The sequence below is a fragment of the Manis pentadactyla genome, chromosome 4, assembly GCF_030020395.1.
Source record: "Manis pentadactyla isolate mManPen7 chromosome 4, mManPen7.hap1, whole genome shotgun sequence".
Taxonomy (NCBI): Eukaryota; Metazoa; Chordata; class Mammalia; order Pholidota; family Manidae; genus Manis; species Manis pentadactyla.
Genome location: NC_080022.1, coordinates 47,877,847 through 47,949,935, shown reverse-complemented (window position 1 = coordinate 47,949,935; position 72,089 = coordinate 47,877,847). Strand labels below are relative to the sequence as shown.

The 72,089-nt window shown below is 36.6% G+C and overlaps 1 protein-coding gene across 3 annotated transcripts; it reads left to right on the top strand.

Moving 5' to 3' along the window:
* The first annotated feature begins 29,937 nt into the window (after nt 1-29,937).
* Nucleotides 29,938-71,028, top strand: MYSM1 (Myb like, SWIRM and MPN domains 1). 3 transcript variants are annotated; one of them, XM_036911234.2, is made up of 20 exons: nt 29,938-30,061; nt 33,224-33,299; nt 34,818-34,888; nt 36,769-36,846; nt 36,938-36,961; nt 38,051-38,129; nt 40,883-40,981; nt 43,282-44,051; nt 47,853-47,983; nt 49,249-49,352; nt 50,557-50,634; nt 55,850-55,938; nt 58,175-58,229; nt 58,570-58,620; nt 59,330-59,404; nt 60,020-60,208; nt 60,924-61,056; nt 63,803-63,908; nt 64,090-64,144; nt 65,153-71,028. In XM_036911234.2, exons 1-20 carry the CDS (start codon nt 29,979-29,981, stop codon nt 65,318-65,320), a joined length of 2,514 nt encoding a protein of 837 aa, XP_036767129.2. In that variant the 5' UTR covers nt 29,938-29,978; the 3' UTR covers nt 65,321-71,028. The 3 variants fall into 3 exon arrangements, with proteins under 3 accessions (XP_036767129.2, XP_036767128.2, XP_036767130.2); XM_036911233.2 differs by having other exon boundaries at nt 64,087-64,144; XM_036911235.2 differs by having other exon boundaries at nt 64,087-64,144; nt 65,134-71,028.
* The last annotated feature ends 1,061 nt before the right edge of the window (nt 71,029-72,089 follow it).

Here is a 72,089-nt window from a genome sequence, read left to right as displayed (position 1 = left end):
AATTTACTGAACTCCAGCTAATTGTCACCATGGAGGCATGTGTGCTCAACACGGTGAATTCTTTTCATTTGTTTTTAAAGAAATGCAAAGAAATCTATGTGCAATCTCCTGCTTAATCTAATAGTAATCAAATAATAATAAAAACAATTGTGCAAGGATAACAAAACATGAAAAACATGAATGTGAACTGGATCTGGCCCACAGTCTGCTTCTTTGAAACCTGTGAGCTAAATGGTCTATAAGCCTCTGTCACTTTCTGTGATTCCTAAATAAGGGGACCTGACCCAATATGGTGGAACACAAAAATTGCCATGTCTGCCCTAAATGAAAATTCTCTTTGAGGAGTAATCCAAACTGCATCTTCCCCATCATTTATTCCAAGTACTTAGGTATGCATTTATCTCTAGGGTCTCTGGAAAATTGTACCCTCTCCAAAATCTGATGATCCTATCTGAGGGAAGGACCATCTGCTTTATAGAGAAACAGTGCCCTCTGCTGGAAAAGTAACACAGCAAGACGCCTTGCGCTGTGAGATTATTTAATCCTTGTTTGTTTTCACTTGAAATAGATTTAATGAAGAATAATAAATAAAATCTAAATGCACATTTATGGATGATTTGATGTATGTTAGGCATATAAATTGGGCTTTCATGTATCCATTTGGGAGTAATTACTCTTAATTTATATATTTAAAAAAAAGTCCAGGATTAAAGAAAGGAAGAAAACATTTGTTACATCAACTGACAGCAATCTGGAATGCACAGACAAGGAGAGGAAATTGTAGTCTTAGTTTCCAGACTGTTCTGGAAAATCAGAGCTCTTATATTAATGTATTGAAATTTTATTGGTTTTAATAGTTACTTTTGCTGCATTAAAAAAAATAAATCCTCCCAATAACTCTCTAAGGCAGATATTATTACCTCCATTTAACAGATAAGGAAAATGAAGCACAGAGAATCTGAGTGACCAGCTCAATACTTCTTGGCAAGTAAATGATAGAGACAATCTGAAGCAAGCTGCTTAGCCTCTCCAAGCCTCAATTTCCCTATTTGTAAAACATGAATAAAAAGAGTATCTGTGTTTGCCACAAGGACTGAATGCAAATACACTGCAATGATCAGAGCATAGGTTTTCAAACCCCTAGTCTCAGCTGGGATTTACACCAGTGGCCCTAAACCCTAAAAGCATAGCTCAGATTTTTTAAATGTAAGTGGCTCTGTCAATACCTATTAAGATCTTGAGTTGCATCATAAAGATAGATTATTCTAAATGAGGCAAGTTATGGTTCTTGTGAATTGTGCACCACTCACACCATCCTAAGACTATTGTGCAGACTCTTGAGCTCTACATTTGAGTAGGAACATTGCCATTCTGGGTGATATCCAAAAAAAATGTGGTGAGATATCCAGGAACCACATCGGAGACTTGCTGAAGGAACAAGGGATATTTAGCCTGGAGAAAATAAGACTCAAGAGCACATTCATTCATTCGCTCATTCACTTGTTCATTCAACCTACAACATTTACTGAGTGCTTGCTCTGCATCGTGTGCTAAGGATGCAAGCAGGAGCAAAACACAAAACCTCTGGTCTCATGAAATCACATCTAGAAAGGATTCATATGGCCAAAGAGTAGTGGAGGGTATCATGTGAAGAATTAGCCTTGCTCTGGGTGAACCCATACAGCAGGACCAGATCTAGCAGAGGAATAGATTTGGGCAGAACACTTCAACTGCCATAGGGAGGGGGTTGCTGGCTCAAATGTATGAACTTCTCATTGCTAGGTATATCCAAGAAGAGTCTAGAAGGCTCCTGGGAGGTTTTTAGGGGGAGGACCAAGATGGGGTTGGGTTGGGGCAGAGTTTGGCCACCATAAGTTCCCTTTGAGTCTAAGCACCCTGAGTGTATTGACATTGCTCACTCTGCTCTGGAAAGATCCCCAAGAGCTGACACTTATCCTGTCCTCTGAATGGGGGAAAAAAAACAAAGACCTTAAAGCCCCTTGGTCTTTGGCTTTCTTTCCTGATCTCCCACCCTCTTGATGTTTCAGTGATTCTGTGGTCCTTTCTCTCCCAGTCGCAGAGAATTCTTCCAAACACTGTCCCTCAGCAGAACAAAGGGGACTGGCAGTAGAGGTCTTTAATACATAACACAGATATTTTCAAAAGCCTATTATGAAAGAAACTCATTTTTACTGTAGCTAATTCTTAAGTAAAATGTAAGCAATAAGAGTGAGGAAAAAAAATAATCACCCAAAGATAATCACAGTGAAGCATACTTCCTTTCATTGTTTTCCTTCTGTTCAGGATTTTATTTTATTTTTTCAAGTACATATAATTACAGCAAATTCTGCTGTTTCACTTAGAAGTATTGAAAAGAATTCTTTCTTTAAAATGATTGTAAGCCTTTCATTACAGTTATATATTGAATTGTATAATTATAATAGTATTACATATTTTTTTAAATATTATGCTGAGTAAATACACTGTAGTTTACTCTTTCATTCTCCTGTCATTGGTTATTTCCAATTTTGGATCCTATCTTGGTACCACAGTGGAAGCCCATGTGGGATATGGGTTTGGGGGAGGGGATAGTGGAGGAACTGTGTGCTCTGTGGAAAGGAAGGAGGTTGGCACTGCATGGGGAGTGGGAGGGCTGATAAAAAAGGAACAGAGGAAGTGACAAGATTTAAAGATCAGCAGATAGCCTGTGGGTAGACCAGTAAGGAAAGCGCATGTGTAACCAGGCGGTTCAGTGACAGGTCCTCCTCAGAGGCCAGTCCCAGGTTCCCACCGCTGGGGACCAGCTGGGTGACTTTAGGAAAGGAGCTTCTCTGAGCCTCATTTCCCTGCTTGTATCACAGTACAGCTGTGAGAACTACATTAAATTGGTATATATGAGGATTAAATTAAATGAAAGAGCATGTGCAAAGTGCTCAGTGCCATGCCAGTCCTCAGCATGCGGCCAATGGAGGCCAAGACTGTCTTTTGGCCACTCAGTGCCATTTTTGCCCTTCTGAGATCCCCCCTCATAGCATGGGGATTGGAAGCCTAGCAACGATGTCTCATAAAATCCCTATTCCCACAGTGTGTTAGTCTGCTAGGGCTGATATAACAAAGTACCCCAGACTGGGTGACTTAGACAGCATCAGTTTATTTTCTCACAGTCCTGAAGGCTGAAAGGAAAAGATCGAGGTATCAGCAGAGCTGATTTCTTTTGGGGACTCTCTCCTTCTCTTGTGGGCGTCCACCTTCTCCCTGTATCCTCTCCTGGTCTCTCTGTGTGTACCTGTGTCCTCTTCACGTCATGTAAAAGGACAACACTCATATTGGATTGAGCCCCAGCCAGTTGATCATATTTTGCCTTAATTACCTCTTTAAAGGCTCTATCTCCACATACAATCATATTCTGAGGTAATGGATGCTAGTGCTTCAACTCATGGATTTGGGGTGGGGGGTGATCACAGTTCAGGCCATAACACAGTTTGTGTTAGAGGCATACACATAATATTTGAAAGGCAGAAGAGAAATGAAAGTTGTTGTCTTGGTCTTTGACAGGTGGTAGGGGTAAGGTTTTCCAGTGCCTACAGCTTCCAGGCACCCTCTTGAAAGTCACCTATTTTGCAGCTGCAGATAGCCTAGCTCATTAGCAGTAGTTTCCTGCAGTTCTTGTATTTCCTGCTTCCCTGAACACTGGCTGTGCTTTCCCTAACCTTGGCTCTGTCAGATCTAACAGCTTTGTATCTAATTTCCTGTATAAAATTCATTCCTGTTGGAGATACCTACAGTAGTTTTGGATTTTGATGAATCCTGAAAGCTACAGTACCTATTATTCTAAATGCTGTGGGATGGTTGGTGAGTAGAATTTCAAGGGAACCATTAAAGGGAAGAGGGTGACAAGATCCTGGAGAACTGATGATAGGATAGTTAGAATTTATCTTATGGTCTAGGACATGATAGACTTTTCCCACTGAAACAACCCTAGTGGCAAGAAGAAATAAACTTGTATTCCCACAGCTTCTGACAGCAACTTCTACAAACAAGCAAGAAAGTTCTTTGAACTCTTTTAAAATGTACCCCCAAATGTTTCATCTTGACCTATAATATATCCATTTGTTTTTATGTAAAGTAACATCTTTAATTACCAACCATTAGGTAAGATGAACATTCTAGAGTTAGGCTATGTTTATCCTACAGTTCTGAGTAGTGTCTAGACCTGGTCACAAATCCCAGTTTGAGAAGCACAGCCCAAATCATTAGGGAACACTGTATGGTTTTGAGGAACAAAGAATAGTAAGGCAATTGCTTCCCTGCATGTTCTCTGTGCTGCTGTGTGGAGAGTGGAAGGACACAAGCATGGAGGTGGGGAGATCTGTTAGATGGCTATTGTAATAATCCTGGTGGGAAATGATGAGACAGTATGTAAGATGCTGGCAGTGAGTGTGTAAAGAAAGGAGCCAACACAGATCACTAAGAGCGCTTGAGTGTCACTTTCACCTCCAGGCTTCAGAATAAACAGGTTGAGCCACATGACAGCCAAGATCCTGCCCAGCTCAAAGGTATTAGGATTTCTCTCTGCTTATTGTTACTTTAACTTGTGTTTGCCTCTTTATCTATTATCAATAGTCATACTTTATTTCACTCAGTGGCTAACTTCATTCAAAGGGGACTTTTGCTGCTAGTTAGCCAATGAGACAAAATTTTGCAGACTTTTTGTTTTAAAGGAGAAGAAGAAGTTCTAGTTATAAAGAGCAGTGATATTTTGGCAAAGGTTTCTAGTAACTTCCCATTCTAATTTGACACCACGTTACCTGGCATGCTCAATAAACATCTGTTGAATTACCAAATGGATGAGTAAATGTCAAGTCACACATTTCAATGCGTTCAAACACTTTGCACAGCAAGTCCTCCCTTACTCTATCCATCTGAACATACATTATCTTGGCACTTCAGCCCATAATTCAGGGCCTTGTTCATATATGGGCTATTCCTTCTGCTTCCAATGCCCTATGCATCTTAATCCATCTGGAAAATGTCTACTGACTTGTCATAGCTCAGCTTAAATACCACATTGTTGAAGAGCATAGCTGTGAAAGACAGACAGTCATTTCGAGTTATATTGGCCTGAGTTCAAATCCAAACTCTGATATATATACAGTGGGAGGGAATCCCAAGAGTCTATTATTATAAACTTTTTGGTTTATTGGATGATAAGTAAAACAAAAAAGAAAAATTAGTTCACCAAATCCAGCCACTGTTTTCCAAGGTTGTTTCCTGCAGGCAGTCCAGCCTAGTAATAGCTCTAAGCCTCACATCTGGTTCTGCTGAATGTCTCAAACTGCTGCCTACATGGAAACTTGGCCATAGGTTGGATAGCAAACATATCTGATGGCCTGAAATCTCAGCTCGAGATTGGATGCACGAATACTTCAACCCCATCAATTTCTCCATCTTGTTTGGGTCCAACATGTTCACTAAGTTTGTGCATCTCTGTAGTAGAAGAGTCCATACTTTGGATTGATCAAAGCTGGGGAGTAAGACTCAGAAAACTTGAAAACTCTTATTAATCACACTCTGTTATTCAGAGACCAGTGAGGAATACATGGTAAGACTGTTGGGAACCAAATGAAAAGGTAGAACCCCTCAACCTTCTACTAAACCTATAACTTTACCTTGTGCCTGAGTCAACCTGGTCAATTCACCATATGTGGCTCATGGTGCATTTCACTCATTGTCAATCCCTTGGCCTTTGAATTCACAGATGTGTTCAGTTGCCACCTTTACTCTCAAGCCTAGTTTCCAGAAGAAATCCAGAAATATTTGAATTATACCTTTGTCATTACACACCTGGAGGCCTAAACAAAATAAAACATGCTTGAAGGGCAGAAAATTATGGGCATCTTGAAACAAACTTCAAGATGATACCAAACATGTTTATATTTTCCATTGCAAATGCAAATCAATAAGAGTATCCTTTACTACATTGTAAATTTTGAGACACATTAGATATCAGTCCTTCAGCAAGTTTTCTCAACTCTCTTAGTTTCAGTTTCCTCATTGTAAATTGTAAATAATAATTACCATTGTGAGGCCTCAACAGAACACACTCACACACTGGGCACACAGTAGATGTTCAGTAAACAGTATCTATAGTTATGTCTCCCAAAACTCTGCCTTTCATAGTGTGTGTTTTGTTCCTCAGTACAATGCATACAGAAGTCCTCTCCTATTAAGTGGGCAGAATAATACCAAATTCATAGGATCATTAGGGGTAAATTATATGAGACACATAAAATTTACAATCTTGTCACAATTCTCATTCTCATTATCCTAAAATCTAATGTGCTCCCATTAGAGTTCTAACCACTCTTCATTATTTGCCTTCATTGTGTTCGTTATGTGTCTTTCTGGTTTCACTCAACTATACATTCTTTGAGTTTTTCATGGGTGCCTTGGGGGAGGATGGGTGAATAACATATGTTGGGTTATCTACTGTGGGCCGGGCCTCTAAGAAGGGCTTTTGAAACATTTTCTCCTTGGATCTTTCCCCAGACTCTGTAAGGAGACAACTGATCCCCAAGACAAGATGAAGGCCTTGGACCTTAGACCAGGTGTGACACCATGCTCTTTGTATCATTCTGTAGCATATCTAGTGTTCTGTAGCTGAGAGCAAGTGTTCCATAAATGTCGAATAATACCCACATGGTTGACGAAGCCCCTTTTCCCAATGCCAAATGTTCACTAAGGCTCTGAGCTTGAGAGGAGACACTCTGTAGCCAAATGGCCTCAGTTCTTCCACTTTCCAGCTCTCTGACTTTTGACAAGTTCTTAATCAGTCTGCCTCTTTTTAAATCACCTGTAAAATGAAAATCATAATAGCATGTACCTTCTATTATTGTTACTTGTTTTGAGAATAAAATGAAATAGTATATGAAGATTATTTTGTATAGTGCCAGGCATGTCGTAAGTGTTCAAGAACTGTCTCTCCTCACTAATTTTGGGTCTCAGAGCCCCTGAATAGCACTGCTGGAAAGACTCAGAAAGCTGTCCATTGAGAAGTGGTAAGTCTGGGCCTCAGGAGCTGGCAGAAACGTGGTGCTGTTGCTAGTGGGAAACAAGGCCCATTTCCAGCTGTAACAGCCTCACAGTTGACAAAGGGATGGTGTTCATTTCCTTCAAAAGTTATTTTGCTCTTTTCCAAGGCTTCAGGGCAACTGCTGTTTCAATAGGAATCTCTCTGGAGCTGTGAGTCAACAGTCACTCATCCTACGAGGTGATTCACACCCCAGAGTGTGTGGTCCACAAATGGTGTGGGGGTGGTACCTCTTGGGAAGAGATTGACTTGCCCCTAAATGAGTTGTTTGTGATCACAGGCTGCTCACGATTAGACATGAGAACAGATGCACAAATTAATTTCTCGTCATGTCCCCTCCACACTCTTTCAGGAGGGGCACAAATGTTAATGTTACTCAAAAAGATGTTGAACTTGAAAATGCCAAGTGTCATTTCTCCCATCCCCCAGGCCTTTTCAAAATGAGTGCTGGTTAAGAGTCAGAATGAGGAACTGGAGATTTGGATGGCTCCAAGATTTGTGCTATTCATACTGAGGTAAAACAAAAGAATTTTTGAAAAGTTAACTGGGGAGGGATTTTTAGAGCCTATGGTGATTTCAATGGGGTGATAGTCTTGCCCCCAAATTTTTACTTAATGATGAACAATGTGTTAAGATAAAAAGTAATTAACCTATTATTTATCTGTTTCTTCCAAGAGACTGTGCATGCCCCAGGCATACTAAATCTTATTCTGTGTTGGTAAAAGCCAGGAGTAATGCACTGGCAATATGCCAAAATGCTAGGGTCTGAATCTGAGCTCTGGGCAAGTTGCTTAACCTCTCACTGCCTCAGTTTCCTGAGGGGGGACCCAGAATCATACCTACCTGATAGGGTTGTTTTGAACATTAGTTGATCTAATACAATGTTAATGTTGCTCAAAGTGGGATTCATGTACCAGAGCATCTACACTGGTACCAGTCTTTCATTAATTACCTATAAAAAGTAATAGTAACCCTTTGGGAATCTGTATAGTAATTATATGTTACAGGAACAGTTTTAAGGCATTTTACAAAAGTACCAGTTTATAGTAGACAACATTTTTATAAAAACCTGTTTTAGTTTAAGAACTATTAATAGTGTACATTTTATAACATAGATGTGTTCAAGCATCAATTTATTAAAATACATATCATTTTATTGTAAGTATCTTCTTTTTATCTCCCCTTTATGGTTGTCTCTCCTGGTAGACTCTCCTGCTTGGTTCTGCCGTTGGAAAACCCTCTTCATGAGCTCTTGGTTGGAAAGAAGTGTTTTCCACCTTAGAGAGCATTCCATAATGGGTTTTGCTCAGTATCAACTCGTTAAATGTTGGACAGGAGAAAATATTGGGCCAGTAAAACTGTCATAAAAGTGGTTATTTTTAAATCTACCTGTTCACAGGCATTTAAGTTTCTCTCAATTTTCTCTTCCATTAAAATGAGAGATTCATGAAAGGGGAATGATAGTGTAGTGTAGCAGAAAAAACAGAAACTTTTGAATCAGGCAAAGCTGGGTTTGATTTTTAACTTTTCCACCTATTGACCAGCAAGTCACACAGTCTCTGGGCCTTAGATTCCTCACTAGTCAAATGGGGATAATAACATTTGTTATTATAATAACCTTGTAGGGTCTCTGTGACAGTCAGCAGAGATATTTACATTGTGCCCTAACAAAGTATTTCAGTAATTGTTAGCTTCTATCTCCCTGTCCTCATGCTAAAAAGGAACTTCTGTGAAGGAAATTAAACATGGCCACACATTTTTTGCTATTCCTCTCACTGAGAGAGGGAGTCTAATTGCCCTCCCCTTGAATCTGAGCTGGGCTTAGTCACTTGCTTGACCACAGAATGTAGCAGAAGTCGTGTTCTAGGACTTGCAAAGCTATGTCATAAGAACCTTATAGTTTTCACCTGGGCCCCTTGGAAAACTTTCAATGGGGGAGGCCATCTGCCATGAAAGCATCTGATTACACTCTGTACTTCATGCTGGGAGGAAGCTCAAGCTAGACAAGTAGAGAAGGCAGTGGAGGGGAGATGCCCAGACAGTGCCCAGTGGCACCAGTGCTCCCAGCCCAGGAGCCAGATATGAGGTGAAGAAGTCTCCAGATGATTCTAGCACCAGCTGCTATCTCTGACAATAGCCACATGAAAGGCCCTGAACAAGAACTGCTCCGCTAAGCCTGTCAACAGGCAGAACTGTAAGAGAAAAATACTGTCTTATTGTTTTAGTCAATATGTTTTGGCGTAGTTTGTTAAGCAGCGAGTAGATAGCCAGAACATTCCACTAAAGTACAATTTCTGGGCTTTCTACCCCCTTGCTGGTTTATTCGTGATTGGTGGTTTGCCAGTAGTTTAACCCCCATGGTCTACAATCCTGTTCTGGCCAGGGTTAGGGTATTCAAGTTTGCTGATCCCACATGGCCTGCTCTTGTTTCTGGTTTTGAGGCCTGTGAATAATCTCCTCCTTCTCTGTGAGGTGAGGGGCTGTTCCTTGTCGGGGAGGGCCGCTTACCTCCCTGATCTTGTCTGAAATTGAGTTAGCAAGTAAAAGGAAGCCTTTTGGCTCCAGGATGGGACTACTTTCTCCAGACCAGATCTGATATTTTGATCTCCTTCTCTTCAATTTAACTGGTTCAGAACCACCTGGAGAGTGCTGGGACTGACATCTCAAACAGACCCCAAGCTCCCTTACAGCTCTGACACTCAGTAGCATAAATGGTTGGGTTTTAGGCAGTTTCTTAATTTGCCCTGCATCCTTGCTGATAAGGAATTCTTGCCCATATTGCTAATAATGTGTTTAATTTCCTCAAACTTATAAACAAGCTAAAGCAACTATAATCATAGCTGACAAGTTGCTGGTTTTCTCTTGACACTTTTGATGATTTGCTTACATTACTTCTCTCAAAGATGAAGACAAAAGCTTTCTACCAAAGCCAAGCTGTAAACAACACCCTGGAGACTGCCATAATAATCCTGTACATGACTCAAACATGACTTGTAATTTCCTCAGCCCCTGGGAAGCTCACAGTGTGCATCTGCTTTATGGATTACTGGTGAGACTTTATTATTTTTTTAATTACTGTTGTAACGCTTCTGATCATTCTTGCTGCTCAGAACATACAAGGAGAGTGGAAATTCTGTTAAGGTGAAAAATACAGCATTTTTCTGTCTCCTCGCTGTGATGATTTTAAATCACTCATCCATCCATTCGTCCAGTCATTCACTCAGCTTATCTTTATTGTCAGGCTTCTCTGAACGAGGACCTCTGCTGGGTCCTGGACGTATAACCATAAATGAAGTCCTCTCAGGCTCTTCCCTCACAGGGAGTTCATGTAGAGGTGGAGCAATTGAGCAAGCAATCACAATGTTATACGAAAAGTGTTTCATCAAGGAAATACATAGGTTTTGTGGGGAGAAAGTAGAGGCACCAAGGACATCATTTATGATATCCATCTCTTTTGAGCATTTAAGTTTAAGCACAAAATTTGAAAATTTTTTGTGACTGAGCTCATAGGTGAATTTCACCATTGGTGCCCCTTGATCACCTTATTTACAAAATCTTAGGCAACAGAATTGCTGATGATGGGAAATCAGTCTCCAGTAAAATGTATTAATGTAGTGATTGCAATATACATTACGCTAGTTAAGCCCTACCCTTCACACAGCCCTGTGAAGAGGCCTATAATTTCTGTTTTACAGTGGAGGCAGTTGAGACCTCTGGAGGTTAAGTAACTTGCCTAAGGTCATGCAGCCAGTAAATGGCAGAAACAAGATATAAAAACATGTCTGTATGAGTCCAATTCTATTCTCTCTTTACTATATTATAGAATATAAAAATATCTACAGGAAAAGCACACATAGAAAAATATCTACAGAAAGAGCTACTCCCCCCACCACACACACACACACACACACACACACACACACACACACACACACACACATGCAACATTTTGCTGTTAACTGTGAACATGTTCATTTGGTATTGGATCCTAATGCTACTGAGAACTAGAGCTGCTGTCACCTCTTAAAGTAAGTTGTAAGTCATCCTACTTGAGGCAGATTAAATCAAAAAGCTGGGTTGGGGGGATTGTTGCCAAAACCACAGGAAGGGCAGGGCTGCGTTTTACCCTAGGGACAACTGGAGCCATAGATTCAATCCCCATCAGTTCTGCCTCCCTTTGTCCTTCACCTCTTTGTAATGACCTCTCTCTTTCTGACCAGCATCCTATGTGGGAACTCGCATTCTGGCAGCTGCATGGTCAGAGACTGAGGATCCTTCCTCAGACCAAATTTGAAAAAGTTCCAGAGAAGAACTCTCACTGACCCAGGCTGGAGTACAATGGTTGGTACTGCTTAGGGAAGTGACATGAATGGGTAAGGATTGGTGATCTGGGCCAAGAAAAATGCCAAGTTTATAGGGTGCAAATCACTTTTGCAAGGAGCTCTAGGAACATTCATCAGGAACTAAGGTGGTGGCACAGAAGAGAACTAAAATGGTATTAGCAAGATAAGTTTCAGAGACAAAGCAAATAAAGTGGGTATGATATTATTTATCATGACAGCACCATATATGCAAATATAACCACTAAGACATAACCATTAAAGTAGACTTTAAATATTTAGAATAGCAGGAAAAATAAATACTGCAAACAATCTAAATGTCCAACAATATGGGAGCCATTAGATAAATACTGTATTATCTTTGGGTATTATGCAACCATGAAAAAATATGTCTACATAGAGTTTAGAATAACAGAGAGAAACTTGTACATAAATGTTGATAATAGCATTTTTTAAATTGAAGTATAGTTGACATAGAGTATTATGTTCATTTCAGGTATACAACACAGTAGCTTAATAATTACATACATTATAAAATGCTCACCAGCATGGTAACTGTAGTTATCACCTGTCACCATACAAAGTTATTACATTACTGACTATATGCCCTTTGCTGTACTCTTCATCCTCATGACTTACTTATTTTGTAATTTAAAGTTTGTACCTCTTGATTGCCTTCACCTATTTCATCCATCCCCCCACCTCCGTCCCATCTAGCTGCCATTATTTTGTTCTCTGTATTTATGAGTCTATTTCTGTGTGTTTTATTTTGTTTTTAGATTCCACATATAAGTGAAACCATATGGTATTTGTATTTTTCTGCTTGAATTATTTCACTTAGCATAATACCCTCTAGGTCTATCCATGTTGTTACAATGGCAAAATTTCATTCTTTTTTATAGTTGAGTAATATTCCATGTATACACATACCACCTCTTCTTCATCTATTCATCTATTGTTTGACATAGGTTGCTACCCTGTCTTGGCTATTATAAATAATGCTGCAATAAACATAGAGGTTTGTGTATATTTTCAAATTAGTATTTTTGTTTTCTTTGAGTAAATATCCAGAAGAGGAAGTAGTGGGTCATATGGTATTTCTATTTTTAATTTTTTGAGGAACCTCCATACTCTTTTCCACAGTGGCAGCACCAGTTTACATTCCCACCAACAGTGCAGCTAGCAGCATTTTTAATAATAATCAAAAACAGAAAAAAAACAAATATTCATCAACTGAAGAATGGATAAACAAAATATAATATTATGGAATATTATTTGGTAATAATAAAGAATGAAGTATTGATTCATGCTATAACATGGATGAACCTTGAAAACATTATACTTTGTGAAAGAAATCAATCACAAAGGACATATTATATGATTCCTTATGTATGAAGTAACCTAAATAAGCAAATCTATAGTATAGAGACAGAAAGTAAATTAGTGTCTGCCCAGGACTGGAAAGAGGGGGTAAATGGGAAGTGACTGTTGATGGGTGTAAGGTTTCTTTTTGAGGCAAGGAAAATGTCCTGAATGTAGATAGTGGTATAGCCACATGCAAAAGAGTGAAATTGGACCCCTGTCTTATACCACTCACAAAAATTAACTCGAAATGGATTTAAGATGTAAACATAAGACCTGAAACTACAAACTTCCTAGAAGAAAACATGGGGAAAAAGTTCCATGGCATGGTCTTGGCAGCAGTTTCCTAGATATGACACCAAGAATACAAGCAACAAAAGCAAAAATAAGTAAGTGGGACTATAGCAAACTAAAAAAGCCTCTGCACAGCAAGGGAAACAACCAAAAAAATGAAGAGGTACCCTGTAGCATGAAAGAAAATATTTGTAAATCATAAAGCTGATAAGGAGTTAATATTCAAAATATATGCAGAATTCATACAACTCAATAGCAAAAATAACAACACAAAAACCCAATTTAAAAAAAGGTCAGACGAACTGAAAAGACATATTCCAAAGAAGATCTACACATGGCATATGAAAAGACGCTTGATATCACTACTCTTCAGGAAAATGTAAATCAAAATCACAAAAAGGTATCACCTCACACCTGTTAGAATGGCTACCATCAAAAAGATGAGATAACAAATGTTGACAAGGATGTAGAGTAAAGGGAAACTTTGTGCACTGATAGTGGGAAGTAAAATGTACAATCACTATGGAAAACAGGATAAAGTTTCCTCAAAATATTATCAACAGAAACTACCATATGATCCAGCAGTTCCCCCTTCTGGGTATATATCCAAAGGAAATGAAAACAGGAACTTGAAGAGATATCTGTACCCCCACATTCACTGCAACATTATTCACAATAGATAAGTTATGGAAACAACCTAAGTGCCCATCAACAGATAAATGGATAAAGAAAATACATATATGATATATATATATATATAATTTATATAAAAAGTTTATACAAAGTACATATAAAGTAGAATTTTATTCAGCCATGAGAAAGAAGGAAACCCTGCTGTTTGTCACAACTTGGATAAAACTTGAGGACATTACTCAGTGAAATAAGACAAACAGAGGAAGCCAAACACTGAATAATCTCTGTTTTGTGTGGAATCTAAAAAAGTTGAACTCAGAGATACAGAGTAGAGTGCTGGCTACCAAGGGCTAGAGGGTGGAGGAAATGGAAAGATATTGGTCAAAGGGTATAAACCTCCAGTTACAAGATTAAGAAGCTCTGAGGATACAATATACAGCATGATGATTACAGCTAATAATATTGTATTATAGACTTGAAAGTTGCTAAAAGACCTTAAATGTTCTTACCACAAAAAAAAAAAAGAAATGGTAATTATGTGGCAAGTTGGAGGAGTTAGTGCTGTGGCTGTAATCATTTTACAATATATATATATGTATCAAATCATCACTTTGTATACCTTAAACTTATACATTGATTTTTATCACTTGTATCTCAGTAAGGCTGAAAAAAAAAACACATAAAGAATCCCTACTACATTTTAGGCTAAGTAAATGACTAGATGTAAAATTAGTGATGATAGTTACAAGCCTGTGAGTACAATAAAAACATAGTAAGAGTGAGTTTTATGGTATGTGAATTATGTCTCAATGAAGTTGTCAATGAAAAATAATAAAACCCTTATTGGGGAAACAAGAAAAAATCCCAGGAAGAATGTTAATGGTTGAATTATACTGAGACAAAAAACGGTGTTAGGCACTGAATGGTCGTGTATTCCCAAACTTCTTATGATGAAGTGCTAGCCACCAAAGGGACGGTATTGGAGGTGGAGTCTAGCAGGTGATTAGGGTTACATGAGATCACAAGGGATTGGTGCCTTTACAAGAAGCGGAAAAGAGATGGATCTCTCTCCAGGAGCCTGAACTGAGGAAGGACCATGTGAGGACAGTGAGAAGGTGGTTGTCTGCAAGCCAGGAAGGAGCCCTCACAGGCACCAGATCTGCCAGCACCTTGGTCTTACACTTTGCAGCCACCAAAACTGTAGGAATGAATGTCTGTTGTTTAATTGATCCAATCTATGGTATTTTGTTGTAGCATCCCAGGTAGACTAAGACAAAATTCAGTACACAATTCAATACAATCATAACTATGTAATACAAATGTATAGAACAAAAAAATACAAAGAAAAAAGTCTTAAAATATTCATTCTGTTCTAAGTGATAACAATACTTTTCCAAACTTTTCTGTATTTTCTAAAAGGTTTATAGAACACCTCCAAGTGCTCATAGGCTAACATTTATTCATTTATTGAGCACTCACTCTGTTCTAGGATCCATGATTTCAGTTGGTCCCACAATAATTCAATGGGGCAAGAACTATGAATTCCTTTATTTTACTTAAGGGAAAAGTGAGGCCCAAAGAGTTTAAGTCATTTGTTAATGATCACACAGCTAGTACATGACAGATTAGGTATTCAGTCCTCAGTCTGACCCTACAATTCCCACTTTTAAATTCCAAAATCAATAAACTTCATATTATATTCTTTCTTGCTCTTGCCCTAAATTTAGACTGCCAATATGTTATTCTACTGCAAAATTTTAACCTTCATTTTTGTATTTACATTTTGATACTGGAAAACAATAAACTTGCAAAGGTAGCTCGAAAGTCCAGGCTATCCTGAGGGATTAAATTCCTTAATTTGAGGATATGAATGGTTCTTAGTAGCTTGTTTCATCCCAAAAGCCCCCTTCATCCTTGCCAGCTTTTGCTTTCTGTTATCTTTCTTGCTGGCTGACCCACTAGTCAGTGAACCCAAGGCTGGAAGGACCAGAAAGATCATGCAGTCCAGAACCCGTATGACGCTGGCGGACATTGTTAATCTCTCATGCAAGCAATCTCGCTAACTAATCTCTCTAACCATATCCTGAAGATACCGCCAGGGGCAATCGTTTTTCTCAGTACCATGACCCCAGCATGGCACAGCTCCTGGCTGGGTTTGTGTTCTCACTTTGAGGGAATTTACTACAACCACACTCTCTGCAGAAAAAAAAACAGAACAAATACAGTGCTGTTTTTACTTTTCCCTCTTGGAAAAGAGATTTTAATGTGCTGCAATAAATTGATTATACAACATACTCAAGATATATCAGTTTCTAACTATAGTAGAAAACATTGCCAATACCCAAGGCTTGGTATTGGTACCTTGCATCAGGCCAGGCTGCCTCTGACCATGGACTTCTTCCATCTGTCCTGCTTCAGTCTTCCACATCTGAGCAAACAGCACCTGAACCTCTTGCATTGCTCAAACCAAAAGCCTAGGAGTTATTCTTATAGCCTCCCTCTTCCTCACTCCCACAGCCAGTCTGTCACCAAATCCTGTTGATTACACCTCTAAAGTATATCTCAATTTCATCTACTTCTCTCTGCTGCCACTACTCATGTCCAAAGAAGAGTCATTTCCCATCTGGATCCCTGATCTCCCCCATTGTCACAATACTCTGCTCAAAACACAGGCAGACAGACAACCATACACACACACACACACACACACACACATCATAACCCATTAACCAGCCAATAACCAAAGTGATCCCTTCTAGAAAAATATTGTTTTCATGTTGCTTTCCATTGCCCTTAGAATATCATTAAAAACTCTCCAAGGTGCTTCCAAGGCCCCCTATGATCTGGTATCAGCCCACCTCTTGGTTTCATCTTACACCATTCTCCATCTCATTCATCATATTTCAGTATCAACAGACATCATTCAGTTCCTGCCTGCCTCAGGGCCCCCATCACCTTACCACCCTGGAATACTCCCCCTGCACTGCCCAGGTGTCTTCCTTGATCTTGGTTTGGCCAGTTCCTACTCATCTTTCAAGTATCAACTTAAATGTCACTTCTTCAAGAGGTCTTCAATGCCAGTACATATTAGCTCCCTGTGGAGGCCAGGGTTCTTCTCTTGTAATTACAAAAATCCAACTCTAATTGATTTAGTTAAATAAACAAGTTCTTCTTAAATAAAGAAACAAAAAATAATGTATTTACCTGTGGAACTGAAAAGTCTAGGATTGGCCTTGCTTCAGGCACAATGGATCCAGCACTCAAACGATGTCATCAAAACAGTCAAACAATGTTTGACTATCATTTCATTCAGTCTTATATTCAATAAATATTTGTTGACATATATTTAGTAGACACCAGGCACTGTCCTATTTGTTGGGATGTGTCAGTTAAGAAAAAAAGATAAAATTCCTCGTCTTCATGAAGCTGCCATTATAACAAAGGAAGATACATAAAGAACAGTAAAGATAATTAAGTAAGTCTATTGTATATTAGAAAATGTACCTGATATGAAAAATACAGAACAAGATAAGGCAGATTAGTAGTGCAGAGGAAGGGAATGGTGTTTACAATTTCCAATATGGTAATCATGATAGACCTCTATGAGAAGGTGAAATCTGAGCAAAGATCTGAAGAGAGTGAGCCATGTTAATATCTGAGCTGGAGGGCCTTCCAGGCTGAGGGAATGGCCAGCAATGAAGCCGCACACAGGAGTGTATCTGCCTCCTGAGGACCAGCAAGGGAGCAGTGTGGCTGGAATGGGATGGGGAGGAGGGCTGGCGGTCCCAGGGAGCACGAGTCCCATCGTGGAGAGCCTCACAGCCCACTGGAGGGTTTAGAGCAGAGAAGTTGAAACTCTGACTTCTAAAAGAATCGTTCTTTTCATTTCATTTCAGGGAGGGCAAGGGTAGAAGCAAGGAAACCATTTAGGTGGCTATCAGTCACCCAAAAGAGAAATGGCTTGGACCATAGTGAAAGCAGTGAAATGGTGAGAAGGGGTTGGACTCTGGACATATTTGACAGATTGGATATGGGGAGTGACATATGCCCAGGATAACAACTTCGTTTCCCAGTGTCCCCTGAAGGTAGGTGGAGTCACCTAATTCTGAAGTTTGGTTCATGGGGCATAAACAGAAGGAGGTGGGCAACTTCTCAGAGGGAAGGGACATGCTTTCCACTTTGCCTCTTCCTTCTCCCTTTCTGGCTGACGTTCAGCTGAAAAGCTGGCAGCCAACTTGGATGTTGTCATCTTGGATTGCCCTAAGGAGGATGATATGAGTGAAGCAAGGAGAAGCTGCCACACCAGCCCTGGTCTGCCATGCATGGCTTGTTATGGGAGAAGGAAAGACACTTCCGCTGTATTTAAGCCATTTTACTGTAGGTCTCTGCAAAAGAAGTCAAATGTCTATCATACCTAAGATAATGGCCACGTGGTGTTCTTCATCTCACACATTCCAATGGAATTTTATCTTGCAATCTGAAAGTCTAGGTCCACACAAGGGAGGTATCTGGAGAGCAGAAATTAACATCTAACTTTTAGAAGTTATTAGAAGGAAGTCAGAAGTGTTAATACCTTACTTTGCATAAGGAACTATTTAGTTCACAAAATACTTTCAACTACATTATTTTATGTAATCCTTGAAACAACACTATACGTTGAGTATTCCTTTCCCCTCTGCTGTAATCATTTCATGGGTAGGGACCGTATTTTAATCATCTTTGTATTCAGATCCCTTCTCTCTTTAGTCCAGGGCCTGGCATTCAAAAGTGTTTAGTAGATGCCTGCCTAATAAATACATTCACAAATGCCTGGATAAGTGGAAAATAAGGTTCCCCAATTTTCAAGATATTAGAAAAAAGTCAAAGTTGTTAATTGACTTGCTCCAGGATACAGAGTTCATAAGCAATCAAGACAGAAAACTATGCCCTTTGAGCTGACACTTTGCTTCAGATTTTACCTAGAGGGGAGACAGGAGAAGATGGAGGAAAGAGGCAAGAAAGCAGAGGGGAAATAGAGAGAAGACAAGGGGTCAAAAGCAGAGGCCTTATTTTTGTTGGGATAGGTTGTCTGAAGGGAAGGAAACAAATGCCTGTAAGGATTTCTTCACTTCTGAGTCCTTGGGCACAACATGGGGACATGGTAAAGGCACATCAAAAGCCTGGGCCTCTCTCTGGAGGCAAGCACACAACAGAGCAGGCATTTGAGCTGTCAGCTGTCTAGACCCCAGAGCTGCTGCAAGTCACTTTCACACTGGCAGATTCCTGACACAGATACTCTGGGTAATGGAGTCTTCTGAAAGTAAAGATCATTTAAGAAAATGAGACCAGCAAAGTATTAGCTACTTTTGTTTACCAGGAACAAAAACAAGTGGGTTTTTTTTCCCCTAAAATCCTTCTTGTGTGATTTTAAACCTTCCTATTTACACAACATGAATGGCAATTATTAGACCCTAGATTTCTTTTTTAATAATTCTGCAGCCTTAAAGTCTGTCTGTCCTACTCATTTAGTGAGGAGGAGGATGGTAGAACTGCTTGATCTCAGATATGAAGTGAGTGACTAGACCATGATATTCACCTCAGGCTGTAGCTGGCAACAAAGGGCCATGACGGCCAGAAGTCACAGGCTTCTCTCTCCTGGGAGGGCAGCAGAGGCCTGACCCCCAGGGTCTTAGACACCCTGCACAGGCAGGCTAGTGCCCAGTGGAAGGAGGGGCCATTTTGAATACAGACCTACAGCTGATGTCATGGTCAAAAGCAGAGGCAGTGTGTTCAGAGCACAGCCACAGCCAAGAACTACTATTGCCAAAGGCAGTGACATTTGTTAAGTGCCCACCATGCACCAGACCCTGGCCTAGGCCTTTCCATTTACACTATCATGATTTCCTTCTGTTTCACATCATTGCATCCATCCAGCAGCCCTCTGAGGTAGGGATCCTCACCCACCATTACAGATGCTGGAAGTGAGACTCAGTGAGAACATGTGCCTTTCAAGTGCACCCAGAGGGTAAATGCAAGCTAGAATTCCCTCAAGTACACTTTCCACTCCCCATTCTCTGCTCACTCCGGCAAGCATCACCTTTCCTAAGCACCTAAGGTCTTAAGTTAGAATGCACCTAAGCTCTTAACACCAGCCATGAGCGAAGAGAGATAGAGATGAAATCCCTGCAGTGGGAGTACAAGTGTGGGTGTGTGTCTGTCTGTGCTTCCCTGGGAAGCACCTCTTTTTGGGTGGCTTTGTGCTGCCTTCCCAAGCCCAGGAAGCCCCGGTGCCAGGTTAAATGGGAAGGAAAAGACCCCAAGGGGAAGGGAGAGAGGGAGCCCCTGCTCTGGCTAATGAGGTATAACTTGCACCCCAGGCATCAGAGCCACCCAAGGTCACAGGCTCCCTTTATGCCAGGCCCAGTTAAGGCTGCAAAATCCTAGTGGTCACAGTATATTCTCAAAGGCTTAGTTGGTAAGTAAGAAGAATGCCTTGGAATCTTCAGTAACACAGTGAGGTCTGTTTCCAAGACATGGGGCTTAGAGGCCAAGAATCTTACCGAATATCATCTGGGCTGCTTAACGGGGGGAAAATCACAGCAAGTTCAAGGTGTCAGTGACTGTGATGGAAACGGGCTTCAGTGAGCATGAAATTAAATCAAATAAAAGCGTGGAAAACCTTGAAAAATCCCTTCCTGTCTTAAATGAAAACCACAGAAAATGTATACGAATAACTCCTTGATGTCTAATTTTTTCTTTCAAAGTAAATCCTTTCAAAGGGTTAGAAGAGTTAGGGACAGCATGTGGCCTTCCAACTCACGCACATGTGTAAATAATTAACACAATATCAGTACTTTCAAAATTATTTTTACTATCTCATTTACCTAAACAATGATTTTTTTAAAGAGGTCCTTGGTTTTCTTATAAGTGTGGTAGAATATGATCCAAAGCATGGAGACATACATAAAACACATTGTGGAAAATCTTTGCACACTTTAAAATCTCAAGTCAGTATAAACAAAAAGATGGTAATATGATATTTTCGTTGATGCCAAATAGTAATAGGTCTATTTCATTATACTATGCAGGGTTCTGAGATGTATGATGACATTCTCATCCTGTGAAATGTCCCATGTCTGAGGACATTAAAAGCTATGTCAAATTAGGTAAAGACAAATAGAGACCTGCTCATTTAATACAACAAGCATTTGTTGAACACATATCGACCACGTATCAGGAATTGGACCAAGTATTAGAAAGAGACAAACTTGGATAAGTCCCATTCCTCCCTGCCTCACATCTCAAACTCACAGCCAGGTAGGAAAAAGGAAGTTACAGGCATCAATTTTAAGTGGCACATTTTCTCAACACTCTGAAATCAGGGTGCATCTTACAATTGACAACATGTCAAAATTGACAACATGTCAACATGCTTTCTCTTTGTAAATGGCACATAAAATAATAGAATAAGTTTCTCTCCATTAAAATAAAGTTTAGATTTGGTGGTAGATGGTAATTACTGCATAAGACAGAACACAGAGCTAAAATAATGAGGTCCTAAATCTCTTTAGTCCTAAATGTACCATCTCTCCCTGGAAGAGTATTTATAGTTCAAGAAATTAAGTGCTAATGAAAAAATAAAGATAAACAAGGTAGGAATGATTACACAAAGGTATTTATTTAAAAATTTTCATAACATTAAAACAATGAATAGGTACCTCTGTTTTACATGATTTATTTAAAATATAATTTTAATTCATAATAAAGGATAGTACACAATTCATTTCCATTTTCTTTACTTCCTTAAAACCTTTCAGGATCCTCCTCTTTTGGTCACAATAATATGGTTGTGAAGTTGTATTACATACTTGCAGATAATATGCACATTAAGAGCAGTTTTATTTTCCATAATTTGGTCTTTCACCCAAATGTTCAATTTTGTCTTGATTGAATGGCTCAGAGATATTATCTGGCTTGTGGGCCACTGATTTCCTAGACATGAGGAACAATGTGGATGCTTATGATGATAACAAGCAGCAAACACAATGCTGGGAGAACATTTTTCAATATTCTCAACTTAGTATATCTGATTGATATTTCTCAAATGACAAACCTTCCCACTGGTAATTTTCTCCTCCTCATAACCTCCATCCACCCCATGTTCAGCCACAGCAGGCTACTGCAAATCACAAAACATGCCTTGCACTGTTCATGCCTGGTATGCACTTTCCCTATCTCTACACTTGGAAAACTCATGATTAATTTTCAGAACCAAATCAAACATCATTGTCTTAGCTTGGACTTCTGCAGCAAAGAAAGGCTTAAGACCAGGGCTTCAAGACAATAATTTATTTGGGAAGTAGTCCCAAGGATTATGAAAGAGGACTGGAAAGAGTGTAACAGCGAAGGTGAGTACATCAACCTAAGAGTAAGTTATTGCTTTGCTCCCTTCTGTGAACAACAGGGTCTCTGTCTTTCAGGGATCATATAAGGATCTGTGTAGGATGTACTTCAGAATGGTTACCCGGGGGTTGGGAGAGAGGGGCATTTATTCATCACTCCTACTCCCCACTGGTCATAGGGGTATTAATACCCTTGCTTTCCTACATTGTACATGAATCAGAGAAACCCTGGTACAGGAAGCCAGAGACACGTGGTGCTGTCAGGTTACACCTGTGTGAAGCTGGTGGCCATGGCAATATCTGTAGTAAAAGGTGGGCTGTAAGGATAAGAGGAGTCTCTGAAGGGGGTCCCAGGCTAGTGTGGACACAGGCAGGGCCACCGACAGTTATAAGCCAGAGTGATGGGCACTCTGACACAAGCATGCACAGTGGCTGTAGGGTTGCAGAGGAGGAGCTGTGTGTGGATTGTCAGGAAAATGTTGAGCAAGGAGACAGTATAAAAGACGACTTTTTAATGCAGAAGATGAGCTACCTAGACAATGAAGCAAAGGACATTGGACTGAATTTGAGCACACATATTCTATCATGTGTGAGCTATAGAAATGAGAGTCAGCACAGGTGGACATTTGGCCTTAGAGAGAGCTTTAGAATCAATACAGAATGAACTTTTTCCCTATACTTGGTTATTTGCCTCTGTCTTCCTTCATGTCCCTCCAAAACTCCACTCTAAGTAAATAAGCAGTCAGTAGAACTTCATGCATCTCTCCCTCAATAAGGGGATGGGACTTTGGGAAGTGATTTAAGTTTATAATTCTTCCCTTCTCTACTGTGCTGTGTATTTTTTGTCAGTAGTGTGATTCAGTTGCTTTTTAAATACATATAAATATGCTTTTATAATGTCCATATAATATCTCACTGAAAATGTCCATTGGTTATGTACTTAAAAGTACGGTTTCTTTTCAATTAAAAAAAAAACTCCAACCTTAATCTTCCAGCTGATTGGCTCATTCATTCAACAATTACTAAGTGCTCACTATATGCCAGCCATTGTGCTAGATGCTGGCTACAAAGAGGAACAGAAGCATGTTCCTTTTTTTTAAAATTTAGTGGTGAAACAGGCAGGCATGTAAAAAAAATAAAAACACTGAAGCATTACATGTAGTATGAGAGAAGGATCACAAACTGCTGGTCAGATGTAGCCATGTAAGTGTCTGATTGGTTCAGTCATGGTTTTCTTTTTTAATTTGAATTGGTTTTCACAAATAACTCTTGATGTTTGGCTTGTCTTAAAAGAAAAAAATCAGAAGATCTGGCAACTCTGAGCCAGAGTTCCAAAGAGGCAACGGCAGGCTAGAGCTCACTCAGAACCAGCGTTTTCAGAACAAGGGAGGGAGATGAAGTCAAAGTACCCAGGAGAATGTGGATGGACTGGGAATGGGGAAGGGAGCAGATTCCAGGCAGAGGGACTATTTTGTTTGTGGTCATACTTAACTAACCAGCCAACCATATACAAACCCATGCAAACTCCACCTCTCCCATTCCCCTGCTTTGCCCATAAAATTCAATAAATGTCTGTGAAATGAATAAGAACATGATCAAAAAATTTTACCCCTGGAAGAGATTATTTCATAGGTCATTTTACAAATGAAGAAGTGAGTCTAGAAAGTTGAGTTATTTGTCCAATGCAATTCTAACATGAGCCTGTAGTGGTTAGCAGATTGCACTAAATGCTTTAGGGAACAGGGGAATTGCAACATGGAACAATATAGAGAGCATCTGTTGTTCTACCTACAAAGCATCCATTTCTCCTCTCTGTGGGAACAGTACCCTTATTTTGCTGGGGAGCACCATTCCTCCTTAATCCATGTGGTACTAGTGGAACTGAGGCCACCTGACTTCTGCAATGGCTCATGTCCCAAGCTTGGCCAACCACACCTATCCTTCTGCAGCTATTGAGAGGCATCATCCTTTCATTGGAGGTCACTGAGAAGGAAAGATGCAATTCTGAATAACACTATCAGTGCCCTACCTAAGACAGCATGATATACTGAAGAGATAACCTACATTTCCTTGGGTAAACTGATAAGTTATTCTGAACCTCGGTTACAACATCTATAAGTGGAATTAACAATTCCTTCCCTTAAAGAGCTGTAAAGAAGTAATGTATGTACAATGCCTGGCACACAGTAGGACCTCATTAATGCTGGCACCTTTTTCTTTCCCTTCCCGAATAGTGTCAGATGGATGTAGCATTACTTTAATTAAAATGGAAGATGTGCATTGGCAGACTTTCCTTACAACATATTGAGAACAGCTTTTTCAGTAGCTACATTATGTGATTTCAGGGAATTGGAGAGGGAAAATAAAATAAAATGCAGCTTGCTTTCCTGGAACAATTCAAGCCATATCTAATGCCTGCCAAGTGTAGCCTATATGTCTATGTCTGCAGTCATCTGCTATCTCACCTCTATATAGACAAAATGGTTTTCTTTGCTTTCCAGCCATTTTATTTTTAAAATGGGGACTCTGTTTGAATCCCTGGCAATCATTTAGCTGACAGTTTGGATCATAACTTAATAATAATATTAGTGAGCAGTTGTATGACACCTTACACTTTTAAAAAACTTTACAAATATGAGCTAAATAGCATGAATGCTAACATGCCAGTTTTTCAAGGATTAATACTGCAATTACACTTTGCTTTTTCAATAAAAATGCAGTGATCTTTTTTCACCAGAAATGGGGATAAATGAAATGAATAAGCTGCCTCTGTAACGGTTTCAAACCCAGTGTAATTGAAATATGTGACAGACAGTTTATTGACTGAATGTTCCTCTAACAACATTCAGGAAGATTTACAAGTATGACACTTCCTGTTAATTCTGTTTTAGGATCAGCAAAGCAAATAGAGTGTATCAGTGAGGGTCAGAAAAGGAATCTGTAAGCTCAAGACAAGTTTCCAAACTTCAAGATATACTTTTTATTCATTTCTAGACTTAAGCATCTCAAAGAAACCACAATATTTTGTGAGTGTGATTTATTCTTAAACCAAATGAGAAAATATCAGTTCACATAGTATTGCAACATGCCCTTTTCTTTCTACTGTAATGAAATGAAAACATAATAGAGGAAGTATTGACTAAGAAAAACTTGATTTGGAATCCCAATTTTGGTACTCAGCTATGTAACTAACTCTCAGAATCTTGGTTTCCCTCACCTTAAAAATGAGAGTGATAATGTTATGTATTTTTAAATAACTGATTTTAAAGAGACTACAAATAAATATAAAAGTTCATTTTGATGGTAAAAAGTGTAAACATATGATCATCTGAAAACTTTCCTTTAACACACTATGAAGTTGTAGAGATCTCAGTTAAAATTTAATTGTATTTGTCTTCTGTTCTTTATACAAAATTAGTAAAAAAGTGATGTGAGGAGGTATGACAGTGAGAAAGTTGCCTGAGACAGTAGAAGGATGTCTTGAGCCCACTTAAATGTCTATAAACTAGCTTGTTCTCTCGATTTGCACAGTGGTCAGACCCCAGAAAGCTGACTAACGCTACCTCAAAGGCTTTCAAGACTGATGTGACCACCAGCCTGTCAGATTGTTCCTTGTGTTGCAAATTACGACTGCCACATGTCTATAAAGCTTACATCAATATGATCAATCCAGTCTCTTGTTTCTGTGGGAAGATAATTCACAATATCTGAAGGTTACTTTCTGAGTGTGGAGTCAGAACAAGGAGTTAAGTATGTTTCCTCTGCAATGGTTTCATGCCATTAGTCATGGCCTTTTGTGACTATTTATTTAAAAAATGTGCCTGCTATGCAGCCAGCACTGCTATGGATTAAAGCACAAATGAAACAGAGTTCCTCCTTCCATGGTGTTTGCCTTATCATGGTATAGGTGGTATGGCTGATGGGATAGAAAATAGTAGAATTTCTCCATTCATCCTAGAACTGGTAACCTATGTACTCCAGCTTCTTTCCTGGACATTGCTTGTAATGGCACTGACAGCATTTACCACTGTGAATTTAGATGTGTAAATTTATTCAGGTCTCAATGTCCTTCCATTTCTTTAAATTTACCTGTATATCTCTGCTCTGATGAGGTCATCTCACCATTTAGCTCTGAAGACAGTCTGATGTTCTTTACTCACAAGTCCTTGAGTCAACTCTCTGTACCCACCAAGGGCAGAAAATATTCATATTTGACACATGATTAAACTAGAGAGACAGTCTACTTTGGGAAAAATAACACTAGTTTTAAACCTGGCCGCTAGTTAAACTACCTGGCCACTAATTCCTAGTTCCCTCTTCTATATCCTATAGCAAGTTAGCAAACCCTCTCCTTTCATTGTTTTTTTAAAAATAGTACAAGTAATAAAGGAATACTCATTGTAACATTCAGATGTTGTTTTTCTTATTGTAGTGATAACTTTAGGGTTTATGCTACACATTGTTAATATATCAGTGATGGCATATTCAAGTGATATTACATGCCACTTCATGTGGTATAATAACCTTACAATAATATATTTGCATTTCTCCCTTTCCAGACTTTATATTATCATATATTTCACTTACATATGTTATAAATCTCATATTACATTGTTATTATTTTTGTTTGAAGTCAATTCTCTTTTAAAGAGATTTAAATACTACGAGAAAATCTTATGTATTTACCAGGTAGTTAGCATTTCCTGTGCTCTTCCTTCTTTTACGGAGATCCAGATTTCCATCTGATGTCATTTCTTTCTTCCTGAAGGATATGTCCTTCAACATTTCTCTTAGTAAAGGTAGGTTGATGATGAGCTCTTCAGATTTTGTGTCTTAAAAGTCTTAACTTTGCCTTCATTTTTGAAAAACATTTTTGTTAGTGTACAATTCTCTAAGTTGACTGATATTTTTTTCCTTTCAGTAATTTAAAGATGTTGATTTACCATTTTCTTGCTTCCATTGTTTCCAAGAAGAAGTTTATTGTCATTTTTATCTTTTTCCCTCTATAGTCAACATGCCTTTATTCTCTGGAAAGTTTTCTCTTTGTTATTGGTTTTGAGCAATTTGTGATGGGCCTTAGTGTAGTTTTCTTTATGCTTCTTCTGTCTGGGATTCTGTGAGTTTCTTAAATCTCTGAATTTATAGTTTTCCTCAAATTTGGAAACTTTTTCAGTCATTATTTCTTCACATATTTTTCCTGACTCCTACCCTAACTTTTCAGCGATTGCAATTGCACGTTAGGAAATGATTTTTCTATACATTTCCTAAATTTTATATTTCTCCGTGTGTCGCATTTTGGATAGTTCTTTTATTATGTGCTCAAGTTCACTAACCTTTCCTTTGCCATTTGCCATTAATTGCCATTAGTCCCACCCAGTGCATTTTTCATCTCAGGCATTGTAGTTTTCATCTCTAGAAATTCAACTTCATTCTTTTTTATTTTCCATGCCTTTACTTAACTTTCTGAATATAACAATGCATTTGAAATAACTGTTTCAATGTCTTATTGTCTAATTCTAACATGTTTTTGGTACTGAGTGGGTTTCAATTAAATGACATTTTTTCCTAATTATGGGTCATATTTTCCCACTTCTTTGTATGCCTGGAAGTTGGAGGCCAGACATTTTGAAATTTGTTTTGTTGGGTGCTGGTTATTTTTGTATTCCTATAAATATTCATGAGGATTTTTGGAGGTGGGTGGGGAAGAGGAAATGCAGTTAAGTTTTCCTGGAAATAGTTTGATCCCTTCAGAGCTGCTGATGGCAATACCTTCCTGAGGTATTTATCCAGTGCCCTGTAAGTAATGAGGTTGATGGCAACAGGCACCATTCCTTGCTCCGTGTGAGTGCCAGACACTATTCCTTCCAATATTTTTCCATTGGTTCTTTTCCAGGTTAGGGATAGGGTCTTCTATTTTGTATTCCCTGATCTAGAGCACTACCAAATTTTGACTGATCAATAACCTCCTCAAAAATGTGGTACAGGAGAGGGTTCCTTCTGGAATAAGTGTCCCTCTCTGTGATCACAAAGCAGCCTGTGACTCCTCCATCACAGAACTCACTACATCATCTTGAAATTGCATCTTTGATAAACTTTATGAGGGTAGAAATTGAGTCTATCTTCTTCAATGTCATATCCCCAGCATGGAGCAAAGTAGGCATACAAGTATTTGTGAATGTGAATTCTCCATTCTTCATTCTGCTTTCAAACTACTTGGTGAGAAAATGGGTCTTTGAAAAAGTTGCAGAATTGCAAACCTCTACATCAAGGAATTTTAAATAGTAGACCAGGCCTCAGGAGTCTACCTGACTGTGGAGTTACATCCCTATCATTGCCTCTGGGGTTGGGCCTAGACTATTAAGGAGCCTGTTTCACACAAAGTCAGCTAACCAGGAGCATAGTGTAGGGTACATATGAGGAAGCATCAGACCAGCCTCCATGTTTAGGGAGGCCTTCTTCAGTGCAGCGCTGCTGGAGAGGCTGGGCACATGGTATTCTGTGTCGTGGTTGAGGAGGCATTTGACATCATGTGTATCAAGACAGTACCTCCAGGGCTCTCATCCAGACTGCTTTGTAAAGATCAATGAATGACATCTGTATCTACATTTCTTTGAACTATCTGGCCATGTAAATCTTTCTAACCTTGCTCTAAATTAAATCTAACAAACACTTAGAATGTCTACCTGTGCCAGGCATGCCAGTTACCACTGGACTGCTCATTGGTAACAGGAATAGCACCCCCAAGGTGGCCTAAGGATGGGCACTCCTCAGCTGCTGAGCACTGGATCTCCCTTCTCACAAATCTCTCACTCCATCTTCTGCCCTCACATTCACAGTATAGCTCATCTTATGCTCTGAGCACAAACAAAGGTGAGATATGACATATTGAGAATAGGTAGGTCAGTAAAGTGAACTCATTCCATTAACTAATTGAGTCATTTATTCATCAGTTCAGTATTTAGTGAGCACCTACTACATGTCAGACATCATGCTGCCAGTATAAGGACTAGTATAAAGACTAGCAGATACATACAGCACTTATTCTTGAAGAACTCAAAGACCAGTGATGGAGTCAGACAAATGAATAAACAGTTACAATAATGCGTGTGATAGATGCTAAGGTAGAATACATATGCATAAGGGCAGTATCTAATTTCTTGAGAAGCCCTAAAGTCTTTGAGAGAACTGGTGTTTATCTTTCACAGTTTCTAGTAACATAATTTGTAAAAGGTGAGCATTCAGTAGAGTCAAAAGGCCTGGAGTCCACTTTCTAAGCCTGTTTCCTTACCTGTAAAGTGTGATCAATGACATTAGCCCAGCTTACCTCATTGGGTTACTGTAAAGACCAATGGTGGTGAAAGTAATTTTTAAATTAATTGTGAAGATCTCTATGAAATAAAATATAAACAATCATAATTATATTCCTAAATTTTTTAAATTTTAAAATATAAGTTATTCAGCATTTCACAGAAGTGTTGAATAATTCTTTTCTTTAAAAAAGAAAGAAAACAAACAAGTAAGGGTCCTTCATTGTTGTTACCTTCACAGGTCAAAGCAACTCTGGCTTGACCTTTTCAGCACTCCAGACAGACATTTACTATTACACCCAGTTTATAAATTGAGGCTCTAAAGAATTTGTCCAAGAGCATAACCTCTTCAAAGTCCAAGCCTGGCCACTTCCCAAGCTTGGACCACTTGCCAAGTTCTTCACGCTTCAGTAAAAGTCAGAAACACCAAGCCCCGGACACGACGGTAGCGTTTCTCTAGAAGCCCCACCTCCGCGACTTCCAGAGATGCCGGAAGACGCTTCAACTTCGCCCCGTGACGCATTGCCCCGCCCCTTGGCCGTCCACCTCTCGCGGGATCTCTCGAGGACGAATGGGGTCAGGTCCCAACATGGCTGCCGAGGAGGTGGAAGTGGATGTGGAAGGGGACGTGGTGTCAGCGGCGGCACAGCCAGGGTAAGGTGTAGAGACCGGGCCTCGCAGCGGGGGTGGGGAGCGCGGATGCGAGAGTACTCTGGACAGGCCGAGGGTCCAGCAAGGGACAGGGGAGCGACAGACCATTCCCTGGGCCAGTGTCGCCTGGCGGCCCGGAAGGCGCCTCGCCCATCCCGCCTGCCGGCTAGTCCTGAGCCCAGCGGGCGGGTACCTAGAGCTAGCGTCGGGTGGCTCTCAGCTTTTACTGGGATACTGTGAGGGCACCTACTCTGGCACGGTGTACTCTCTTCTACAGGAAGATTCCTTCCCCCGTTGCCTCCACACCATATTGTCGCCATAATCCGCCCCCTTGCCCTCGTCTGACAAATAGAACATGGGCGGCCCGTGGACAGGTCCTGAGCTCAGGAGTCCTTGTTCCATCGCTTGCGAGCCGTGTGACCTTCGGCGTGTTGTTTCATCCCTAGTGGCCACAGGCTTCCTTATCCACGTAGCGGTAAATGTGACAGACTACAGAGGCGACTTTACTTAAAGGAAAGAGGCAGGACTTTAGAGTTGGACAGCCCTGGGTTCTCCTTCCGCATTGATTGGCCGTGCCAGTTACTGGCAGTGTGACCTTGGGCCAGACATTTAACCTGTCTGAACTTAAGACATCTTGTGTGCAAACTGACAATCATGATGCATATCTCGTATGGTTATTATGAAGGATCAAATGAAATAATTATGGGATGTGCTTTATCATACAGTAGGTGCCCTGTAAATGTTCGCTACTATCCCGCTACCCTCAGTGATGGAATTATGAGGACCCAGTGAGGGATCGCAATTTATTTAATAGGGACTCCTGCAGAGCTGGCCAGTGTGGTTTTAACAGCAACCTCCAGCTTGAGGGAGCTAGCTAGCCCTTTGACTCCTTGTTTTCCAAGTAAGAAATTGATACCCACCATTTTTTAAAATGTGCTTCTGGAGTTATTTTTTAAAGGCCTAGTCTGCTCAGGAATCAGAAGATCTCCGTTTTGTCACCAACCCAAATCTCTCTCCTGAACTTCAGATCCATTTTATCCAGTCCTGTGGATGTGCTCTTGGATGTTCACAGGCACCTCAGTCTCAGCTTATAAATTCCAACCCCACCCCCTACCCCAAATCTACCTTTACAAGTTCCCTAGTTCAATAAATGGCACCATCTAACCAGTAACCCAAGGCAGAGTCTTAGATTAATCTCTTTTCCTTACCTCTTTCTTTTTACTCCTTCTGTCCTATCAGTTATTAATGGTCTGTTTATTCTTAATATCCTCTTAAACGTATTCACTTCTTCCTGTGCACATTGCTTGTTCCCTAGGTCTAAGTTCCTGTCACCTCTCTAGTACTAATTTATGTAATCATTCCCTCTTAACTGTTTCTTGTCCCTTTGACCCCTTTCTGTTTCCTGAAATTAGAGTGGTCTTTCTTCCATCCATTTCTGATCATGTAATAATTTCTTCAATCCCCACTTGGCTTTGTGATAAAATCCTCATTCCTTAACTCCTAGAGACCTGTGCAGTTCATGCCTCACCTAATTCATTCAGTCATTCAGCAAATACTGAATGAGCAGCTTTTATCTGCTAAACACTGGGTATGTAGCAGTTGTCAAAACTTAAGTCCTTGCTTTCATATAATTAGCATTCTTATTGAATAAGACGTATTAAAACTTATATATAAGCCAGATGGAGGTAAGTGGAAAAAGATAAAAGAGAGAAGGTGGATGGCTTGTCAGCTTTAGGTCATGTACTCACCCAGGAAAACTACGAGGTCTGAAACTACTGAACCTCAGAGGTCAGTGTGAATATAGTGGAAGAACTGGATTAGAAAATGGGAGAAGCATCAGAATTGGCAACAAATTGAATGTACATTGTGAAGAAATATGGGCAGGCTCAGATTTCTGGCTTGGGCAAGAAGGGGACTAGAGGTGCCACTAACTAAGATAGGGAACAGTGGAAGAGCAGCAGATTTGAGAGGCAAGGTGGGCTAAGATTTGAACATGTTGATTTGTGGTACTTAAGAAAATTCAGGTAGATGTCCAGGTGCATACACCAAGAGGTGTAGAAGTTGTTCGTCCTTATTGGGGAATACTATTTGAAAAGATTTTTGCAGTAAACTTGAAATGATACTAGTTCCACCTCCTGCACTCTTGGCAAACCTAGTTAGTTAAGCAAAGGTGTCTTTTTGCCAGTACATCTCAAAATCCTTTATTTAGCATTCCTGATAGCCTACACCAAGCCAACAATGACACTTTAGTTCAAACCTTTTTACCATCATTGCTTTTAGTTCATCAAAAATAGTCTATTAATTCCACAATTTATTGTAACTAGTGCCAATTGAAGATTCAAAAGTGTAAACCTGTAGTTTCTTGCAGTCTAAGAGGTACAAAATTCTAACCACCAGACTAGATCTGGGAGAAGTCAACAACTTAATTGGGAAACTCAGTAACTTAAAGACATACCAAAGCAAATATTTAATTATAGCATAAATTGGGCTTCCCAAAACTTGACTTTTCAACCGCATATGAAGTGAACAATTTGACTTTGAGAGTTCTCATTAGTTCAATAAAGAGAGTGAGAGAACTAACATTTAATCTCCCAGAGACATAGAAAAGCCCTCATATAACACAAGTTAGTTTTTTTAATTATATGAATTGTAATGAAAACATCACACTATCTTTTCACTGTACTGAACTCTTGAGTATTTTCTATTGTGGTTCTTCCATCTATTCTTTTTTTTTTTTCCATTTTGAGGGTGGTATTGTTGACGGCTTTATGCTTTAGATAAAACTAAAAGAATTAATTAATGAAGTTGAATTCCTGTGTACACATGGACACTCATCAAAAGAAATTGGAAGTGTTGGTTCATGACCACAGAGCATGTTGAAGTTGCTGCCTTGGGGTATTTTTTTTCCTCATAAAATTGTTTATTCATGGGAAACAAGAGAACAGATACGAAGCTTAGTAATTGAGATGGGGAGGCTTAAAGCCTCTGTGTATTTCACAGGCCAAAGAGGTGGGGCACACAATTATGCAATATTATATCTGTTAGTTAAGGGAAAAAGGGAACTAAGTATTTGCTTAACATCTACAACCTTCAGTCACTGTGCTATCTAAATTATATCCATTAACTGGTGTATCATTTTTATACCCATTTTCTTAATTATTACAGAAATGATGAAAATACAGCATCTGCTTTACAAGATCATTATCTTGATTCATCGTGGAGAACTGAGAATGGTCTTATTGTAAGTATTTTATGAAAATATAAGGTGCGTTAAGCTATTACTCATTGCCCAGAGTACCTCTTTTATTTTTTTCTCTTGGTGCTAGTTCTCAGCAGTCAGAGGTAACACTGAAACATTTTTCTTACATCAAAAATAGAAGAAATTTATTCTCATTTATTTTGACTTTGAAATGGCTTTCTGGGAAACAGCTTTGGAGCCAACTAGATTTAGGTATAAATCCTTGTACTTACCAGATTTTTGAACCTCAGTTTCTCATCTAAGAAATGGGGGTCATTTCAGGGTTCCTTTCTTCATTTAGCAGTTATATTAGTACTTACCATGTGTCAGACACAAAGCCAGGTTTACAGGATGCAACTATAATCAAGATAAACATAGTCTAGCTCTCAAAGAACTTAGGTGATAAACAGGTAGACAAAGTAATTATAGGTCATGAAGATCATGAGCAAGATGCTGAATGAGGTAATAGGGTGGTGAACCTACTTTAGTGGAAGTTGTCAGTGAGGGAAACCGAGGAGGCAACATTTAAATTGAAAAGTAATAAAAAGAGAGGAGTAGATGTGTGAAGAGTTGAGGAAAAACATTCTAGGCAGAAGGAATAGCACAAAGGCTCTTGTGAAGGCCAGTGTCTAGAATTGAGTGGGAAAGGGGACAGTGACAGCTGTAAGTTGGAGAGGCAAATAAGAGCTGAATCATACTTATAAAGGAAAGGAGAGTGGAATCAGAGAGACCAGCTAGGAAACACTTGTAGTAATCTGAGCAGAATCTGGTAGTGGCTTGGCCTGAGGTTGTTGCAGAGGTGAACAGATGTGAATTACATTTTTGAGGTAGAACTGCTTGGTTGGTAGATTGGATAATGGGGATTGAGGGAAAAGGAAGAATACAGGATGGTTTCAAGCTGTAATAACTTGGTGACTAGTAGTGCCATTTTTGAAGTTGGGAAGGCAGGCAGTAAAGCAGGTGAAGGTATGTGATGTGAGTTCTATTTTGAATATGTTAAGTTTGAGAAGCCTACTAGATAACCACTTGGAAATTTTGAGTGGGAAGTTGGATATAGCAAACTAGACAGAGCTTGAAAAAGGGACCTAAGCTGATAATTTTTAAGCTTTGAGAGTTGAAAATGACTGATCATTTAAGAAGAAGTTGTGATGTAAGGAAAAATAGAGAATTGTGAGTTTGGGGAATAAGTGAAGTATTTAGCGAAATGCCCAATACCCAATAATTCCTCAAACATGATAGCCATTATTACTTTATCATGCATAGGAGCCTGAGCCTTGGAATCCCACAGACTTGTGCACCAAGTCTCAACTCTTGCACTTGAAATGCTGGCAGTGCTGTGGATGCCTCTGTGAAATAATAAAGCCTATCTAATAGCATCTTGGGAAGCAAAGATATTTCTGTATGATCAGTAAATGGTAGCTATATTATTTGGAATCATTGATTCATCATGTATTTTCATTTAACAAAACAAGATAATTTCAAAAGGTGGTAAATAAAAATACATTCTTCTCTTTTTTATAGCCTTGGACTCTGGATAGTACCATCAGTGAAGAGAACAGAGCCGTTATCGAGAAAATGTTGTTGGAAGAAGAGTATCCTTAATGATTATGAGGAAAGGAAATATTTCAGGGTTAAAAGTCTGTAAATGCAAAACTGAGAAATGAGACCACTGTTAATTACTAGATGGATTTTATTTGGCCCAGTCTGCTATTATATATGTTACCTACATATGCTAAAAGCAGCATTTTATCCTTCAGTTTTGTTTACTGCTAAGTCTGATCTCTAACAGTATTTTTTGAGTTGTCACCCAGCTCTTTATACTATCTGAATATTGAGTAGAAATTACAGAATTTTCTAAGTCAACTAGAACCTATAGTCCAAGTCCTAGTCTCCATTTTCATTTACATAAGCTTAAAGAAACCCAGAGATGTTAATTTATCCAAGGACACAAAATTAGAATATGTAAAACTGCTAACTTCTTATTCTGCCAATTTACAGGTGTTATGTGGCAGAAATCTAAATAAAAAGCACAGAACAAATACTATAGGATGAAAATTTTTCTCTCAGAAGTTGCTTATCTTTATCCATGGTTCAGCCACTATCTGCTTATCCTTGTTTCTTTCATCTATTTGTTATGTCGGCAACTTAACTACTTTGGAACTTAGTTGTCTTATGTGTATAAATGAAAGGATTGAACAAAATGATTTCTGATTCCTGATTTATAAATATTAATACTAGTCTGATAAGTAGTGGGGTTTTTTTTAACTCTCTAATTTGTATTTAATGGATTTCTGCCTCCTTTTTAAAGCAAAATTCCTCTGTTCCTTTTATTCCCGGTTGCTTTATTGATTTCAAAGTATTTGTGTACCTTTAATTATTATAGGTTAATCCCTTTTAGGCTTTCTTATTTCTAACTATTCCCAAACATTGTTGTTATAGCCAGATCATTACTTTTAAATAGAAAAATATTGTGAGTCACGTATCATGTAAAATATCTAGTAGCCACATTTAAAATAGGTGAAATTAATTTTGGCAGTATATTTTATTCAATCTACTGTATTTAAAATACTGTCATCTCAACATTAACTGATATAAAAACATGAAGATAGTTTACATTCTTTGTTTAATACTCTGAAATCCAGTGTTTATTTTATACTTACTGTACCATATCTCAGTTCATGCTAGCCACATTTTAAGTACTCAATAGCTACCCATATGGCTTTTAGCTAATGTGTTAAACAATGCAGTTCTAGGTTAATGAATCCTTAAGTAGTCACTAGTTCACTTCCTGTTTTGGAAACAGAAATAAGGAGAGTAAGAGCCTTTGTGAGTTCTTAGAGGATAAGGGTAATGTTTTCTTTTGTCTTTGTCCTTGCTTCTAGTACCTAGCATAGTGCCTGACATATATAATACACAGTCAATATTGTTTAAATGAAGAATATACCAGACTAATCTAAGAGTATTGCAGTAGGCCAGTTTTAAGAAGGTTGAGAGGGAGGCTCCCTTGTATATACAACCTAAGTGTTTATCACTTTTGTTAGGGTAGAGAACAACCCTGAGCTCTTCTCTGTTGTTACCTTTAGAATATAAAATAAATATTCCTAAATTGCCGTAGACAACCTATCAAATTCATTTGTTACATTCTCCATATATTTTAGGAAAAAAGATTTAAATAAAACATTGAGGATATTTCTTAGCCACTTTTAATAAAGAAGATAAGAGAAACTAGCATTATGTAACACACCTTTTGTGCAGGCACTGTTCATGTGATTTCACATGTAATACTTAATCCATATAATGACAAATTTATTTTATAATTTTTGTAGACCTGGATAGAATTTTGAGAGGCATTGGTTTAGTCAGGATTCAAGTATGACTTTCATAAGTATATGAGTGCCTTCTTTATTTATGTAAGTCATATAAAAATTATATGACTTTATTATGTTTCAAAGTTTCTTTAATAATTACACAGATACTATTTATCTAAAAAATCACTTCCAGAAAAATTCTGGCTTGATCAAAAGGAAGATGATAAAAAATACATGAAAAGGTAAAATCAATTTATAATACTTTTAAAAGTTTGAATTCTACTTTTAAAAACTTCTTCACAAGCTTCCTTATTTTTTTTTCATGTGGTGCAGTCTGCAGAAAACAGCAAAAATCATGTATGTACATATTTTATATTTTAAAACCTTTTGATTACTTAAAAATCATGGAAGAATTAAACAAGAAATTGTAGTGGGCTTATGAAAAAGCCCACTAGGCCTTTGGTTATACAAAAATATAAAACCAAAATTTCTTGTACAGGTGTTGCAATGCTACAAAATAATTTTATGATGTTATTTATTTGCCAGAATTTCTTTTATGGCCCTACATAGGCAGTTCCATTAGATGAAGGAAAAGATAGTTTCCCTTTCCAGAGATTTGTGGGAAAATTTTTAAGAGCTGCTACCTAATATATCAGGAATTGATTTGATTTCTATTGTCCTGTCAGTTGATTTTCAGTCATTTCAGACAGAAATTTAGTTTGCATTTGTGGCTTTCAAAAATGATCTAGAGAAATTAAATATTAACTGTTATAAATATCCTTTCCCTGTAATTGAAGAAAATTTGATGTTACTGAGTGTTTATAAATTTGCATGTTTATGGTCTACTAAAGGGTAGACTTATGCCAAGAGTTTGAGCACTAAGCAAACTTTGGCTTTTGTATTTCACTCAATAAACAACAAAAAGTGAAAAGATTAATGGTTTGCTTCAGTTAGGGAGTTGCATCACTATTTTATTAATTTCTTAAGGTACTACATTTCAGAAGGAATAAATTTAATGCCATAGATTTTTACTTTTCTGGCTTGGTATTTACATAGATTTTCACGGAAGAATCAGAGTTATTTCTGAAGCCAATTTAAACTCTTAGGTGCTTTTCAGGATTTGGAAGTATGTTAATGTCTGCTTCTTTGTGTCCAATCTGAGAAAGCCTATTTGTTTTTATCTTATTGACTTCCTTTGATGTCTTTTAGTATCTTCACTCAGACCCAAGGATTAGGTCTTTTGGGGCTCCTATCATCCTGAGCTAGAGAAGTATACAAGACAGGGTAAATCTGTCCACCCAGGTAGAGGCTATAGTCTTTCTTCTTCTTTAATTCTTATACTCAAAGTATTGAATTTGGCCAATGGCTATCTCTAACCTTTAGCTGCATAAATATGGAATGTTCCATTTCAGAAATTTTTTTTGCAATTCCTTTTTTTCCCTTCAGGGTACACTGTCCTACAAAACCAGCCAGTTACTCAGTAAAGTGGACGATAGAAGAAAAAGAGCTGTTTGAACAAGGGCTGGTAAATAGAGCAATTTTTAATTTATAGTAAAATAATTCTAGAAGCAAATATTGGTAGAATTATAAGGTTAAATTAATTTGTAGAGACCGGAAGTTTCTTTTTCTTTTTAGTGATCGCAATCTATAGTTTTTCTGTATTATAGTGATGATGTTTGTAGTGTAGTACAAGAGAATTCCTCCTCTGACCTCATATCTAAGTTACTAAAATATTAAAATAGATATACATCAATATAGCAGATAGTTTTCATTCTTTTTTTAGTGTTAATAAAACCCATCATATTGAGCTATATATATATATACATAACACCAACTACCTGGATTAAAAGATAAAATTATTTAGTTATCTGATGTTTTCTCTTGAGAAAAATAAAAATTTGTATATATGGAACTCTTGGTGATCAGCCGAGTTTTTTTAATTCAGATATTTGACATTGTGCACACAGTCTAAAATATTTTAGTAGATGTAATCGAAGACCAGAAATGTTTCTTTTGAATGAATGTTCCGTTGAGATTTATTTAAATGTCTGCAAGTTGCATGATGGAAAAAATATGTACACTAGTTTTTCATTCTTAAAATACTCCTATTAATATGAAGAAACAATGAAATATTTGGGAATATTTTTTTAAGAGTAGATTGTATCTTTTCCTCTAAGGTACATGTTACCCAGTATTATTGTTACTGATTAATTTTGAAATTATATATATTTATATATCACATATATAGAATAGGGAATATATATGTAGGATTTATTAATGAAAATTAAAATATCATTGTTAACATTTCAACAGATAATGGGAAATAAAATGTGTTGGTATTTGTATAGTCATCACCATGACATCTGTGTATTTTGTGATTTTTTTTTTTAATATATAAATACATAAACTATCTTAAGGGTCTTTTTATCTCCTCTGAGGTTTTTCTCCTGTGCTGTTGGTGCTTTCTATATTGGTATTTCATTGTTTTGCATAATTATGTAATCTAACTTTAATTAACCAATCATTTATTTGAGTTTGCTTTTAATTTTGGTGTTTTGCCCCTTAACAAAGACCACACACACACACAAATAGGTTGTGAATTTTTAGTTTAATATTGTTGATATTGGTGGTAGAGAGGCTGCATGGTTCAAAATTCAAAAGATACCTAAAGTTTCTTGGATGTTAAGTCTCTTTCGCCTGTATCAGCCTTTAGTTCTCTTTGCCGGGGACAACCATTTTAATCTGGTCTATGTTTATTCTTCCAGAGATATTCTCTCTATATATAAACAAATGTGTATTTATTTTATGCATATGTAGATATTTCATCTATTTGAACATATTTTAAACTTAGAATGTTTTCCCACAAAAATACATGGAACTGTTGGTTGTATTCCTGGCCTTTTTGACCTTTTGATATAGTTTGCTTATTGACTGAGTTCTCTTAGTTTTGAGAGAAGGGAATTATGTGGTACTCAATAATGAAGGAAGATTTTTCCTTCCCTTTTTTGGTCATAAAGCTGTCCTGTTGCTCTATTTTAAAATTGGTGAATGTTTTCTTTGCTCTTTTTGTTAGTGTGCTCCCCACCCCCTAGACCAATTTTCATACTCCTCAAGCCCCTACAATCCCAACTGGTCACACTTTCTCCAGATCTTCCCTGTTTCCAGAGTACTCCATGCTATGAGGTTATCCCTTTGTCTTCATCCCATAATAACGATAACTCACTCCTCAGTAAATTGATCTCAGCTGAGTGTTAACAATCTTAAATAATTCTTACTAAAAATCTTCCCAGAAGTACTTTCAGTTTTAAGAAATTATCCATATGTCGTATTTTCTAATGAATACCAAAAGTAAGTTTATAAATTAAAGTTCACCGCTTGAGTCAGATTTTTTAAGATGATTTGCCGAGTCATGACTGCTTGGCCTATATAAATCTGGCCCTGGTATCAGCCTCCTGAGTTGCGGCTTTTTTTGTTTGGTTGGTTGTTTTTCATAATTTAACAACTAAAAAGTTAGGATTACTGAGCTACTTTGGGAAGTAGGGAGTATCTTTTGTTGGAGAAATTATAAAGGAGATTTATGAATCAAATGATAGGCTTTTGATACCTATCTCTTTTAACTTTAGGCTAATTATATTGCATTCCTTTCTGTACTTCAAAACACACTAGAGCTCCCCCACATTCTCAGGGTTTTCCCACCACAGCTCTGGTGTTAATAGGTGGGCCGCCTTTGATAGAGGAATGTAGTGAGGCATTGGTTGCAGGTTGCTTCGCTCTGGTTTATAAGACAGTTTACTGTGATACTTGTGTAGTGTAAATGTATCTGCTGTGGACAGGTAATGGATATTGTAACAGGTGGAATCTAGGTAAAAACTAATGTTTTGAATTTAGTATCAGAACATATTCAGTTGGATCTATGAATGGAAAATGTAACCTGCCTGTCTTTCAGGCAGTTGTTTCTTAGATTTGGAGCATTGTAATTCGTAATATGAACACATACTGTTAAGAATATATAAAAGTGATGGATCTTCTTTTAGATAGTTATAAAAAGAAAACTAATTTCTAAATCATTTTGGTCAGTTTTCAAAAGTCCAGATTCCTAAAGAAGAATGTAGGCTTTCATTTTTAGACTCTTAACTATGTATGAGGCTTCATTGTGTGCTTTAGAAAATAAAGATTGGTTGGTATTTCAGGTTTTTTTGTTTGTTTTGATGTTGCAGTTGCTCTCAATGTTAATGAGTAAATTAAGCAAAAGCAATTTCTTTCCCATTTTGATAACAGGCTAAATTTGGCCGAAGGTGGACCAAAATTGCAAAGCTAATTGGAAGTCGTACTGTTTTACAAGTGAAGAGTTATGCCAGACAATACTTTAAAAATAAGGTAAACAGAATGTAAATATCCAAGCTAATAATGATAATATTTAAAACAAAGTTAGTAAGCAAAACTATTTCTTAAATTCAGGCATTAGTCTTAATGCTCAGAGTTGTTTTTTTTAATTTTGGTATCATTAATCTACAATTACATGAGCAACATTATGGTTACTAGACTCCCCCCATCATCAAGTCCCCCCCACATACCCCATTACAGTCACTGTCCATCAGCATAGTAAGATGCTATAGAATCACTACTTGTCTTCTCTGTGTTGTATAGCCCTCCCCGTGCCCCCTACTACATTATGTCTGGTAATCGTAATGCTCCTTTTTCCCCCTTGTCCCTCCCTTCCCACCCATCCTCACCAGTTCCTTTCCCTTTGTAACTGTTAGTCCATTCTTGGGTTCTGTGAGTCTTCTGCTGTTTTGTTCCTTCAGTTTTTTTCTTTGTTCTTATACTCCACATATGAGTGAAATCATTTAATACCTATCTTTTTCCACCAATGCTCAGAGTTTTTACAGTGAAGTATTTAAAAACCCATAAAGTATTATTTATCTTCAGAAATCTCAAAGCATATCTTTAGTTTTTTGAGTATCACTATTAAATAGGTATTATGTCATTCCACTTAATTTCATACAATTAAATAGACAAAATATTAATTGCTTAAAAACATCCTATGAAGCAAGTAGTATTCCATAGAGAAAACCTTAGAGGTCATTGTTTCCTGGAAAATATCTTTTCTTTTTAAATATTTGCATTAAATCTTTAAAGAATGATTAGGATCAGGAGCCATAAATGCTAACAGGATTCAAAAGTCTGTTTAATAGCAATGAAACTTCTATAGTTGCTACAAAGAATTGTCTGAAAACTCTAATAATTGCAGTGTTCAGAAAGGTATAGTTATGGTCTGGTTCCTTCATCTTTCAAGTAATCTGTGCTATATTCAACCATGTAGTTATTGATATTTAGAAATTTTTAGTATGTTCTGCTTGAGTTCTGGGAACATAATTATATAGAATTTGGAAGTGTCAAGTGCAGTTTGGTGTTTTAATATAAATAATGGGTTTTACCTTGTGTACAAGATTTATTTAACTTAGTGTCATTTGGGCAAAGGAAGTAAGAGGGTAGATTCATATCATCTGCTCCCCCTTTTAACCATGCAAAAGTATTTTCAAGGCAGCTTGCTAAAGTTTAGGTATTACAGGACAGAATAGAGTTTAACTTGATTAGTACTACTACCATGCTTCTCAGACTATATAACATGTGGTACATCTTAGACTGTCAATTTTACTCAAAGACTTTGAGGGAATGGGTACATTTTAATATTGAAAGAAATACTAATATATTATTAAGTAAAATGTGAAATTTTATTTGAATTTTTATGATAAAAATGGGAGACTTAAAATAGATAGCAAGGTTGTTAAAAGATATTTCAGGCTGTATCTCCAAATCTCCTTTTCCCTCCAACTGTCCTTTTGTTCTCCTCTACATAGTAAACCAGTTAATCTCAAATACATGGTCCTGGGATTCAGTTGTGATAAGGATCTGCAAATAATCTTTTTTGGTAGCTATTATCTCTCGGGTATGTCAGTCATGTGCAAGATTTTTCAGAAACTCTGTATGTAAAGAGTTTATTTCAAATCATATATACTCACTGACATTCATTTTATTTTCCTTATTTCATGAACAGATATTTATGTCTATAATAGCAGGTATGGAAGATAATTTGATGCCTTAAATTATAAGCTTTATAATATTGGAGCTACATTTAATGAACCTGCAAAAAAGTTGTTTCTATTTTCTGTGTACTTAAATGAAGAATTATTTTAACTTAGTAAAGATAGGTGAAATAGGTTCCTTTAAAGAAAGGATTGTTTAACATAAAAAATGATCAGTGGAGGTATAGGTATCAAATATTCTGAGAAATAAGCCTTTAAAAATATTTAATATCTTAGAGAATACCTCAGTATTATAGTTGTTGGTGGTTCATTTTCTGTGGTTGATCTGAGCCACATCCCTATTTTAACTTAGCACTGAAAAATGAGTAATGTTCCGTATAGGTCATGATTGTTCGATTGATAAAATCACCAGACCCCTGATGAGTCAGATATATTTATGGAAGTTTGAAATGATAGTCTTTTACATTTCAAATGCAGTTGTGAACTCTTTAAAGAAATCCACAATAAAAGTATAATATGCCATTGACATGCGCTCAGTTTAGTAATACCGTATTTATCCAATTTTTTTGTGCCACAGGTTAAATTTTAAGATGTTAATATGGGGATTCTATCTTGATTTTTTTTAATAAGGTAAAAGTAAATGGTCCAGAGAAGGAAACACCAAATCAGAAGAACAGTGATCTTCAGGTTAAAAATGAAGATGAAGGCACAAAAACATGGATGCCATCAGGTTTGAGGGGGCGTGCTGATCCCAACTTGAATGCTGTAAAAATTGAGAAGTTATCTGATGATGAAGAGGTAGACATCACAGATGAGGCAGATGAATTGACTTCTCAAGCTCCCCAAAAGAATCTTAGTAGTGATCTCTTACTAGATATCCCTAATAGTAAAAGTCCTGAAACTCATAAAGGAGAATTTATTCTTTCTGACAGCCAGGAAGACCCCATTTCTAAATCTTCCAAGGAATATCATCAGAATATGAAGCAAAATGAGATGGAAACACTTTCAAGCTCAGGAATTATGTTTTGGACTGAAAAACAGAGCACCAGTGACAAAAAATCAGTTGAATTAAATGATTGGAAATGTAATAAACTGATGAAAAACTGTGATAAGCATGATGGAAATGGAATAATAGATGATGCTTGGCAGTTGCCTTCTCCAGGGCCTTGTGAAGTTCAGAAAGATTTGAGTGATAATGAAATGCCTTTTCATTCCCCTTGCCAAATAGAAGAGGAGAACCATGAGGAAGAAGAGCTTAAGGCACCAGAACAAGAAGTAGAAATAGTTAGAAATATCATTCAAGAAGAAGAAAAACAAGCAATTCCTGAGTTTTTTGAGGGACGCCAAGCTAAAACACCAGAACGCTATTTGAAAATTAGAAATTACATTTTGGATCAATGGTAAGGAAGAATTATATTTTAGATGCTATTTTTTAAATGTATGATACTCTAGAGTATTTTCACTAGGCCTATGTGGAACTCAATATTTTACTTTGCTAATGATCCAGAGAGCTTTAGCATATTAATATATTTCAATAGGCAAGACTTAAAATTTCTCAGTGAAATTTTTTTGAAAGCCTTGGTAAAATTGTTATCTATAGGTATCTTAACCCATCTGCCTGTTCATTAAGAATGTTTGGTCCCAGGATAGATGATTGCCTTAAGAAGCAGTTCAGGAAAATACAGAAATCACTTTGCACTAGAAGAGAGGGAGAACATCTTCCCTGGCTAATCATGTACTTTGAACTGCAAAGAAAACTTTGGTGACAGAAGAAGAGTGTCATTAACTGTGGCTAGATTGCAGGAACCATTCTCCCAAATAGCTGCCTTAAATGCTTTCCACTTTGTGCTTGTGGCATTATGTGTTAATAATTTCTTCATCCAGCTTCATCAGCATACAGGAATTTTCTGATACATGAAATTTACCATCTAAATTTTCAGTACCTTTTATTTGAATTTTTAAGTGACAAATGGGCAAGTAACCAACAAGATAATTAGCCTAAGTGCTCTGAAAGTAATTTGAATTTTTCGTAATAGGTTAAGACATCGTCAAACATTGATAATTGTTGTTAATTGCTTCAGGAACTACTGAGCTGTCTAGGTCCATCTTTACAGAAGGCTTCTGCTGTAACCTAGGGAGATTACCAAAGCAAAACAAATAACCAGGCTCATCAAATCAATAACCTTCATCTTATCCATACTGTATTAAGTAATTTAGCTTTTACAGATAGCCTTATTCTAAAAAAAAGTTTTTTGTTCTTGTTCTTGACTTGCAGGTGTCTTGTTGATGGTTGAGATTACTAAAAGTAAAACTGGGGAAGGGTACTATCAAAGGAAAGAATATATGTAAAGAACAGCTGACATTTGCATAGTACTTTACAGTTTACTGAAAGCTTTTTCTGTATCATCTGAATCTTCATTACAGTCCTGTAAAATAGGCAGATTGTAGAATCTCTATTTGGTAGGACAAGTCCAAAGTCATGAGAGGTTTAGGGACCTGCCTATGATTATACAACTAGCTACTGACAGAAGACAGACTTCGGTGCCAGTCTCAACTCTATACATCATTCTATCCATTATTCTACATTGCCTAATTCATGCTATTAAAAAAGGCAGATAAGATCTGTATTGATGTCTAATTATATTTTTGGAAATTAGAAGATGAATGGCCAACATTGAAGGACTTCAAATAATTGATTCAAAATCCATATGAATCATCAGTGAATATTCAGTGGTATTTTATTCAAATTTTATTTAGTACTTTGAATTTGGATTCTAAGTGAAGCAGAATGACTTATATATATATATATATATATATATATATATATATACCACTAAAGATACATATATATATGGATGGATGGATAGATAGTATGGCAGTAGTTTCCTGATGTCATTTGCATTAGTTCATGAAACCAGTTGAATGTTTGAATATGGTGATATAGCAAAACAGTACAAGCAAATAGAAATGTTCTGAACAGTAACTCAAATCTGTTCTATTCATAAATAGAAAAGAGAGGTTGGGGACTGAAGGTGGCATTTTTAAAAATAGAAGAGCTGAATTTTTAAAAATAAAAAGAGGCATACTAGGTTTGTTTGTAGCTAAAATACTTATCTTTCTGTAAAATCATTGACTCCCTGTTTAAGGGAATTTATTTATTAAAATAGTACCTGGAACCATTATGGAATGCCTACCAAATGCCATGCATTGTTAAATCATCTTCAGTCCTCTTGACAACCTCTTCCTCCAGGTGTGTTTCTCCAGATAGAAAAACAAGGTTCAGAAAAGAAATGGAACTTTTCCTTTTGTTCCAGGAGACATTAAGTGAAGGTGATTCCAGAGTCTGTAGTCTTGACTCAGTATTTTCACACTCCCAATTCAGGTAGACCCAGACTTTCCACTCTGCCTTGGAAGCTTTTACCCTAAACTCCCAGTTCTTGGTGAATCTTACTCCCTTGTCTCATTCAGGTCTGCTGGAGGGAAATGAGAGGCCTCTGACTACCCATGTGTTTCCTCCCTCTCATACTCTTACCCTGTATTTTATTTATCTTCATGTGGCTTATTACCACTAAAGATACATTTTTATTTGTGTATTGTCTTCTCCCTCACCATCCTGCAATGATAATGCAGGCTCCACAGGTCAGATTTTTGTTTTGTTCATTGTTACAGCCCTAGTGCTTAGAATACAGAAGACAGTTGTTTAGGGGAAAAGATGGAGTGAATGAGTTATGAACAGGTATTTTTAGATGCCTTACTGTTTGTTCAGCACTGAACTAGTACTAAGCTCTGTTTAAAGCCTCTTGAGTTGGATAATCTTTAGATAATACAGTTTTTAGAGTCCTAACAGTTGTGGTAGCCAGTTACACCATGCTCATTCCTGCTTTCTTACCTTCATTTGTGCATTTTGTTTCCTTTTCTTTCAAGACACACAAAAATCTCAACTTCTCAATGAAACTTCTGGCCCTCCCACATCACATAATAACTTTTTTTTTTGCCCTCTAAAGTTCTATGGAATTTATTATTTAAATTTGGCTTCTGTTTATAGAAACCTTTCCTAAACACCCTACCTAGAGTAGTCTGCGCCTCTTTGTCTTTCTGTAGCACTTTATCCTTCTTACTTTTTCTTCCTAGCACTTTTTTCTACCTGACAGTATAATATGTATTATTCATTAATTTATTGACTGATTGCCTCTCCTCTTAGAATGTAAGATCACGAAGGTCAAGAACTTTATATTCAGCTTGCATTCTTAGTGCCTAGAACAAATGTCTGATGCATAGAACACCAAATAATGTATTTGTAAACTAAAATCAAGGTTAAATAATAAATACTCATATGATACATCTGAATAGTTGGTTTATAATGTCTGTGAGGATCCTGTCACTTCTTCAAGTTCAGTAATCCCTCTGACCTTGTGTCCACAGCTCTGAAAAAAGAGTAATAAAATCTCTCTCAGAGCTGTGAGGATTAAGGTTGTATAACTTTTAGTACAGCTTCTGGCCTAAGCACTCAGTAATTGTTTGCTACTATCAAGTTCTCTGTTAATCTTAAACGTCATGTTGTACCATCTAGCATGGTACATTATATTCAGTAAATACTTGTTTTATTATGTAAACTTATTTTTTTCATAGTCTGGTGTTTTCTTGATTCCTTTGGAATTCCCTGTAATATCTGTATCTTTTTTCCACCGAAAGTAAGCTCTTAATATTTATTGGCATCATGATTAAAAACTAATATAAAAATTTTGAACATTTATAAGGTAGCTTATAATTAAATGATATTTTCCAGCAAAGAAAAAAAATACATGAACCTAGTAACATATTAAAAATTGGAAGAGTCTAATACTAAATATATTATCAAAGTACTCTTTATATTCAAAGATTCAGGCTTGCTTTTGGGTCTGTAGATAAATAAGCTTCTAATTTCAAAGTCCTGCAGTAACTGCAGTCTTTGGAATTTAATATTGAGGAAGAAGTAATACTTGTTAAAATCATACTATACTTGTAAATTATTGTATCAGTTAAAGATATTTTATTTCAGAAAAAAGTACACTTGGATATTATGTATTAACATTGTATTTATACATTTACATATTGAGAGAGGGTAAATTTTTAAGATATTTCAAATATTACAGGTTTTCCCCAGAAATCTTTTTTCATGTTTTTATTTACCCGAAATAATTGTGCTTCCTTCTCTTAATTAGGGAAATATGCAAACCGAAATACTTAAATAAGACCTCAGTACGTCCTGGCCTGAAGAACTGTGGGGATGTTAATTGTATTGGACGGATTCATACATACCTCGAGTTGATAGGAGCAATCAATTTTGGATGTGGTAAAAATAAAAACCCAACATTTTTTTACTCAACATTTTGTATCCTTACAGCACCCATTAATTTCTTTCATGGTTAGAATTCAAGTGAGTTTAGCACAGAATTCATAAGGATGCTATAACATTATTATATAAATATATTACTGAGATGTTGTAGAACAGATTTCTATTGATTATATTTCCCTTTAACCTATAATGAAAATTGGGGGTGTGATTTTAAAGGAAAACTATCCAGTCCAGGTACTAGAAACAATTTAAGAATGCAGTGACTTATGAAAAGTCTAATACTAGCCCATTTAATTTCCAAATACTTTATTAATGCTAGAAATTCTACTTAGCAGTGTTTAAATTCTTACCCTTAAGATTCAGCTTTTTGGAATTGCTATCCAAAATATTTTAGCCTCTATTTTTTAATTCTTGAAGTTAGTGAGTTTTATAGTATTTTAAAATTCAATTTAAAACCAGAGATCCAAATTTCCTAAAAGGCAGATTACCTGTGATCTTGTTGGCCTTACTAATAAAAGAAAAATTCTATAGCAATGTTAAAATTAAAGAAATAATTTATGAGCCTCTACATTTCGATGTAATCAAAGTGCAAAAATATTTTTCATGGAAGAATGTTTCTTTCACCCAACGTTTTCCTAAATTTAAAGTTGATGAATGTGCATATTATTAAATATGCGCTTTTATTGAATTACATGACAAACATTTTGAAGAAAGTTTATCATAAGGTAATTAGAATCTTATAGCCAATTGTTTGAGAAGAGTATGTTCTGTATTCTGTGTCTATGAAAAGACAACTAACCCGAAAACTTCCTGTCAGAGATTATTTTACTTTTTTTAGAGGTAGAATTTACAGTCTGTCCTTCATTTCATTGTCTTTGTTTACCCAGAGCATTGTATATTGTAACTGGCTTTTCAGGTCAACTAAGGTGTCAAAACTTCCTCAGCCACTCAAAGAAAAATGAAATCATATTTTCTATATTAGGCATAAAGGTTAGTAAAATGGGCTTAGCATTCATTTAATAAGACTTTAAACAAACTACCCATTTCCTTAATATCCCATTCTACTGAGATTCCATATACTAATAACACTACTTATTAGAGAACTACCAAGTAGCACAGCAAATGTAGGGATTGTGGATAAGCAGCTCAGGTCTAAAAAACTTAAAAATTGTTACAGTTTAGTCAATGTGGATGTGTCTTCCTATTTAGCAAATCAGTTTCATAAAATAATAGATTGTTTTGTTTTTCCTAAATTCTGTTAGAACAGGCTGTATATAACCGGCCACAACCAATTGACAAAGTACGAGTCAGAGAAAGAAAAGATACAGTAGATGCATACCAACTTGCCCAGCGTCTGCAGTCTATGGTAAGCAGTCACCTCTCACTAAATGATATCTCCAAATTGCTCCTTACCCTGTTAAGTAAGGTATGCCCACTTCTCTTCAACTGTTTAATAATAGCCATTTGGTGGAAGAACATGTTTTATATTCTATCTTAGCCATTCACTTTTCTGATTTCCATTCAGTTTCATGTTGATTTATAAGGAAAAAACAAACTCAAAATTCACTGGCAGACTTTACACAGAAGCATAATGTTTTGCTAAAGTGGACTTAGACTGTTTGGTTTTGATTCCTCAATCTAATATATCTTTAAAACTCTAAGTTAAGCTCTTTTTTCTCTTTCAGTTATTTTTTTGTTTGCTTTAAATTCTTATCCTTAAGATTCAGCTTTTTGGAATAGCTATCCTAAATATTTTATCCTTTATTGTTTAATTATTGAAAGTTAGTGAGTTTTACAGTATTTTAAAATTCAATTAAAAACAAGGGATCCAAATTTCCTAAAATGTAGAGTTACATGTGATCTCATTGGCTATATTAATAAAATAGATTAAATTGGTAGTAGGTGAGGTAAATGAAAACAAGTATAGATGATAGAGTGGGTATTTTTCTCAGAGTATTTAGGCCGTAAACCATTTCTACACAGATTTATTTAAAAAGGATCTTTTTAAATATAGTTGCTGAAGATGATGCTACTCATACACTGGCTTCTAGCTGCTGGTCCATTTTAAAGTCTTCACTATTAAGGTTTATAAAACTGGGTATTAATAATCCAGTCAACCAACTTTATAATTTTTTATTATTTGTATTAACTAAGCAGTATTTTCCTAAGACTGATGTGTTATTATTTTGCTTCTAGTTTTCAGTATTTATACCTTTTGCTATGTGTTCTTGCAAATTTTCTACCACACGTGGTTGAAAGGGAACTTGTTTTCTTGGTGGTTCTTTTGGTCTTAATAGTATTTTTTGTCTCAGTGTTTTATTACCCAAATGGTGAAAGGAAATTAAAATGAAGAAAATTACCAGATTTATTTCTGAACAGAGTGATAACTATTGAGCATAAACTAATAAAATAAAATTTAGTCAAGCGTTGCTGATTAGGGATTACAATATTTTAAATGAGAAACTAGTTGATTTTTAGAAAATTGTCATTTTGGTTTTGTGTGTTAATGTACTGTGATGTCTCCAAGTTAATCTTGTGTGTACCTTTGCTTTATTTTAATCTCATCACAGCGTACAAGGAAGCGTAGGGTCCGAGACCCATGGGGAAATTGGTGTGATGCAAAAGACTTGGAAGGACAGACATTTGAGGTAATTTTGACCTTTACAAATGGCTCATCAGTGAAAGCTGTTTTGTCAGTATATGTTTGTATATCTTAATGTCACATATATTACACATTTTATTTTATAAGTATACATACATAGGACTCTTTATCTTTTTAATTTGTCTAGAAGTCACCAATAAACAAAAGAGTAGAAGGCATTGGTGATGCAGTTAACTAGGAGTTTAAGTCATACTCCAAACTTTTATTATTTATCTCTGTATTGTGGTCTTTGGCTCAAAAATATCTGCCAGGGTGCTGGGAAATTAGTGTGCCCAATTCATATCAGTAAACATTTATTGAATCATGTTCTGATACACCAACTAAAATATCCTAAGCATTAGACATAAGTTGAATTAGAAATACTAAAGTACTATTACTACTAATAAAAATTATGGTCTTAGAAACATAGATGTTGAATGTGTGTGTACATTCCTCCCTCCAAAGATTAATGTGATAATTAAGTGAAAAAATGAAATAAAGTATTTAACAGTCCCATACATACTCAGTAAGTCCAGCATGTACCATTTACTCAGTAAATGCTAGTTCTATTTCTTCTCTCCCCATTCCCTGTCCCCAGCCAACCACCTGAGCACTAATCTAGGCACACCAATTTGTAACACACGGTTCCTGCCTAGAAGGAACTTAGATTTCTGATAGGAGAGATAAGTTCCATAAGATTATGGTAAGTTCCATAAGATTGATCCTAAGAAATATAAGGTCCTCCCAAAGGATGTCATCAGGGAAGTTTTAACACAAGATGTGTTGTTTCATCTGTGATATGAAGAGTGAGCAGGAGAATCTCAAAATGATTCTCGTGGATGAGGGCCTTCCATCCCAAGGGAGTGGCATAAGCAAGGGTATATAGACATAGGAAAATACTGGACATATTTTGGGTAAGATCCATAGTTCATTTGGGCTACTGTGTAACAATGTTAGTAGAAATGGAATGAAAGATTTATTTTATACTTATATAGTACTGTGTGTCAGACACTATTATCAGTACTTTATAAAATTAACTCATTTAATCTTCACAATAACACCATGCCATTATTATATTACTATTATTGGTCTCATTTTAAAGATAAGGAAACTGAAGCATAGAAAGCTTCAGTAACTTGGCCACCATCACCCAGATAGCAAGTTACAGAGCCAGGCAGAGTTCTTTCTCCAGAATCTGCACTCTTTATCATTACTCTGATTTCTCTAGGTTGGGAAAGGAAACTCAGCACAGTAGGACTTGTGACTAAATACCAGGAAAGACTCAAGTGATTCTGAGGTTTTCAAACATGGGTGACATACTATTCAGTAAAATGGGCAAGTCAAGAGAAATAGTAAATTTTAAGTTTGGTATGGCTATAGATTTTGGAACAATTTTTTTATATATTACCCAACATTTCTGTTTGTTTGTAGAAAGACAGAGATACATCTACATCAACTTAGTCTTGTTCTTACATGCCCTTAATATGGTTTTAAAGGAGTATTTTTTTTTTCTGTTTTAACAAACACATTTTTTTTTTTGAGAGGGCATCTCTCATATTTATTGATCAAATAGTTGTTAACAACAATAAAATTCTGTATAGGGGACTCAATGCACAATCATTAATCAACCCCAAGCCTGATTCTCAACAGTCTCCAATCTTCTGAAGCATAACGAACAAGTTTTACATGGTGAACAAATTCTGCATAGTGAATAAGTTCTTACATGGTGAACAGTGCAAGGGCAGTCATCACAGAAACTTTTGGTTTTGATCACGCTTCATATAACAATGAATTATAAACAATCAAGTCAGATATGATTATTCGTTTGATTTTTATACTTGATTTATATGTGAATCCCACATCCATTATTATTATTATTATTATTATTTTAATAAAATGCTGAAGTGGTAGGTAGATGCAAGATAAAGGTAGAAAACATAATTTAGTGCTGTAAGAGGGCAAATGTAGATGATCAGGTCTGTGCCTATAGACTAAGTATCAATTCAAGCTAGACAAGGGCAACAAAACATCCACGGATGCAGAAGATTTCTCTCAAAAGAGGGGGGGTGAGGTTCTAAGCCTCACCTCTGTTGATCCCCAATTTCTCACCTGATGGCCCCCCTGTGACTGTGCCTGTCTTAGGTTGTTCCTCCCTTGAGGAATCTTACCCGTCTCTGGCTAACCAGTCATCTTCCAGGGCCATACAGAGAAATGTAAAGTTGGTAACTGAGAGAGAAGCAATATTGTTTGAAAAGGTTAGCTTTTTACTTCTTTGCATATTTATGCCCTGTGGCTTCTATGCCCAGCATTTGTCTTGAGGTATCGTTACCACTTGGAAGAATTATGATACTCGGTAATTTTTTATATGAGGCACGAATTCTACTAAAGGGTTGTAATTAGGAAGGAAGAAGAAAAGCTAAAGAAGTAGCAGACAGAAGAAAACATGGGAAGATTGATTATTTCTTTGACATATCTTCTTGTAGAGTAACATAAGCATGTATAGGTTTTAAACTACTAATTAAATTGTGTATACACATTAACATAATAGGAATACAGCTACATAACAAAAGCAGACCTACAATTACCAGCCATATCCAGTAAAACCAAGAAAACCAGTTAGGTACCCTAGGCATTTGTGAAAACTTATCAATGATATGATGGATATTGTCTAACTGAATTTGAATAGTTTGAGAAAAATCAGACAAATTAAAACAACACATTCCTGGGAACTGTTCACATCCCATATGTTCTTTTAACAGTAGATAGTCTATAGTCGCACGATTTTGGAGCACTGCAACTTGCACTTCTAATTCTTGGTTGAGTTCTGACAGTATAGATCCAGTCAAATTTGTTGTTTTACTGTATGCACAAGCCAGCTTAGATATCTCCTTCTTCATTCCAATGGCAAGTCCAGGAACCGGTGGGATGAATGCAGCTACAACTGCAACAGCGCCAGGATCTTTGCTGAAGTTTTTTGATGATCATATTCTGGAATGACTCTTCCAGAGGATGTTGATGTTGGAAGTTCTTCTTCATATCGTATCTTAATTCGTTTTCTGGGTAGCCAAATTAGGCTTTGATCCTCTGTATAAACACAAACAAACCCTTTGCCCACACTTTGATATGACCTTTATACCATTGTGAAGAACCTATTGGAGATCACCACACAGGAACTGCTCTTTTTTTTTAAGAGAAAATAATATTATCAGAAAAATGTACTTCCATATCTGATCATCTGACACCCTTTAAAAGATCAAAATTAAGGATATGTAAAGCATGCATTAATCATTGATTTGCAGTTAGTTTTATCCTATCAGGGAGTAATCCCCCTTTTCTTTCTCTTTTTTTTTTTTTGTTATCATTATTCTACAATTACATGAAGAATATTATGTTTACTAGGCTCTCCCCTATACCAAGTCCCCCCCACAAACCCCATTACAGTCACTGTCCATTAGCATAGCAAAATATTATAGAATCACTACTTGTGTTCTCTGTGTTGCACATCCCTCCCCTTTCTCCCACCCCCCCCATTATGCATGCTAATCATAATACCCCTTTTCTTCTCCCCCCCCCTTATCCCTCCCTACCCACCCATCCTCCCCAGTCTCTTTCCCTTTGGTACCTGTTAGTCCATTCTTGGGTTCTGTGATTCTGCTGCTGTTTTGTTCCTTCCGTTTTTCCTTTGTTCTTATTCTCCACAGATGAGTGAACTCATTTGGTATTTCTCTTTCTCCGCTTGGCTTATTTCACTGAGCATAATACCCTGTAGCTCCATCCATGTTGTTGCAAATGGTAGGATTTGTTTTCTTCTTATGGCTGAATAATATTCCATTGTGTATATGTACCACATCTTCTTTATCCATTCATCTACTGATGGACACTTAGGTTGTTTCCAATTCTTGGCTATTGTAAATAGTGCAGCAATAAACATAGGGGTGCATCTGTCTTTTTCAAACTTGAGTGCTGCATTCTTAGGGTAAATTCCTAGGAGTGGAATTCCTGGGTCAAATGGTAAAGTCTATTTTGAGTTTTTTGATGAACCTCCATACTGCTTTCCACAATGGTTGAACTAATTTACATTCCCACCAGCAGTGTGTGAGGGTTCCCCTTTCTCCACAACCTCGCCAACATTTGTTGTTGTTTGTCTTTTGGATGGTAGCCATCCTTACTGGTGTGAGGTGATATCTCATTGTGGTTTTAATTTGCATTTCTCTGATAATTAGCAATGTGGAGCATCTTTCCATGTGTCTGTTGGCCATCTGAATTTCTGTTTTGAGAACTGTCTATTCAGTTCCTCTGCCCATTTTTTAATTGGATTATTTGTTTTTTGTTTGTTGAGGTGGGTGAGCTCTTTATATATTTTGGATCTCAAACCTTTATCGGATCTGTCATTTACAAATATATTCTCCCATACTGTAGGGTGCCTTTTTGTTCTGTTGATGGTGTCCTTTGCTGTACAGAAGCTTTTCAGCTTAATATAGTCCCACTTGTTCATTTTTGCTTTTGTTTTCCTTGCCCAGGGAGATATGTTCAAGAAGAGGTCATTCGTGTTTATGTCTAAGAGATTTTTGCCTATGTTTTTTTCTAAGAGTTTTATGGTTTCATGACTTACATTCAGGTCTTTGATCCATTTTGAATTTACTTTTGTGTATGGGGTTAGACAATGATCCAGTTTCATTCTCTTACATGTAGCTGTCCAGTTTTGCCAGCACCATCTGTTGAAGAGACTGTTATTTCCCCATTGTATGTCCATGGCTCCTTTATCAAATATTCATTGACTATATATGTTTGGGTTAATGTCTGGAGTCTCTAATCTGTTCCACTGGTCTGTGGCTCTGTTCTTGTGCCAGTACCAAATTGTCTTGATTACTATGGCTTTGTAGTAGAGCTTGAAGTTGGGGAGTGAGATCCCCCCCACTTTATTCTTCTTTCTCAGTATTGCTTTGGCTATTCAGGGTCTTTGGTGTTTCCATATGAATTTTTGAACTATTTGTTCCAGTTTGTTGAAGAATGTTGCTGGTAATTTGATAGGGATTGCATCAAATCTGTATATTGCTTTGGGCAGGATGGCCATTTTGACGATATTAATTCTTCCTAGCCACGAGCATGGGATGAGTTTCCATTTGTTAGTGTCCCCTTTAATTTTAAAGGAGTATTTTTAAAATTAATTCTGCCTCTTAATGGCTGATGGACCCTGACCCACCGCTGTTTTATGTTTTTAGCATCTCTCTGCTGAGGAGTTGGCAAGAAGAAGAGAAGAGGAAAAGGGCAAATCTGTTAAGTCTTCAAAAGTGCCAAGACCAACAAAAAGGTATAGTGTTACTTAAGTGCTTTTTTTATTTTTTTAACTTAGCACAAATATTTAGAAAATGTATGCAAAAGGTATCTTCTGTAGCAACATTATATTGGCATTATATTTAAAAATACTGCTAAAATTTTTGAAATGTTTCATTTCATTGATTACCAATTTGGGATACCTTGAGCAAAAGTTTTTCTCAGAAATTTTTTTTTTGGATTTTTTTTTAAATTTGTCAGTGTCCCTTTTAAAATAAGATATCCAGGAATGCCACTAGGTCATTTTCAGTGGAAAGAGCTCTGATACTTAAACAGTTGTATGTCCCTGAATACGTTACTTAAAGCTTTTATGAGCCTTGGGTCCTCAGTTATAAAAGTAACTATAGCTACCACTGTTAGCTACATTTTAAGCACTTTACACATACTAACTTACGTAATCCTCACAACAACCCTATGCAGTAGTTAATAATGCCATTCCCATTTTATACATGAGGAAGCTGAGAGGCACAAAGAGGTTGAATAACCTGCCTGTGCTTGGTAATGGGGGAGGCGTGATTTAAACCGAGGCATTCAGGCTTACGAATCCATACTCCTAACCATTACTTTCTTTATCACCTTCTTGAAATAAAAATGAAAACTTAACAATTGTGAGAATAAATTAAATGAGATAAACTGTACAAAAAATACAACCTTTCTAAGCTAGGACAGCTCATAGAGTATCCAGACATTTTATTTTCTGAATCTGAATGTGACACATATGTATCATAATTTTCAAGTCATTGTTCCAGTTGTCAGAATCTTTTTGAATCCAGATCCACTTTTCTTATAACAGCCTTTGTAGCTTTGAATCAAATTTCAGTAAGCTTGCCTTTTCCACCATTGATCATTGATTAAAATGTTTAACTAAGTAAATATAAACCTTACATATTATTGTTCAGTCAGCTATACATTACTGCTGTTAACCAATATTTGTTCATCTTATATAGAAGAGAAATCAGATGTCTTGCTTAGATGCAGACAAAATATATTTGAATTTAATGAGTCTCCTAGTTTCTAGCAGATCATTCCTATCAAAAATGAAAATTAGGTTTATTTTCATGACTTACTTTCATGAAACCATTATTAGTAGTAGTTACCTCTTCACTTGTTAATTCCTCTCCTTTTAAAGTCTGCTTTTCCGTGTTTTGAAAATAAGTCCAATAATTGCCTTTTCCTAGTCCTAGAGTAACTTTCATGTTCTCTACAGCTCCTCAAAAAGCCTGGCAGTGGTTTCACATCAGAGTTCTTTGGCGCTGTGGGATGCATGTCTCTTGCTGTTTTCTCATCTGTCTTGGCCTCCGATTTCTTTTTATTTGATTAAGTACTTTCTGGTTTGAAGACCTTCATTCAGCAAATACTTTTTGAATGCTTTCTATGTGTCAGGTACAGTTCTGGGCATTTGGAATATAGTATTCAGCAAAGTAGGGTCTGATCTGGTGCTAACAGTCGCTGATAGAATAGGAACTGTATAGTCCTGCATTTTTCCAGTTTTGTTAACATGACCATATTCCTTGTTTGTTTTTTCCCTTTCTCTGATCATAGTCTAAAAAAAACTTTTTTATTCTTAATATTTTTCTCAAACCTTAATTCCTTACTTGTTAAACCTCTCTAATATTTCTCTCAGGTTTACACATGCTTTTATATCTAGCCTTGCTTAGGTGGCCTTCTTCCCATCATTTTTTACTTTTTCATTTTAAAATATCAAGTTACCATAAAACTTCCCATATACATTAGTTTCTTTAGCAGAACTGTCATTATTTATTCATTCAAAAAATATTTAGTGAGTTCCTACCCTGTACCGAGACTGTTGTACTGACAAAAGTATTTTTGAGAAATTTCTGTCTTCCTTGAACATTCTGTCACATGCCAGGAAATACGGTTGTATTTTCATTGAACTTTTTGAAACCTGTTTACAATGTATGACACATGTCTAGCCATTTATAATGTTCTCTTTAGGTGTTAAAAGAAATTAAAACAACAATTATTTTCTCCCAAAGGTCCTGTCATTTCCCATTTTTTTAAATCAAGTTCAAAATAATATTTCTTTCAAAAGGGTTATATGGAATGTCCTAAGATACTCTTCTAGTTTCATTTTTTTCTCACTCAGAATTTAAGTTTAGGTTATTGATACATATTCTCAAATTTGAATAAATGTTACTTTGCTAATCTTATTTTGAGATTATATTAGAAATGATTTTCTTTTTCTTTTTCAGCTCATTTGATCCCTTCCAGTTGATACCTTGTAATTTTTTCAGTGAAGAAAAGCAGGTACTGTTTGTGCATCACTGAATGACTGTAAGCAATGTCCTCCTGACAGACATGAAATATTTCTTCTTTTTCTCTGTGTGCAAGGTATATGTGTGTAAAAGATTGGACAAGTGAAGGTGCATTAAGGGTTGTATAAGTGATACAGATAGAAAAAAAGACAATTTCTCTATGCTAGCATTTTGAATGATGATTTAAAGGGAAAAAAGTCTGGTTTGTGCTGAGTCATGATCTGCGGGGAGAACTTGGTATGATAGACAAAGGAGAAAAGGATAGACATTCCAGTAAGGAAGAACAAAATCTCTATTTTTATGCTCCCCCATTTTTTTTGTTTATATTTCAGGAGCCATTTCAGGTGAGAGTGGCTTCAGAAGCACTTTTAATAATGGATTTGGTAAGGATAATCTATTGTGTTTAGTTATTCTGATTTCTATTCTTGTGTATTTTTATTACAGGCTTAAGAGAGTATCGAAGACGTGTATTTTGGATCTTAACTATCCTCTTTTACAAGGAATCTAAAAATAAGTCTTTTCTTTTGGAGAAAAGCCAAACAATTGCATGTTTCCATATTTTAGAGAAAATTAATTAATGTGAGTTTTTGCAGACTGTTTGTCATCATTAACCCTATTTTCATTTTCTAGTATCCTTTGCCTGCTGCCTTCTAGATAATGGCAAAAAAGCACAACTCCTATAATTTGGAGGTTCATTGTTTAAACTACTGAGGCCTCCAATAGTTGTGTGTTTATTTGTAGTGTTTTTCTATAGGAGGACCCAGAGTGAAATTTATTTTGTGTTCTTATGATACCTTTCCTGAATAGGGAAAGCAAATGGTATCTTCATTCTGTAAATGAAAAAAATGGCATCTTAGAATTTCTAAATGTTTGGTTCAAAGCTTTCTCAGCTAGCAGTGAAGGCAGATCTGAAATCCTAAGTCTCTGTGCACTGAGCCTAGCATCTGGTTCCTCTACTATGCTACTTTATTTTAGAAAAGCATAGTTACCAAACTTAAAATGACTCTTCTGTTATAAGTGAGTTTTATTCTGATTTTTTTGTCCGGTGGGTTTGTATGTTTTGGCTAAGTCTATCCTGTATTTCTTTTTTAGCATGCTCATGTTTCTATGGCAGAAGTGATTGGTCTGTTAGGAGGAAGATACTCAGAAGTTGATAAGATAGTTGAAGTAAGTTATTTTAAAATTTTTAAAAATTATTTAGTCCTGCTACCATACCAAATATTTTTGTAGATTCCAGTGGATATATTTAAAATACAGACTCTATCTATGATGCAAATATAGAACGTTGTTATAGGACGTTATATATTCCCAGAAGTGACTTGACATTCTGTATTTTAAGCACCTGTTTCCTCTCACCACCAAGAAAGGAAACACTACCAGGCCTTGGTTCCTCATTGCCGTCACCAGTAAAAAGCTACCACTCCTCAGAGGCCAGGAAACATGTGCTAACCTTATAGTTGAAACTTGGTACACATCATTGTTTTGAAATTATTATAAATAATAGGCGTCATTGAAAGACTGTGTTCGTACAGATACCATGTACACAGGCTGACCTGGAAAACAAGCAGTCAATATAACATTGTTTGAGTAGAAAAATGGATTCTGAGTTTCTAGCATACAGTCACACTTTGGGAGTATAATTCATTTTAAGTTAAAACCTGCCTATATTATAGTCAAATAGAAGACTTGGCTTTGAAAAGTTTCTGTATCTGTGTATGAAAGAACTAAATAAAGTAATTACCTGGATTTCCATGTAATCATAAAAGAATTAATCCTTTATAGGTCTGTGCAGCAGAACCATGTAACAGTCTGAGTACAGGACTGCAGTGTGAGATGGATCCTGTCTCACAAACACAGGCCTCAGAAACCTTGGCTGTAAGAGGCTATAGTGTTATCGGATGGTATCATTCTCATCCTGCCTTTGATCCTAATCCTTCCTTACGAGATATTGATACTCAAGCCAAATACCAGGTGTGTTTATAGGTCTTCTGTGTACGTAATCTGAAATAATGCATATTCTCTCCCCTTTCATTGCTCTCTATTAAATAAATAAACAGTTCTAGGAAAGTATTGCATTTATAATCTTCTTGCATCTGCAGTTTTGAAATAACTTGCATTTTTTTCTGATTACAAGAGGAATAAATGTTTTAAACACTTGGAAAATCAGCTATTTTGTGTAATACAAATAAGCTATCAAACTAACAGTAATAATTACTTCCAGAGTTTAAAAATTGATGACAACAACTACAACAGGGACTTGGAACAATTAATATAATCGGAAACATAATATATTTTGCATCTGGTAAAAACAGTTTCACTCTGCAGTTTTGTGTTATGTGAATATTTTTGCTATAAGCAACTGTAAATTATTACCATATTGATAAAGATTACCACCAAAGGGTAATGAATATGATTTGTAAATATATTCATGGAAAATGAAGATTTTTCAGGCCAAGTAATCTCTATAAGGGCTTTTTCAGGTTAGGTTGAACATATTTTGGCCTGAAAAATTTAGAGTGTGGAATGAATATATACATTTCGTTTAGTTGCTCTTTGGATTTGAAGTTTTTAACACACTCTTTGAGTTTGCTTTTCCTCCATTAGATGTTGAATATGTTAGTGTGGGTAAATACTGATATTAAAGTGTTTGTAGTTGAAACTAATTATACTTTTCTTTTAATTGTAGAGTTACTTTTCCAGAGGTGGTGCAAAGTTCATTGGAATGATTGTTAGTCCTTATAATCGAAGCAATCCTTTACCTTATTCCCAGATTACCTGCCTGGTTATAAGTGATGAAATTAGCCCAAATGGCTCTTACCGTAAGTTTTCAACAAAAACAACTTCATCCTATTTCTTTCTTCAATTCTTTGAATCTTACAAATCAAAGAATTTTCAACTGTGCAAAACTATTTGATGGAAAAGTTTGTGCCCTCAACTAGTGTATCACTGTTTGATACTGTGTAGTGCAGCCAACCCCTTTCCCTTTTATGGTATACTAGATTCAAGTATCCTTTTGTTACCATGGCCACTGGACCAGAGGGTTTCAGTGTGGAGAAAAGTTATAGCCAAGTGGTGTGTGTGTTAGGTACTGGAGACGTTGCAATAAGCAAAATAGACAGTCTCTCTGTTCTCATGAAAATTTTTTGATAAATGCAGATGGTTTTCTCTGCAATGGTATTCAAATGAAAAAGAAAAAGAAAAATGACCACCCTACTACACTGTCTGTGACCTCTTGGTATAAGCTTAATCATGCCTTTTTTTTTTACTTCTGAGTTTGCATTCTCTCTCAAGAAAGAATTTGGTTGGTTTACCCCATCATATGACTTGGTTCTTTTAAGGGTAATGTCTTCTTGTAGCCCAATCAGCTCTGGCTGGATGGGAAATTAGTGTAGTCGACTAGGTAAAGTAAGGGAATGTAAGAAGGGAGCATGGACAGAAAGGAAAAGATGGGAGGAAACAGTCAACATCTCTAGTATATTATTCTTTCTTCTCCATCTTACTACCCCTGTCTACTCTAGGTCACTGTCTTCTGTGGATACTGTCACTGCACAATGTACCCTTTCCCATTAGCTCATGAACTCCATGAAGGTAGATACTCTATTGTACTTGTTTTTCTATCCTCAAATTTGTAGCACAAGGCTTGGCATGAAGTAGGCACTAAATGAATGCATGTTTAACAAGTGAATTTCTTCATTCTTAATGATGTCTCTCATATGTGACACATTTGTCACTCGTGATGTCATGCAGACCCCAATGCACCCCATGTCATTTACTGTTAGTTGCTCTGTTCTTTGTGCAACACTTGTTTCCTGCCTTCATGGTTGCTTTTGTCTTGTGATGTAATTTAACTGTTTAGTGTGTCTCACTAAACTGTGAGCCCCGAAGAGCAGCAGCTATGTTTTTTTTGTCTTTGTGTCTCCTGATCGATTGTCTTATACCTAGGAAGTGGTCAGCACTCTGTAAAGTTTTAATTGGATGAATGGCATTGACATTAACTTTAGTCCAGAATGCCCATTTTGAGCGTACATCTTTATAGCCCAGTATAATTTTACAAAAAGATCCAACAGGAGGAATCACAGTCAACTTGTTCTCAATTTAAAACATTTCTTAATTTCATGCTCTGCTAGGTTTTAAGAGTGTCCCTCTACTCTGATACTGTCTAATAGAGTAGTTACTAGCCACATGTATCCGTTTAATTAGAATTAAATGCAATTTAAAATTCAGTTCCTAGAATTCCGCATCTGGCCTAAATGAAGTAACAGGTACCTGCCTTGAATAACCAGTAACCTGGAAAAATATCTAAATTATTATATTTAGGACATACCATCAGGCAGTGAAGGGATATGTTTGCTGAGAGATGGGAAACGAATGAGGGGAACACACATCATTAGCTTACTGACAAGAGTTCTCAGGTGTGGAACAAGGAGGAGAAACCCACCCAGAGCCTGGACACACGGAGTGGAGGTGACAGAGGGAGACCAGGGAGACCCAGGCAACTAAATTTGCAAAACATGAGCAGAGAACCACACAGAGAGGAGACTCCAGAGACTTGTTTGGATTTATGGTACTAATGCAGTATGTAGCAAGATGCAGACCAGGACATGCATATGAAGAAACCATTGCATACAGGGGAAAGAATCTCTTGACAGGATTAAAAGGAACACTGCTGGATGCTCACATAAGCCACCACTGCACAGTGCACAAGTACTTAGTGTTCTCATTGCAGAAAGTTGTGTTGGGCAGAAGTGCCTCTCAAATGACCATTACCAACATGGCTTATTAGATCTTAAGCCTCACTTTGCTTCACTTGGAAACCCTCTGGTTCAAGACTTAAGATTCTTAGAAGCCATGGGATACCTTGTGTTAAAGTACCTTTAACTTGGTCCTGTCTATTTTCCTCCCTTCCTCCCTTCTTTCCTCCTCCCTTTCTGTTATGTATATACCAAATCCTACTTTAAACTGTCTCTAATGGTTAATTATTTTCTGTACTTGTAATTGGCAGGAAATATATTTAGTGATTAGTTTTTTTCTGATATTCTAGTGGATAAAAATAGTACAAAAGGAAATTTTTACCAGTTTTATTGCCAGTTTTTTAACTTAGAAAAATATTCTTAATACCAAATATAGCTGTATATTGTGTGTTGTAAGCTTAATAAACTGTGTACAAAAAAATCACTGGGATAGAGTATGTCTGGATTTGCCTATATCAGTCCCAGTTTTAACCTGTGGTTCTGACACAATTACTAATAGTGCTCCCTTTCACTTAAAATTCTCCTGGTTTGGATGATAATTATATGATCATCCTACTTCTCTCAGTTCCTTGCATAGAGTTGGTATATAAATAACACTTCTCCATGTTGTTATTAATTGCTTGGCATTAATGTTGATGGAACAAGTTCAGCCAGGCAATAAATATATAATGAATGTCCACTATGTTTAAGGTGTTGTTCAGCTGGTCTGCCAAGCTATTGTTCTGAAAACACAGCAGGGAATTTTTAATAATTAAAAGAATATTGGAGATTTAAGAAGTAGTTGATAAAAATGTGCTTCTTTATGCTCTTCTAGGTTTACCTTACAAATTTGAAGTACAACAGATGTTAGAGGAACCTCGATGGGGATTAGTATTTGAAAAGACAAGATGGATAATAGAAAAATACAGGCTGTCCCGTAGGTATGTGCTATGGTTTGAGATGATTGCACATCTGCAGTGTTTCTCATTAAATTATGTTTTAGAGAAAACCTAAGTTAACTATAAAATTGTGACATATGGCATCAGTGATCGTTTATTATAAAACTGATTAGTTTATCATAATTGACTCATCAATTTGTTTCCATATTTCTTCCAACAGTAGCGTTCCCATGGATAAAATTTTTCGCCGGGATTCTGACCTGACTTGTTTACAGAAAGTAAGCTTCCTTCATTTTTACTGGTTCCATTGTTCATGGATTCTAAGGCCATTCATCTCAGTGATTTTCCCATGATGTCTAATGCTTTGTGGATACATTTCTGTGTAGTTCCTTTATTACTTTTTCTTTTCTTTTCTAAAATTAATTTCTAGGAGATAATTAGTAATTTGTTTTGTTGCCCACACTTGCATATAGAAATAATTCTATTTTATAATAAATTTGTCAGTGCTGGATGATAAATTTCTTAGATTATTATTGTACACAGTGGAGAACATTTTTCTCATTTTATTAAATTCAAAAGCACCATGTTTCCAAGTTTTAACAATTAATCATTTTTAGGAATGGTTGTATAAATCTAACAAAGTTAAATGGTCATTTTATTTACTTTCTGGTAGAAAATAAGAGTCCTGAATTCTTTTATTTTACTTCCTTTTTTTTTCTATGAGTACAATAAGTTAAGATCAGTAGACTGGCAACATTTATCTTTCTTTTTATTATTTGGTAACAATTTGGGAATAGAAATACAAGCGTACTGTTTCTTTTTAATAATTTTTACCCCCTCCTATACTAGCCACTTTCTCTTTGTTCTGTTGGAAGAGTAATATGCATGTTTCCCAAGAAATAGACTGTAGCATCCTAATTTGAAATGGTAGAGTTCTGTGTTTGTACATGGATCTTCTGTCCTACAGGATTATTTCACTTTGAAAATGTAAAATGAGAAACAAAGCCACAAATTTGGCCAAAGTGGAAAGCATCATGCTTACGGTCTCAGGTCTGTCTTACATAAAATGATAAAGGAACTACCCTCAGCATTTGTCAACAGTGGCTTCCGTCACTCCAGCTGTATAATTATTGAACAAAAATTTATCTTCAGGCACATATAAAGAGAATGTGTCTCATTTGAGCATTAGAAAATCTGAGCTTTGGAAAGGGATAAATTAACGATAGTAATACAGACTGTCTTATGCTTTTTGTTTATTTAAATATAGAACTTTTCTTTCCAACTAGCTTTTGGAGTGTCTGAGGAAAACTCTGAGCAGCGTGACCAATTGCTTCATCGCTGAAGAATTCTTAACTCAGATAGAAAATTTATTTCTTTCCAATTATAAATGCAAGGAAGAAAATGGAGTCCCTGAAGAGAATTGCACTGTGGGTCCAAAGGAATTATTAATGTAATTATTTTAAAGTAAGACATTTTAATCTTGACATAGTAGGTCCTGCTTCCAGAGTTATAATCTTGATAATTGTTGTAATTTAGTTAACAGAGACACATATTTGATATTTTTCTCTATTTTTTGTCTAAGAGGATTCAAGATGGCAGTGTGAGAGGTGAGGCAGTGAACTCCTCCTAAAACCACAGATAGTGTGAAAATATAGTTAATACAACTAACCCTAAAACAGCAAAAAAGGGCCAAATGAAACGGAACTCACCAGTCTTCCTGAAAGAGAGTTTAAAATAAAAATCATAAACATGCTTATGGAGGTACAGGAAAATATTCAAGAACTCAGAAACGAATTTAAGACGGAGATTCAGTCATTAAGAAATTCCGTATCTGAAATGAAACATACAATGGAGGGATTTAAAAGCAGATTAGATGTAGTAGAAGAGACAGTAAATGGAATCAAAATTAGAGAAGAGGAATACAGAGAAGCTGAGGCACAGAGAAAAAAGAATCTCTAAGAATGAAAGACTATTGAGAGAACTGTGCGAACAAGCCAAAAGGAACAATATTTGCATAATAGGGGTACCAGAAGAAGAGGAGAGAGAAAAAGGGATAGAAAGCGTCATTGAGGAGGTAATTGCTGAAAACTTCCCCAATCTGGGGAAGGAGATAGGCTCTCAAGCCATCGAGATGCACAGATCTCCCAACACAAGGGCTGATATTTTTCTCTAAAAATTCACAAAATTCAGATTTTGCCACGTAAGTCATATGACAAGAGAGCTAAAGACTTGTTTTCATATAGTGATTACCAGAGTGCTCTGCAGACCAGGGTCTGCTGCAGAGCTGCAGTCCTACCATGGCCAGTAAGCAATGCAGTAGACTGAATGGCAGTCTGCTTTACTGTTGTATCAGAGCGATAAGTGAAATATGTCTCTAATGTGTATTTCTCCCTGAACTCGTCATCCCATTTTTGGTATCTCATGTCTCATTAGGAACACTTGCCTTCTTTCCATGTGTTTTGGTGAGATTTGTTTATGGTTGCAAATGAGATATAAATGGATGATCACTAAAGTAATTAACATGTTTGAGAACTACTGGTTTAATAAATCTTAACATGCTAGGGATAGCTGTGGAGCATAAGGAGAAAAATCTTAAAAATAGAGAAGTGACCCAAATGAGAGAATCAAATTTTTGGTTTTTTAATTACAGGTACTTGCTTCCATTTTATTTTATAGCAGCAATACTCCAGGATATGCCATTTTCTCAGTTATCTGAAACATTTTGTGTTTATTTCAGTTACATCAAATAATTAGTTTCAACTATATGACCACCTTACATTAGTACTTGTATTAGCGTGTGTAATAAAACTTCATTTTACTGGAACACAGGTAACATTCCCTTCAAACTAGAATTTTTTTTTTCCTAAAAAGGAAAAAATTACAAAAAAAGCTTAAATAAATCAGAGATATAATTTTAAAAACAAAAATGCCTTCCAGGCATATTCAGCCCACTTTCATATATTTTCTGAATCATAGATCAGCAGACTTTATATAAAGGGGCAGTTAGTCAGTAACAGGCTTTGCAGCACTCATTCTGTCTCTATCAGATGTTCTCCTTTATAGTTTTGTATGACACTTTAAAAATATGAAACCATTCTTAGTTCATGAACCTCACAAAAAACACGTTGCTGGCCTTTATCTTCCAACCCCTGATCTAGGGAATTTCAAACATTTAGAATTTATCTTCAGATGCATGAGCCTGAGACACTGAAAAGTCCTGCATCATCTTCAAACAACAGCAAAACTCAAAATTGTGATTTACATTTAAGTACGTTTTCAGATAAAAGTTAGCAATCATGCTGCCTGATTGATCCTAATAGATTGTATATAGAATTATTTACAAACATTCTTATTAATAATAGTTTTATTATATCTAATCTGGGTATGATTCTGTCTTTTTACCTTTCTTGGTTGTAATAATCAGTAGCCCAGGAAGAATATAGCAGTATTGGAAGGAGCAGTGAGCCAGTTTTAGGTGACCTGGGCTTTGACTCAACCTTGTGGTTTTGGGGGATATAGTTTACTTTATCTGGGCTTAAATTCTTTTGTGTAACTGAGGTTTAAATTATCTTCTTGGCATTCTAGGTCTAAGATCTTATGGTTTGTTCTAATTATTGGACTACTCACCTGGAACTTTATATTTTGAGATGGTACATTTCCCAAATTAACAAATGTTTTTAAAAGAAAACTAGTAGTGTTTTATTTCTCTCCATGCATTTATGATTAACAATGCAACATAACATAAAGCAATTACTTTTGGGACCAGGGATGTAACAGCTGTAGACCAAAAAATAGGAAACCTGAGTTCTTACTATAATTCTGTTACCAGCTTTGCTGTATGTGTAACTGTATGACAGTGATCAAATCACATAACCTGTCTGGACTTCACACTCTTCACCTGTAATTCAAAAATCTAAATTCTGTGATTTAGTATCTCCTTCCAAGAGCAGAAAGTCTGAGTCTACAGAAGTTGGCAATCCATTCCTTTGTACTCTTCCTTTTGACATATTTTCCTCATTGTACATTGGGAACAGATCCTAGAAAGTTCATATTAATTAACTTTCTTGATTGGCATTTCCCTGTAATGATAAGTTTAGGTGATGGGAAGTAGTGAAAATCATTAAAAGTTCTGTTTTCAAGTTGAGGTGCTCTGCACACCACTAGTTAACCATAATTATTAACAAGCCATGCCATGAGGAGCTCAAAGGTGGCAATCTTCTGAGTTTAAAGCTTTAAGAACATAATTTTTAAAATAATATTTACTTAGTGGATTTTCTGGTGGTAGAGTACATTTATCTCATAAAATATTCTTTAACAGAAGCATAAAATAAAACTATCTTGATCCTACTATTAAGAAAACTATAGTTAACATTTTAGTATAAATCCTTTTTTTTGGACTGTGTAATATTAGAACATTACAGTCTGTTATTTTCCTCCGCCCGTCCGGCATTCATTCTCCCTGCTTGCTTTTTTCTCTGATAATATCCTTAAAACATTTTTGCAGCTGCAGGTGCCCACATTCCTGTCACTGCCAGCCATGGGCTAGGTAGTTGGAGCCAGGGCCTTGGAAAAGCACCGAAGTCTAGAACTAAGTTGCAGTGTAATTCAGGACCTTCAGGAGGCAGAGCCAGCAGAAAACCTACCTCTGGTGGTAATGTTTACAGGACAGGAGAGAGGACTTGAACATGTCCAAGTCATCCCGATTTGGCTCTTACTGTTGCATAATGACAATACAATAATGAACTTAATTTTTATTTCTTTTTCCAGCTTGGCTAGTGGTAATTGATACTCATGCTTTGCCACTATTAGACTTAACTCTCTACTAATTCCAAAGTAACATTTAAGTAAAGAAAATCAGTGGAGTAAGATCAAGATCAGACTCTCCTTCACCCTCCATTATTGACCCTCTATTCAAAGCTGCACTATGACTTTCATGGGCCTTGTTTCTTCTTCTGTTAAAAAAAAATTAATATATTACAATTGTATAAAATGAAGAAAAAGAATTCTAAAAGTGTAACGTGAATTTACTATTATATGTAAATATGTCCCTCAATCTAAACATTCATATTTTTTCTTCTGAATCTAAAAGAAAGCATTTTCATGGGCCTTTAAAAAGTATTGTGTACCTGAAGCATGGTGCTTGATAGTAAGTTGGCCCTCCCTATATTCTGAAGGGTATCATTGGAAAAATGGCAATGACTGCCTATAAAAACCTACCTCACAAACTCTAGGGTATTTTGCCACTGCAGCCAAGAAGATTGCAGTTCCCATGGCGTTAGATCTATAGACTTGCACTTAGTTCTTTACTGACTTGACCAAAGCATAGGAGTATTACCTGGGACCATTCATCCTCAGAGAAAGACTGGAGGCAGAAGTTAAGAGTTTTCAGGTACATATTTTTGTTAATGATCCTTACTCTATAGTTTTGAAACTAAAACCATATATCCTGCCATCTTTCCTTTCATCATTTCCCTCATGCCCTTTTCTTCATCCCCACTGCACTTCTTACCTGTCAGCATATAGGTTGAAAGCATTCTGTCATTTGTTGAAAGCAGGGCTTGAAGAGCAGAGATGAACAGACCCATTCATATTTCCCAGAAGTTGATGAATGCTGACCCAGCCTCCTCTGCAGGACTTTCCTCCCCGACAGGAGTGGGGTTAGGTGTGTGACCTGCAGACTGAGAGCGGGTCAGAGTCTCTGCAGCTGTCTGGGCAGCCGAGGAGACTGTGGCCTCAGCGTGCCCACCTGAGCAGCACTCCTGCTTTCCAGCTGCTTCCTGTCTGTGCGGGCCCTCATGAGCTGCGAGCTGTAGGACCTGAGGGCGTTGCTAGTCAGGATGCCCTAGACTGATGCTTTGTCCTGAACCGACACTAGAGCCATAGGGCATGACCACTTGGAATGTAGCTACTGGTCCTCAAGTCATCAGCAGGCAGCAGGTATCCAACTGATGGATTTCAGAGTAGAAATGAAGTCAGGGTGCCCACAGTTAGTTTTTTTTTCACCTACACTCCCCTTTCTCAATAGCTAGAGACTAAATCTAAAGTCTCGTATTACGACATTTAGGAAAACTTAATTCACCCAAGCACAAAGAGAAAAGCATATACATTTTAATTATCTGCTCCCTCAGGGTTCATAGAAAATTTAAGAAGGAAATTTGACCTGCACCTTGAGTTTACCATAGCTTAGTAGTGTTCTTACAAGTTAATACCATATCTTGCAGTATTTCCAGAAAATCACTGTGGAGGATAATGTAATATATTTTAGCTTAATTCCTGACCTTTTTTGAAATAGTTTTATGTGTACTATTCCCCCCAAACTCTGCTTTCTCTCTTTTTTCATTTAACCTGTAATTTGTGCTTTCTGGTATCTTCTGAATCTACCTTTTAAGCTACCTTGAATCTTTTCTGGAACAAGACAGAATAAATATGTTACCCCTTAAATCAGGAGAAAGGCAAAATAATGCACAAAAGCTATAATTATGCCTGGGGCTCTATACCAAACCAAATTTGAGAAGGTAAAATAACTTAGTATATCTAGGCTCTTTTTTGTTTTCTTCCTTTGAGTGTTTTTAAGAATATGTTCATAAGAACTTTAGGGGACAATGCCTGATTTGTTATCTTTGAGTTTTCCTAGAGTAGCCTCTTAGGATTTAAGGTCTGTTAAGTATGATTTCATAGTTTGTATTCCTGTTTCATAGGTTACAACAGAATATTTGTTTCATCCAGTGAATACTAAAGTAGTATTTAGATTATAGCATGATTTAAACAGATTGCTCACAGACCTTTAAATTTGTGTATTTGACATGTAAATTGTGTATTATATGTAAGTTTACTGTGATTATTGATAAACTTGATGTTGTTTTCCCCAAATGTTATCAGTGTTTATGGATTTCTTTTATTAGTTTGAAATTTGGAATGTTCTCAAGTAAAATATAATGATTTAAGCTATTTTTTTACATTTAAATATGCTATGTTATCTGTATATTAAAGAATATTGTAAATATTCATGTTTGCACAGTTATGAAAGCTTTTCCTCAAAATGATTGAACTCTCTTCTCCATACTTAGCTGTGATGGATTATAAAATATCTGATTTTAAGCTTTGGAATTTTATCTTGTAAAAATTCTGAAAAATCTATATAAATAAAATTTTGAAAATAAAATGGTGACTCATTTGGTCTCTTTCTAAATTATTAGCAGCCTACATATTGAATTGCAAAAAATGCCCCATTAGTTCAGCAAACATTGGCTGAAATGAACATCTGTTATGTTGAGCTTTGTAAGGGACGGAAAACTGAGTAAATCTTGGTTTTTTCCCCCCACAAGAAGCCTCTTACCTAATAAGTGGAAAACACATAAAACCCCGACATAGATAGCTAAGATATGAGATTGTAACTGGAATGGTTTGCAAATGCCTGTAAAAGACCTAAGGAGTAATAGGTATTTACACATGAGAATTCTCTAAAATATAAGAAATGGGAATTCCTTGGAAGAGATCACGTTTACACAGTCTGTCAGGATTCCATTAAATGGTATTTAGGGGAAGTTATTCCAGAGAGGAGTGACCTTAATAGCTGTGGAGGAGAGGAGTGAGAAATATTTGGAGAAAGGTGAGAGCCTTTGGCCAGAGGGTAGGCTATATGGAGATGGTAATTAAGGCAATTTCTATGTAGTCAACTAAGGGTACAGAACGTAGAAAGGGAAAAATCTTGCCTTAAAATCAGAATTAAACTCATTTACTGGTCTTTAACTTTCCAGTCTTTTTTTTCCAGCATAAACAAAACCTATCAGTTTAAAAAGAACAGGAAACAGCAGGGTCATACTGTTCATCTCCAATTCCCACCCTTTCTTTGAGGACTTTTTCCCATATCAACACAAATGTCTGTTCATTGCATGAGGTACATAGCATTTACAGATCTGCCATAAATTGATTTGGTCGGTTTTCAATTGAACTTCAGGTTGTTCCCATTTTCCCATGAAAAATAATTCCACTTTTTTTTGCACACACAGTATTTCTCTGAATAGATTCCTAGAAGTTGAGTTGCTAGATCAATATCTATGTACCCTTTAAAATTAGTTAGTATATGCAAAAAAAAACTTCAATTTCTATAAGCTGATTTTCCTCATAATAGTACAGCCATATTCATCCTGTTTACAGAACCAATTTGTACTCAGGCTCCTAAGTGGTCATTTAGGTTGCAAAGTACAGTAAAGTCCTAAGAAT

Excerpts from the sequence above, each read along its gene's own strand:
- MYSM1 (XM_036911233.2), top strand. The coding sequence starts at position 29,979 with ATGGGGTCAGGTCCCAACATGGCTGCCGAGGAGGTGGAAGTGGATGTG. Across the intron at positions 36,847-36,937 it reads GATAAAAAATACATGAAAAG|TCTGCAGAAAACAGCAAAAA; the intron begins GTAAAATCAATT and ends CATGTGGTGCAG. Across the intron at positions 60,209-60,923 it reads ATACTCAAGCCAAATACCAG|AGTTACTTTTCCAGAGGTGG; the intron begins GTGTGTTTATAG and ends TTTTAATTGTAG.